General features: G+C 41.5%; 3 long non-coding RNA genes across 3 annotated transcripts; 2 read left to right on the top strand and 1 right to left on the bottom strand.

Moving 5' to 3' along the window:
• Positions 1–5,613: 5,613 nt before the first annotated feature.
• LOC129620626 (uncharacterized) lies at positions 5,614–8,840 on the top strand. The gene is made up of 3 exons (XR_008698616.1): positions 5,614–5,768; positions 7,944–8,075; positions 8,632–8,840. It is a non-coding gene; the product is annotated as an uncharacterized LOC129620626 (long non-coding RNA).
• A 14,051-nt stretch (positions 8,841–22,891) lies between these two features.
• Positions 22,892–65,134, bottom strand: LOC129621578 (uncharacterized). The gene is made up of 3 exons (XR_008699461.1): positions 65,083–65,134; positions 26,662–26,830; positions 22,892–24,317 (listed from the first exon to the last, which is right to left on the bottom strand). It is a non-coding gene; the product is annotated as an uncharacterized LOC129621578 (long non-coding RNA).
• LOC129621577 (uncharacterized) lies at positions 58,434–66,196 on the top strand. Its single transcript, XR_008699460.1, has 6 exons — positions 58,434–58,530; positions 59,376–59,465; positions 60,980–61,082; positions 61,276–64,124; positions 64,477–64,593; positions 65,301–66,196. It is a non-coding gene; the product is annotated as an uncharacterized LOC129621577 (long non-coding RNA).
• The last annotated feature ends 5,893 nt before the right edge of the window (positions 66,197–72,089 follow it).

Here is a 72,089-nt window from a genome sequence, read left to right as displayed (position 1 = left end):
TCACCATCTGCAGTGATTTTGGAGCCCTGAAAAATAAAGTCTGACACTGTTTCCACTGTTTCCCCATCTATTTCCCATGAAGTGATGGGACCGGATGCCATGATCTTCTTTTTCTGAATGTTGAGCTTTAAGCCAACTTTTTCACTCTCCACTTTCACTTTCATCAAGAGGCTTTTTAGTTCCTCTTCACTTTCTGCCATAAGGGTGGTGTCATCTGCATATCTGAGATTATTGATATTTCTCCCTGCAATCTTGATTCCAGCTTGTATTTCTTCCAGTCCAGCGTTTCTCATGATGGCGCGCTAAGCGCAGGCGGCTGCGACCCGCGCGCTAAGCGCGGCCGAGAGGAGCCACCCCACGTCCGAGGTCAGGGGCAGAAGCCGGGAGGACCCCATGCCCGAAGGGCGGCGGCCAAGAGGAGTTACCCCATGTCAGAGGTCAGGGGCAGCAGCTGAGAGTACCAGACTGCGATGGCGCAGGAACAGCCGAGAGGAGCTACCCTGCATCTGAGGTCACGGGGGGCGGCCGAGAGGAGATACCCAGCGTCCGAGGTCAGGGGCTGCGACAAGAGGAGTTACCCCGCGTCCGAGGTCAGGGCCGGCGGCTGGGAGGAGCTACCCTACGTTCCCACGCCTGAGGCCAGGGGCGGCGGCCGGGAGGACCAACCCCACATCCAAGGAGCCGTGGCTGCGAGGGCGCAGGAGGGCCTAGAGGAGCTATCCCACGTTGAAGGTCAGGAAGGGCGGCGGTGAGGAGATACCCCTTGTCCAAGGTAAGGAGCAATGGCTGCGCTTTGCTGGAGCAGCCATGAAGAGATACCCCACGCCCAAGGTAAGAGAAACCCAAGTAAGACGGTAGGTGTTGCAAGAGGGCAGCAGAGGGCAAACACACTGAAACCATACTCACAGAAAACTAGTCAATCTAATCACACTAGGACCACAGCCTTGTCTAACTCAATGAAACTAAGCCATGCCCATGGGGCCACCCAAGACGGGCGGGTCATGGTGGAGAGGTCTGACAGAATGTGGTCCACTGGAAAAGGGAATGGCAAACCACTTCAGTATTCTTGCCTTGAGAACCCCATGAACAGTATGAAAAGGCAAAATGATAGGATACTGAAAGAGAAACTCCCCAGGTCAGTAGGTGCCCAATATGCTACTGGAGATCAGTGGAGAAATAACTCCAGAAAGAATGAAGGGATGAAGCCAAAGCAAAAAGAATACCCACTTCCTTTATGTGATTGAATATTATCTCATTTTTCTGTTGGAGTTCTTTTTTTTTTTTTTTTTAACTCATCTGCAGGAGTACTTTGTGTAATCTAAAATCTAGTTAGTTTTACTCAAGACAAATATCTCTTATCTGTCATTAACTTATCAAGTTTGTGGTATCTTTTGTTGAATAAAAATTACTAATTTTATTATTTTTTGTGTAGTCCAACAAATTTTCTGCTTTCAGTTTATGCCTTAAAAAAATCCTTCCTCACCCTAAGTTCATAAAGATATACTCCAACATTTTTCCTGTATTAGCTTTTAATTTTATCTTTCACATTGACATTTCTAATTCTCTCTGAAGTTCATTTTTTTAGGTAGGAATCAAGTTTTATTTTTCTTCATAGAGTGAATCAGTTTTACAACAGTGATTCATAGTCTAAATGGTTCATCTTTTCTTCACTGATTTCTTTTTTTGCTCTTTAAGTGTATCAGTAAATGTATATACAATAAAAGTATATCAATACCTTTATGCTCTTTTTAATTTTTATTTTATTTCTTGAATAAAGGTTCTTTAAATTTCATAGTGCCTTACAATTTTCAAAAGTTTCAGACACATGATTTCGTGTAATCCCACAGTAGTCCTCTTTTTTCCCTACCTCTATGTGGACCCTCCTCCTCTCCCTCTCCCTACTGGTAAAAAACTAGTTTGTTCTTTATATGTGTGGTCTGCTTCTTCTTTATTTTATTCACTAGTTAGTTGTACTTTTAGATTCCACATGTAAGTGGTATCATACTGTATCTATCTTTCTCTGTCTGACATTTCACTTACCATAATGTCCTCCAAATCCATTCATGTTGCTGCAAGTGGCAAAATTACATTTTTTTTTAAATGGCTGAGTAGTATTTCATTGTGTATATATATACTGCACACCATGTCATCTTTATCCATCCATCTGTTGATGGACACTTAGATTGCTTCCTTAACTTGGCAATTATAAACAATGCTGCTGCGAACATGCATCTTTTTCAAATTAGTGTTTTTGTATTTTTCAGATATATACTCAGATGTGGAATTGCCGGGTCATATGGTAGTTCTAATTTTAGTTTTTTGAGACACCTCCATATACTGTTTTCCACAATTGCTGCACCAATTTACATTCCTACCATCAGTTTGTGAGTGTTCCCTTTTCTCCACATCCTCAGTAACATTTATTATTCATGTTCTTTTTTGATGATCACCATTCTAACAGGTGTGAGGTGATATCTCATTGTGATTTTCATTTCATTTCCTTGATAATTAGCAATGTTGAGCATCTCTTCATGTGCCTGTTGTCCACTTGCATTTTTTCTTTGAAAAATGTTTCTTTAATTCTTCTGCCCATTTTTCAATTGGGTTGATTTTTTTGGTGTTGAATTAAATGAACTGTTTATATATATTGGCTATTAATCTCTTATCAGTCATATCATTTGCAAATATTTTATCCCAGTCAGTAAGTTGTCTTTTCATTGTGTCAATGGTTTCTTTTGCTCTGCAAAAGTTTTTAAGTTTAATTAGGTATCATTTGCTTATTTTTGCTTTTATATCCTTTGCTTTAGGAGACAGGTCCAAAAAATATTGCTTCAATTTATGTCAAAGAGAGTTCTGCCTATGTTTCTCATTAGGAGTTTTACAGTATCTGGTCTTACATTTAGGCCTTTAATACATTTTGAGTTTCTTTTGTATATAGTGTTAAACAATGGTCTAATTTCATTCTTTTACTTGTAGCTGTCTAGTTTTCCCAGCACCACTTATTGAAGAGATTGTCTTTTCTCCATTGTATATTTTTGCTTTCTTTGTCATAGATTAATTGACCATAAGTGGAAACAGTGACAGATTTTATTTTCTTGGGCTCCAAAATCACTGCAGACGGAGACTGCAGCTAGGAAATTAAAAGGCACTTGCTCCTTGGAAGGAAAGCTATGACAAACCTAAACAGTGTATTAAAAAGCAGAGACATCACTTTGCTGACAAAGGTCTGTATAGTCAAAGCTTTGGTTTTTCCAGCAGTCATATACAGATATGAGAGTTGGACCATAAAGAAGGCTGAGCACAGAAGAACTGATGCTTTTGAAGTGTGGTGCTGGAGAAGACTTTTGAGAATCCCTTGGACTGCAAGGTCAAACCAGTCAATCCTAAAGGAAATCAACCCTGAACATTCATTGGAAGGGCTGATGCTGAAGCTGAAGCTCTAATACTTCAGTCACCTGATGAGAAGAGCTGACTCACTGAAAAAGACTGTGATGGGTCTGGTAAAGATTGAGGGCAAGAAAAGAAGGAAGCGACAGAGGATGAGATGGTTGGATGGCATCTCTGACTCAATGGACATGAATTTGAGCAAACTCCAGGAGACAGTGAAGGACAGGGATGCCTGGTGTGCTGCAGTCCACCTTTATATGAAAGCAATATTTGCTGCAAGAAAATTAAATGTTTTGAAACTGAGCAAAAGAACAGTAAGTATCAGGTAAGAAGGGAATGTATTTAAAATCTGGAATATATGTTTGTTACTAAGATATACTCAATGAAGGGAGACAAGATCCCAGACCTCAGAAAGAACAGGAAGAGCTCAGGAAAGGCCTAGAAGAATCAATGAAGTGTGAAGAGTCAACACGCAGGAGGTTATTTTGAGAAATGGTAAAATTTCCTGCTGAATACTGTTTTGTACATCAGTTATGTCTATAGTTAATTAGGCTAAGAAAAACACAGATGTTTTCTTTAGTGATGTTTGAGTCAAGTGTAATGGTCAGCACATCCCTATTTATGATGCTCCCTCCATGGCCTCTCATGGAGTCCACTGTACAATGACACAAAAAATGATTCTTTACGTAATTATGTATCTACAGCTAGTTCAATCCTTTTGTCCACATTGGCAAAAGGATTCAATCTCATAAGGACTTTGGCTGATCTGGAGGGTTTGTGTGCCTATTTTTTAGAAACTAGCAGTTTCTAGTGAGATAGCATTTCAGTGCTGTTATTTAACCAAAAAAAAAAAAAAAAAAAATCTCTTGAGTGGTTTAACAAGAAAACAAATTCTCTATGATAGCATCAACATTATATCCGTGAAAGACTAAAATCCTCTTGAATATAAGCCAGTTATAAAAAGGGTTTATTCATCTCCATGTTAGTGAAGTCCCTAACTCAGAAACTAGCCTGTATATGAGGAACATTTTGGTTACAACTTTGAATTTCTTAGATGGTTGAACTTTGAATTTCTTAGATGGTTAAGACTTTAAACTGTGGTATAAATTGCAAAACCAGAGTTAGATATCTGAATGGCTCAAATTCTAAACCCTAGTTCTACATTATTTGTGAGTATTTTGAGGTAGTTAGATCTTTGAGAGTTTCTGAAGTGAGATTCTATACTCTTATTTGTTCACTATGCAGTTGAAAGGCTTGGAAGAAAAGCCTTTGGGTTTCTGTGGTTATGCAAGACCACCCTAGAGTTGAACCCCTGCCTGCCTGTGTCACTTCCTGTAGCACTTGACACCTCTGATTTCCACCCTTCCAGTCACCTTCCTTCTCTTAGCTCCTTATGAGAATCTGTCCCCAAGTACCTCAGGACCTTTGCCTATGCTGTGCCTTTCACTTTTCTTTCTTGGCCAACTAAATCCTTAATATTTCATCCCAAATTTGCTGTATGACTCAGGGAACTCAACCTGGGACTTGGTAAGCACCTAGAGGGGTGGGGTGGGGAGGGGGGAAGGAGGGATGTTCAAGTGGGAGGGGACATGGGTAAACCTATGGCTGATTCACGTTGATGTTTGGTAGAAACCAACATAATACTGTAAAGCAATTATCCTTCAATTAAAAATAAATAAATTTTTTAAAAAGAAAAAGATTTCAGCCCAAATGTTGCTTCCTCAAGGAAGCTTTCTTCAATCCCCAAAATGATCTGGCTTCATTTCTCTTTTGCACCCTTACTTCTGAAGGCAGGAACCCCACTGGTTTGCTCATCACTGTACCCTCAGCCCCAGTGCAATGTCCAAGGTGTTGTAGGCATACCCCAGAAGTTCTCAAGTGACTACACACACAAGATACCCAAGACACAATCAGCCTAGTTCAGTAAAACATCATCAGATTTTGAAAAACAGAACTGGATAGGATCTCAGAAAAATCATTTGACCCTTTCTCCAGTCTTTAGAAGCAGGTGATAAACAGGTAGAAGAATACGTTGCTGAAACAATGAGGTTGTTCAAGCATCTTATGTAGGCAAGTCTGCATGTGCAATTGTGACCAGGAACTCCACTTTAGGTTGCATATTGCAGGGAGCACAGGTGGGTACGTGGTCAGTTTCACTCTGGCAGATCTGTTTATCTCTGGGCAGAAACTGTGATTTTTTTTTTTTTTTTAATCTACAGTGAGGCAGAGTGTCCTGCACACATGCAGCCTGTGTCCTGAAAGTTCTGGTTTTTGAAGCTGGGAAGCTGCTGACTGATGGAACCGCAGCTCAACTTGGTCCAAGAGTCTGCTTAGGCTGGTTGTGTTTATTTAACAACTGCTGAGGCACTGCAGAGGCAGAAGTATGTGGCTCTTTCAATTACTCTGCTGAGAGGAAGAAGTAGAAAGCATTTAGAAATCGCATTTCTTTTATGTATGATGTTTTACTAAACAGCCCTTAAGAATGGAGGCTGTTTTAACATTAATATTATGATTTCAAATAGGTGTCACGGAAGACGAGTGTATGTCAGCTCTAGTTACTCTCTAACCTTGAAAGGCCTATTTTCTCCTCTTGCCAACTTCTCCATGCAGCTTATCAGGAAGAGAGGATTGCTATTGCTGTCTAGTGCCCATAATTAATCCCAGAGACAGTGAGGATTTAGGACCACTGATTGTGGCTGACTTCAAATTAAAAAGCCACTGTTAGCGTGTGAAACAGACACCATATGTTATAAATGAGTCCTTTGCATGACAAGAATGGCAAGATAATTTATATGTAAACACAGGTTGCTCTTAGAATAGGTGTTTTTACACTTGGCCCTTCACACTTTTCAGAAATATTACAAACACACAAATGTGGAAAAACACAGTGTTTTCCCTTCTGTTGGTCCCCAGAAAATGTGTATGATTTTAGACATGAATGTAGTTCAAACCTCAAATTACTGGTTATGAAAGTTGTCTTTCTCTTTACCATCAATGTGGCGAGTACAAACAAAGGCAGACACTGGTCCGATTGGTTAGTGTAATCCAATTGCCGAGTTGAGCTTCTTTTCTTGTTCCTGCCATGACTAATTTGTGGTTTCACAAAGTGTTTCTGAATGTCAGACACATCAATTATGAGATGGGCAAGATGCATACAGTGAACCTCAAAGGGGAGGGGAACTTAAAAAATGTTTCCAAGAAACTAAAGTCATAATTGTAGGCAAAGGTCTTCCTGTGTTTGCAAGAGCAATTCTCTTATTTAAGAAGGCATCTGGATTATTTCCCAATTAAAGAACAAACTGTCCAGTGCCAATAGGTACTACGAGCAATGCAGTTGGTGGTCCCGTCTCTTCTTGCTCACTGGTCCTCTCCTTTCCTTGTGCTGGTCTCTGAGATAAACACAACAATGGCACCTTTACTCTGTAGACACTGGCACGTGAAGGGACAGCTGGGCTAGGTGTTCGTAAACAGATTCTTTAAAGGTGTTTATTTTCCATGGCTGTAGTGATTTTTCCCCCTACTGAAATTCTATTATATACCCTTTTGTTGTCATGGCTGAAGCCCGTTGTTCCTGCAAAAACAACAATAGGCCTGAAGATTAGGGTTGCATTTTATGGGCCCAGCAGCCCAGCAGGGCATGATATTTGTATCAATCCTATAAATTCCTGGCATCGGGCCTCTTTACTCCTAGTAATTAATCTTTTTCACAATGCTGTCATGTTTAGAGCCATTTTATTAAGTTTCCGGACTCTAAATTTCTATATGCCACTCCTTTGCCTTGTCAGTGTCTGAAATGAAAATAAAAACAACCACCACAAAGCAACCAGATGGATGCATCTTTCCCGTTACTGCTTTCTTTTCTTACTAAGGACGCTCAGGCAATCTAGATGCAAGGGCCATTCTTTTCCTCTTGATGAACACAGACCCTCATCTCCAGGCTTTGGGCATGCCTTGCTGTGGTTTCTTCATGCTCCTCGTCTATGTGGACACTAGTCAGGTGTAAGAAGCTTAAGAATCGGGAAGAGGACTTGCTTCTCTTAGTCTCTCTCTCCTTCTTCAAAATCCAAATCTAGGAGAGGAAGACCTATTCACTGCTATTTGGCTGGCCATTCTCATGCAGGGAATATTGCTGAATCCTATCCTTTTTGCCTCTTTTGGGGTTGCAATTGCATTGGTGTGTGTGAGCAGCGTTTTTCTCTGGCCCACTGACCTAATTGCGATAGGGGAGGTAAAATATTTTCATTACCCTCTCCCCCAGAATATAGAAATCTTCAAAGGGAACCCAGGAGGGAGGTTAGCCTCTTAACCTTAATTTCCTTACCACCACCTCAGCTTGGCTGTGCATCACAAAATTAGCCTTGAGTCATCGAACATAGTGGCACCAGGATTGTTGTTGGTTTTGCTTTTAAAAATCATTTCATATTGTAAACCCAGCGATTATTTCATGCTGTTTAAACTATATTTGTAGTCTTTGATCATGCATAAGTAGACTCAAGTTAACTGCTGATAGAATGATGATATTGTTCTCCGTGTTTCTTTTTTCTTCTCTCTTTAAGGACCCCGTGCCTAAGAGCTGGCATCCAGAAACTTCCATTACTACAACATGCTTTTGTGTTTTAATTGGTTCAGGATTACCTATTTGCATGACAAGCAACATAATTCAGCCAGAAAAATCTGTTGTGTGTAGGGTATGTATAATGTATGTTTATTGCATTTTATAAATTACTGATTATTAAAAATTTGGAAAGATGCTGGGTTGGCAAAGAATGCCAAAGAGAAGGAAAGAGTGGTCGTCATTGCTGATTATTGTTATTTTAACATAGGCTGGTTTCTCCTCTCCTTCCTCCCCTCCATTTTTCTTTAGGAGTTCCTTTCTCTCAGCCACCCTCTGGCACCTTGCTTCCCAGCAGGAAGATACTGTACCTCCACACATGGGGACTGAAAATGGGGCAAAACAGGTTTTGAATAGCTGTGTCAAATAAAGTCAAGTGCCTTTCTAAATATATTTCAAGATTAAGTAATTAAGGATTGTAAAGCCCTTGGAAAGAATCAAGTGCCATGTAAGTGCTAAGTAATAAGGAGTCATCATAACAGTGATAAAAGGGTGAACTGCTAAATCTTTCTTCTTTGCCTTGAAGGATTTTCATCATTTCAGATTTTGTTCCTAAGTACAACTCTTTTATTTCTAATGAAGATGAGGGATGGAAATAATAATTCCTAATGAGAAGTTTTTTTTTTTTAAAGGTTTGTTTAGTGACTTAGGAAGCTCACCCTCCAACCTGCCTTCTCCCACAACAGTTGCCCACCCTGCAAACACTGAAGCTTCATCCTCACGAGTGGGCTGCAGAGGAACTCAGACACAGACCCTCCTTCAGAGGACACTGCTGTGCCAGGCACAGTGACTGCATCAACCCAATAATCAACCTAATGATTTTTTTTATTCTGGTATTTTTATGATTTGTGTCATTTTTCAATAAACTTGAAACCACCTGCAGTGACCATTAGTGTATAGCATTCTAAGTAGGGCATTTCATCCCCTTGGACAAATTTTATCACAATCTGACTATCCTTGATTTCTGGGTACTCTCTCTGTGACCCTATTTACCAAAAATATATGTGATTATTTTTTCAAAATAGGACGTACATATTAGTTTCTATCTGTGTTGATTTTCCACTTCCTTCAGCCTTTGAAAGAAAAGCATTCTTTCTCTGTATGCACATTGTTATCACTGACTGTCTGGAGAGCCTGAATACCCACACAGGTGGGACTGTGATCCTGTATGACTTTTGTGCTCACACGTATGCAGACCAAATACGTGTGATTTGGATGAACTAGGGATCTAATTTGAGCACTTGGTCCTGGAGCTGGCTGACTTTCAGCCTGTTGTTTGGATATACCAAGTAAAGGCTTAGCGATACAAATTAAAAGTTGTCATTTGCTTTTTTGCTTTTCACTTTCTTTTGAACAAGGGCCTCTGCTGCCTTACATTAAATGTAGAATGCCACAGAATTTGTATTTTCTATACTTTTTTGTGCAATATCACAATATAGGACATGTGACCAATAGAGAAACTTGATTGATGGCTTTTCTGGGAATGGGACAGAGAACTGGAGAACAACGTTTCAGCAGAAGCTTTGGTTAAATAGAAGTAATAACTAAGCAATTATAATCCCCAAACATCCAGAAGTCAGGCTTCTGTACTAACTTTAAACATGTTTCGGCCTTTACTTTATTCATAAACACATTTCCACTGATTCTGAGATTTCCTTCATGGGCTTCCCTGATAGCTCAGTTGGTGAAGAATCTGCCTGCAATACAGAAGACCCCCATTTGGTTCCTGGGTCAGGAAGGTCTGCTGGAGAAGGGATAGGTCACCCACTCCAGTATTTCTAGGCTTCCTTTGTGGCTCAGCTGGTAAAGAATTCACCGGCAATGTGGAAGACCTGGGTTCGATCCCTGGGTTGGGAAGATCCCCTGGAGAAGGGAAAGGCTACCCACTCCAGTATTGTGGCCTGGAGAATTCCATGGACTGTATAGTCCATGGGGTCGCAGAGAGTCAGACATGACTGAGTGACTTTCACTTTCAACAACTAAACAATAAAAACAATAAAACAGTTGCTTATGAGAGGTTTTGTTTGCTTGCTTGCTTGTTGTTGCTTTTTAAAGAAAGGCTCCGGGAAATCTCTAATTGAGACACATGATAATTTGTGTGTATACTCAGTAGAACCTAACTTCAAGGGAAATTGCATGTCATACAGAAATCGAAGAGGAAATGTTCAAAGATTCTTCAGTTGGAAACAGGAGGTAATTTTATTATTACCTCAGGAGAATTTTAAATTCTTCAATAAATCTTATACCCAAAACACCATCAGCATTGATTGGTAAGATTTCATTCTTACGGAAATACAATTAGTTCAAGTTTTTAGAGATAATCCCCAAACATCCAGAAGTCAGGCTTCTGTACTAACTTTAAACATGTTCCTGTCTTTACTTTATTCATAAACACATTTCCATTGATTCTGAGGTTTCCTTCATGTTTAGCAATGTGGGAGACACAGGTGATTTAAAGCAGAGGATCAGACCCAAAAGGAGGGATAGGAATTTAAAATCAGGCAAGGAAGTTTTGGGTTGATAGTAATATTCTAAAAGGCAAAGTAAGGAGCTATTTTTTAAATCGTAACTCTGCCGGTGATATTTTTGCGTATGACTTTGATTAAATTGCCTATCACTGTCAGTGCTTTGTTGGATTAGTCAGTTGTGTTCAAAGAGGTGCTGTGAGGATTAACAAAAATTACTTATAAATAATTAATTTTGGAATAAGGTTCTAAAAATTTAATATCATCTTTTTAAAAGTCTCTCTAACTTAAACTTCATGAGTTACTTCATATGTTAAAACAGAATGATTTCTGAAGTAATTGTACACAGAGTAAATTACCATAAACATGGAGAACTATAGAGATGTAACTCTTGGTTGGTTTCATGAGGTATAAATAGATCTGGGCATTTGGAATAAACATTTGTATTATATTTGAGTTGATTTCTTGAGAAGACAGTTAACTTTTTTCTAGATTATTATAAAAACATTCAAAAATCAGTAAGTATGAATGTTATCTGTACTAATTTGTTTCCTGACTGCAAATTGTAAATCTAGCAAGATGCGAATGTAGGACCAATATATTCAAAAGATAATGATATCTTACAGAGCTGTGGCAAGCATCTCAAGAGCCAAAACTGTTTCCTTTTTTTTTCTTTTAATCTAACATTTTTTCCTGCCAACCTAGTGGTCTTTATTTGAAGCAAATGTAAATATGAAACATAATCACCAGAAATCCTTTTGAAGTGAGTTAGGTAAAACAAATTCTAAACATAAACTTAAATTTCCAAAAATATGTTAACACTTTTATAAGGTTTCATGGAGAAACACAGTCTGAGAAACTCCTTTATCAGGCTAAGTTACCTAAATAAATATTCAGAAAAAAAAATTCAGACAAAGAAAAGTAAGAACATATGCAATTTACAGCAGAGGACACAGACATTTAAAACAACAGAAGTTACACTCAAGTATCGGCTATCACATTTTAACATAACTTTTGTATAATATTAGTGTTCTCAAGTCCAGGCTTTCACATTTTTACAAAAACATATAGCATTTGTCAGTAGTATGATCAGCTGATTACAATCAAAGGAGCATAGACAGTTTCATGACTTCCTCCAGGTCCAATACACGTTCCTCCTTCTGTTGTGTTGGACTTTTTTCCCCTCCTTGAAATACTCAAAACCCTCAGTCAGTTTTAATTAGGCCAGTTGGAAACATCATTAAGCTTTGCCATTTGTGTGTGTGGGAACCTCAGCACCTTGTTGTGCCTCAGAGACCTTTTGAATTACACCTTTGCCCAAGGGAAGGGCCCTTCCTGGCTAGGACCAATTCCTGGGTGCCTTTGAAAGTGCTTATAGGCACCCTGAATTGAGGGCACAGTGGCAGTCTGTGAGGGGTCTTGAACAGATTGTGTAACTGTTGCACAACCGATGTGTACGCGTGTGTCACTAATTTAATTTTAATTTTACTGTATGCGTTTGTGTGAGATCCTGCAGCTGTCCTGTGCTCGTCATCTGTCACTGAACTGTCACTAAGCCACGCTGGGCTAAGACAGGATTATAAACGATGAACTGCCATGTGCTCGAAATCTCCTTATTTGCCTAGCCTGGAAGGTATGCCCTGTAAAATTTGATTGGCAGTGTGCTCCATGCCGGCCATTGACTTTTGAAGGCCTTTTCCATTGGTTCTTGAAACTGCTCTCAGTAGACGTATTGACCATCACCTGCTGATTCGTGCACGTGCCTGACCTCCAACCTCCACCTCTCATCTTTTCCTTACTTGTTTGGTTACCAGCTCAGAGGCTGCAAAACAGGCCCTGTCGCTCTGGTGGCACGTGCACTATATAGGGCATATGGCTGACTGGTTGTATGCAGAAGGGGATAACTGAAGCCAAGCAGCCCCGGCACTGTTATTACAGCAGATGGGGGAAGCGTGGCATTCAATATTTAGACAGATGCCACCTCCTTATTCCACCTGTCTAGAAGTTGGACATTGTACAGAATGAACTGTCTGCCTAATGATGAGGGAAACAAAGGGCACATTTATGAAGCTTAGCAGAGCAGAGTATTTACTGAGCATGCACAATATAATTGTTGACCATAACAATAAACGTAAACCGCTACTGGTCAGAGCGGCTGGTAGATGCACACAGTGGGAATCACTGCTTTTTATCAGCTGTTTTGGTGTCTTTAATTTTGATGACTAGGGGCAACAGATAGAACTCAAAGCTTGTGATGAATGCCTGATAGAATCAGATTTTCTCAAATGATAGTCCATACCCCTTTCTTGTTAAAATCCTTAACACAAGTGTTCTTTCCTCTCTATTTTGCGTGGTTCTTCCAAATTCAGTCCTTAACTTGCTTGTCTATGAATGGTTTCTAAACAGGCAGAAAATGAAGAAGTTATCTTTGTAACTGCTACTTTTTTTGATATGTTTGGTTTCAAAGTGAACATATTTTTTCCTTTAAATTCAAAATACTGACCTTGCTGAACCATAGTGATTTATAGATTTAGTTAGAAATGAAAAAAATAAGTGTACAGTCTTTGAGGGTGTCCATTTTTCCTGGTAGATCATTTAGTGTGGCCTTTTGTATATTTTAATTTGTAAATTATTTTATGACTTTCTTACAGATTAATTTTTTTGTCCATACTAGTGTCTATGTGTAAGGCCACCTTACATTTTGTCAGTGATCAGCAAGTGGAAATAAGTATGTACAGTTTATGAATTTCCCATAGACTTCTCACAAGAGAAGTTGACTAGCTTGTTAAGAATCGAAATACTCCTTGATTTAATGCATATCGTATCTTTTTATTGTTAAAACTATGAGCATAGATGGAAGGTTTCTTTTATGGAAACAGTAAATGGAATCCTCCAAGTCAAGAAAGTTGAAGGCAATAATTTACAGGGAGTACTCAATGACTGAACTTTTTCAGAAGCACAGAACATCATTTCTGTTTTAGAACTGGCCTGTACGATAAGACAAAACCTTATTTTAAAAGATTCCTCCATATCTATTTTCAGGAGCATGGCTGAATTCTGAAATACTCAGAATTATTATTTTTAGGGGAAGCCACCGATTAACAACCTTAGTTGAATAAATAACTGAGAAGCACTTGAAGACAGGAAACTTTTTCATCCTGGTCTAATTTTTTTTGGAAGCATTCTTTTTTGATTCATTTTTCTTCAGTGATTATTTTACACTCAAGCTCCCTCTGACGAAAGGCATATGGAAGGGAAGGGAGGTCATTCCTAATTGAACAACCTAGGACTCGTGAGGTTAATTACAGATATTAACGCTGCAGTTCTTCAGCTTCTTGCCCTCAAGAAGCCTCTAGCTTCCAAATGACCTGGCTCCAACAAAGAGACTCTTCTTTAGCCCATTAACTAATTGATAAAAATGTGAGTGTTTAGAATGAGTCTAATTAAATCACCGAGCCTTACAATTACTAGTCCATTTGGTAGCTGTTGGGAGATGGGTAACCTCAGCTGGCATTGTAGGGGAATAAAAGATAAAAATAAAAGGGAGCTTAACCAAGATCATTTTGAAAGCTGTTCATTTGAAGACAAAGTACACATTTGCCTGAAACGTCTACGTTTGCTACTTCAAATGCATTCCCTTTCTAGAGTAGCACAATTTCTGAAAAAGGAAATAATGTCTTTTTTCTTCTTCCTTAAGAGCAGGCATGCTCCACTTTGTCTAATAAAGTTACATGAGTGGCTGGGGAATTTTTTCTGCGTTAGCATTAAGCTAAATTCCTTTAGAGCTTGAACACTGAAGTTTGTCCATTGAGCTTTGTTTAAGGGCCAGCAAATATCTCGAATAATAGACATTTAAAAACTCAGAGTGGGCTCTGGGACGTCTTACTTTGTCTGGGGTCTGTTTCCAACTTGCTGTTACTGCAGCAGCCCTGACTCATGGCCTTTCTTGAGGGCTGCAAGGCTGGAGGCTGCCTGGGCCCTAGGTGGGGGGATGAGAACCACTGACTCAACAGTGGCAGGTCCAGCCCTGCGTGTACAATGAACCAGCCAGGCAGCTCAGATGGTGAGTTTTTTCCCTGATTGAGAGACTTCATTCAGAGGCTCCTTAGTGGGGGATGACACAAGGATAATACGATACTTCTCACCAAAGTTCTTAAAGCAATCTGTTAATCCAAGAGTCAAAGGATTTCAAAGGGGGACACATGATCTCTAAAGGTCTGTTGAATATTTTCTCTAATTATTAGAAAAGTACTCTATAGTTAAAAAGCAAATTTATCCTGATACATCAGCAGACTCTATTGAAGCTAGTAATATAATGGACAAGAGAGAAACTGGATGAGGTTTCTCTATTTTTTATGTACCTTTGTAGTAGGTGGTCATAAAAATAAAATTGTGGCTTCTTGAATGAGTACTCTTTTCTATACTTGATTCCTTCACTATTGGCTCTGGGAGGTGGTTACTTGTTATTGTTGGAAACATTCAGAGAGCCACTAAGCAAGAGTTATTTTCAAAGTTTTTGTGATGTCAAATGGATGGAGATACATACCAGCACAAGTTTTCCTTAGGACATTCATTGCCAGAGACATTCATATTGATGAGCAGTAGGCTAGCTTGTCCATACACTTTACACTAATATAAACCCAAGCAAAAAGTGTTAAAAGCACATTTCACTTTTTAATCATTTACTCCTCGTCAGCAAGAGGAAGTATTTCCTTTCTGATTATCCTATCATTCAACTCGTGCTAATTAATGAGAGTAACAGAACTTTAGCAGACAGTTTGGTTGCAGGTGTATTCAGGCTAAGGGAGATTTAATTACTTGCTAATTGCCTGGTGTCCAAGGTAACATAATATTATAGTTGCAAATGCTATGGTTTTAATCCATCTTAAAGAAGTGCAGTGTGGCTCAGTCTCTGCATTCGGAGACTCCTGGAGGATGCAGTTGGCATTGCTACAAGTGCACTAAGGACAAGGGATCTTGTCTTTTGTATTTGCAACTAAATACCCATACGGTATGACATGTAGTAGACTCTCAGTTAACATTTATTGAGTGAGTGAATGTGAATGAAAGTAAGCTAACAACAAGCACAGTAAGAAAGATCTGAGCACAGGAAGGAAAGCTGCAATTTAGGACATTAAAAACAAATCAGAGGAAAAAAAGAAGAAACTAACATTTTCTAAGTGTCTTCTGCAGGCCAACTACTCAAATTTATCTAAACTATCTCATTTTATCTTAGCAGGGTAACATAGTAATTAAGACTATGCACTTTGGATGAGAAAGCCCTGGGTTCAAATCACAATTCAACGTCTGGGTAGAATTCTAGTTCTGGATCCTTGGCCAGTTCACCTAAAATCTCAGTTTCCTCACCTATAAAATAGAGGGTGTGGGAAGAATGTTGAACTCAAGGAATAGTTGTAAGGGTTAAACAAGATACATAAAGTGTGTAGCATATTGTAGATAGTCAATAAGCAGTTATGTCTTTTTATTGTCTAACGGTATATAAAATAGGCATTATATTTACCATTTTCAGAATGGAAAATTGAGACTCAGAGAGGTTAAATAATTTTCCCTAATTGACAGAACTGGCAAGGGGCAAACAGAGCAACCTGACTCCAAATTCCATGCTTTTTCCATTACATCAGACTATCTTTTTCAAATGACTGTGTCTCCGGCTCGTAGTTCCCTGGCCATGAATTTTGGCCTTTCCCCTGCTAGCCATCATACCTCTGGCCACAAACAGGACCTTTCAAATCATATGAATGGCTCAGGGTGACTCATCCTGCTGGAAAATCATCTTTAAGAATGTGATGGATGATAGCCTTGTCCCTCACCAACACCATCATCCAGGGCTTTGTTCTTTCACGCTTCTCCTCATTCTTCTGGTTCCCTTGTACTTTCCTTCCTAACAAAATCTGATGCTGGTCACTAACATTAATAACCAATGTTTACTTTTCCCAGGAATCTCTGTCTTACAAGCCAGGGGGCAGAGACTGCCAGCTGTTCACTAAATATCTGTTTCCTCATCTTTCAGTATACCCAGCTAGTCTACATTTCCCAGATTTCCTTGCAATTATGTGTGACAATGTGACTGAGTTCTAGATCATGTAAATGGCCTCAACGTTCCTCCATGATTCTATCTCATTCTGGCTGACTGGGATGGAGAATGATCAAGTTAACTCTGGAAGTCAGGTGTTGAAGAAGGAAGAACCTCTGTCAGTCTGGATCCCTGAATGCCCATGTAGAATAGTTAGTTCTAACTCTGACCTAACACATGCCCAGAAACACAGGTTTCTAGAAAATGTAAGAAATTTGGTGCCTACTTGTTATAGAAGCAAGTACTACTCTCACCAATACAATCTGGGTCTCTACTGTGAAACAAAAGCACAAGCCAGTGTAAAAGGAATACCAAGTACCAAACAGATGGTGGGAATGTCGAGGGCTAGGATTGTCTTCCATTCTGCCTTTCCTACCATAGAGGTGACGGTTCTCCCTACATAGGTCCCTGGATTTGGATGACATCTTGGAACAATTAAAATATGCTGTTCCTCCAGAGCCAGTTAATGTGTGAGGTGGGCCTCATGTGTGGAAGGACCCACCCCATGCTCCAACGCTGAGTCAAGCCACTCTAACTAAAAAACACTACTCTCCCCCATTCAGGTAGCACTGTGGGCAAGTTATAGGAAAATCATTAAGCATCCTGATTTTTCTGCCTTTGGTTTTTTTCAAATTATCAGATGTAATGTAGTCACTTTGCTCTACGCTCAAGCCACAGATGAAGGCCACCCATATTATCTGTCAGAGGTGAAATATTTCTCAGCAAGGCTCGCTAGTCTCTTCCTCCCTAACCCATTGTCACCAGTTAGTCATTTGGGGAGGAAGAGCTTGGTTCTAATTTTGTCAGAATCAATAAGATGCTTATCTTATGATTCATCGTTGAGAAATTTATGTCAGTCCATGAATTATCTTGAAGGATGATGAACAGATGAATTTTGACTTGGAAAGATGTCACATAGACAGCTCTTGTTTGTAAAGGCAGATGTTTTTAGATTACAGAACCCACTCTTACATCAGCTACTGTGAATTTCAAGATTTGCATTTCACTCCTCAAAGGGACAAATCCATATATTTCGTTTCTCAGTCTTATGCAAGTTTCCCTCTCAGATTCTGCAATGTTATCAAGAAACTCAACTTCGGTGGGATTAGTATTTCTCATCTCACTTTTTGAGAGAGGTTAGAGGCCTTCAATCCTTACCAAAGGCAGTGAGAGAGTATAAGTGTGAGGGAAACAAAAAGCCAAAGGCAGCTATTGGATCAGAATCTGAAAGTCTAACACACACCTCAGACTTGAGTAAATCCCCACTAATAAGCACATTCTCTATCACAGCAAAGTTGAGGAACATAATCTGAAACCATAAAGGGAACCATCAGGCAATTGGGAAGTATGTGAAGGTAATTATCAGCCTGGACCCCTAGCCGTCATCCGTGGGCCAAGGCACACCATATGCACTGTACATTGATTATGATAGTAAAGGGATTACAATTCATCTTGGGCATTGTGTAAATTACTCAAATCCAACAGATGGGAAATTGGCAGGTCCCATCAAATAGGAAATTCAACATTAACTCAAGTGGGCTGATAAAAATAATCATAAACCATTTTAGACTATCCCTCAATCACAAAGCCCAATGATTAAAATCAAACACCTCTCAGCTCCCATCCAATGGTCATTTCATCTAAGTCTACAGGATGTTTTGCCCCTAAAGTTTAGAGGTTATAACTTCAATTTACATAGACCGAGGCTGTGACACTGGATAGGATTAAAAAGTCTTATGAAGTCTGTCCCCAGAGAACATTCAGCCTGGCCATATCCCAACAGGACAAGTATTTTCCAAATGATTCACATTTTGAAATTGTGAATTCACTTCACACCTCTTGAGGGCTGAATTCATGTAGTATAGGTAAGATTAGATCAGTCAACAGGACTAACTATATGAATGCATGGATAGATGGATAGAAGATGAGGATGTCTATACATTAGGTTGGAGGCTTTCTAAAAGGAGGTGCCAATGGAGAACCAAAGGAGGAGGAGCCAAAACTTGCTCTTTTGTTGCTGAGAGATGGGGAGAAGATTGGATGTGAATAGTACATTCTTAGAGGTAAAAATGGCAGATAAACAGCAAGTTTCTTCAGAGTAGAGCAAGGCCCAGGGAAGTGGGTAGGGTAGGGTCAGGCTGGGGAGCAGGCAGTGCACCGCAAGAGCTGGTGGTGACACCCCCAAAATGCTGTTTCCATAGACCAGCCCATATAATACGACGCAGCGTGAGTCTGAAAGAGCCCAACTGCATGATTTTAAGGGCACTACTAGTCTTTTCATTAACTCTGGGGGTGGGGAGGTTCTGTGGGGCAAGTGGTTAATTCTGAGCATTTGCACTACTTAAGTGGTCAATGAACTGGTACAGAAAAAACCAAGAAAGGAAACATCTAATTGGGTTATTATTTAATATTCAATCTTGTTCCCTCTTATACTGAACTTGCTGATATATAGAGCCATGATGACAAAGGTTTCTGAAGACACAATTCTGTAACTTGGAGTTTTGTATTTATTTGTTTGTTCATTTATTTCACTGCACTGGGTGTTAGTCACGACATGAGGGATCATTAATCTCCTTTGTGGCATGGAGTATCTTTCAGCTGCCACACGTGAACTTTTAGCTGCATCATGTGGAATCTGATTTCTCAACCAGGTATCAAACCTGGGTCCCCTGCATTGGGAGTGTGGAGTCTCAGCCACTGGACTGCCAGGGAACTCCCTGGAGTTTTATTTTTAATTAAAGTGAATTAAAACAATTCTTAGAAATTCTTCAGATGATCACGGGCATTACAAAAATCTGAGTCAGGAATGATGGCTTCAGGGACTTACCCTCTCCAAGTAAGCTTAGCCCTTCCAAAGAGTCCATCTTTTAGTGAACATTTCTGCCCAGAGAAAAGGAACTTAACAATAAAAAAAGCTCAGCTGAGAGCTGGTTTTCACTTGCACTGGTAACTCAGAGACATCTCTGTGCATCTCTCTATTGAAATATAGACAGGCTGCACCAGGATTGTCTGTCTTGATTGGGAAGAAGATACCTTCCCAAGAGAAAGGACTTGGTTGTACACACAGGCCACTTTTCATAGCTAAGATTCTTAGGTCCCAAACCATGGGGAAATGAGCAGGCATGCAGCATGCCAAATACATAAATGGACCTTTACTAGGAAATAGCAACCCACTCAGTATTCTTGCCTGGAGAATTCCATGGACAGAGGAGCCTGGTGGGCTGCAGTCCATGGGGTCACAAAGAGTCAGATACGACTAAGCAACTGTTGACCTTGACCTCTTGTGGGTGGGTTTTTTCTGAACATCATCCTCACTGCCATCATCAAAACCTGTCTCTATCTTCCTCATAAATAGCAATCATTACTCCTTAAGCACCTGCTCTATGACAGGCACTGTATAAGGTGTGCGTGCCAGTGTGCTCAGTCGCTTCAGTCATGTCCAACTCTTTTGTAATCCCATGGACTGCCAGGCTCCTCTGTCCATGGGATTCTTCAAGCAAGAATACTGGAGTGGGTTGCATGCCCTCCTCCAGGGGATCTTCCTGACCCAGGGATCAAACCAGCGTCTCTTACATCTACTGCATTGGCAGATGGGTTCTTTAGCACTAGTGGCACCTGGGAAGCCCTAGTCCTCACACAAATCTGATGACATAATCCTATTTCCATTTTTATAGTGAGAGAAATGAGTCTCAGAGATGTTAAGTGACTTCTCAAGGACACATAGATGGTAAGCAGCTAATGTTGTATTTGGACCCAGGTCTGTCTGATTCCAGTATCTCATGCTGTATTCCTTTAGCCAGATATTTAAACCTTGCCTGTTGTTTGTGGGACGTTTCTGAGGCCTACCTATGTCACCAGAATATTCAGCCAAGATGGAATCAGGTTTTCTCATGGGAGATATTTTAGAGCATTTTTGTTTCCACATGTTCAGCTGGACCTGTGCCTTTCTCTCATCCCAAATTGCTTCCTGGAGTAACTTGAGCACTGGGGAAGAATAGGAACTAAAAATTATATGCTGTGAACCTCTCCCAGGAGGAGACATCATGCTGATTTCACACAGGCCAAAAGCTCAGGTGTATTTTATGCGGATTTTCTCAATTGGTGACTTCAACCTTTTTGCATTTGGCAGTTATTAGGGGCTCTCCAGGGGCTTCCTGCTTCACGGAACCTCCTCCCTCCGAGATACAGCATTGGAGTCAGAAGGCAAAACAGACACACAAAGTAAGCAATTAGAGAACAGGGAAGTGTCGAATTGTGTAGAGCCGCTGCTGGAAGTAAAATACTGTTGTTGGAAGAGGAAATACTTTCCTGGTGTGTGTCTGTGGGTGAGGGAGGGACAGTATTAGTGGACTTATCTGAGAACATGTTGGATCTCAGAGATCCAATGAGGCATTTTCCTGGTTCAGACATCTGGAAAGAGCTATTAGCCCAGAATGAGAACCTGGATGAGTGGTCAGGATTGGAGAAGTAGGTTTCCAATTTTCCTGTAGGATGATATGAAGGAAATAAAAATAAAGAAGTTCTACAGGATTTAAATTTAGAAAGACACAAGTAGAGGATTAAGGAATATCGTCAGTCAGAGGGCCAGAAGGAGAAAGAGCCAGAGAAAGTCATATTATAGAAACCAAAGTCGTGTTTGATGGAGAGAGAAGTCTACAGTGTTGCCAGCCACAGAGAGGTGAAGCAAGATCAGGAAATGGCAGCTGGCGTTCTCTAGGGAAGAAGTCTGGATACGGTTCAGTGATTCTGAGTTACTCATAGGTGAGACGACTGGCCAGGTGGGAAATCTTGTAACTTCACAGCCTCAGTTTACCCTTCTTAACAACTCAGACATACCCAGAGGCATCTAAACTAATGAATATGAACAGATCCCAAAGTGTAAGGCATTGAATGAATTGAGAGTCTTCTTATAAATAATGAACCTATACTGCAAATTTGAATATGTTATGTACTCTCACAAGGATTTCAAATGTTGATAGGTAGTCCTGGGGGACACAAAGATGCTTTGAGAGGAAGTAAGAAGGGAGTGTCACACTTCAGAGGCTGGCCTTCTAATCCAGGCAGGGGTCATTGGCAAAGCCACATAACCGTTCAGAAAAATAATTATGTCATTTGCAGAGTACTGTAGGTACAATATCTATACTCATTTTGGAAGAGCTGAAATATTGATAAGTGTATTAGAATTAAAAGCTTCTGAATCAAAGCATTTTTAAACATTTCTTAAAATTTTAACTCACTGAAAAATAAGAGTAATAGGGTATGCAGCAGGCAAACACTCTGCCAAAAGCTAATGTATTAGAGTCTTAAAGTGTTGTATCCAAACTTCCTTACTTATCTCCACTTTAGGACAAGAGAACAAGGATGATACATAATGATGTGGCCCAGAGAGGTTGATATGTCTTTCAAAGTAACACAGCCACAGTGGGCTGAGGATCTAACTCCTGCTGTCCTCTTCCAACTCCGGTACACACACCACCTTAATTACAATCCTGACAAACATATCTCATCCTATGCCTGATCCCCCTAACAAATATTTGCTTGTTCAATGAATAGGAGCCCCCAATTGAAATGGCCCCACCTTGGAAAATAATACGAAACAACTGTCAGAGCTCCTGGGATAGATTCCACAGGGTGGTCTGTCTTCAGGGTATATTCTAGAAGTCTCAGGAAAGGGGTATTTTGGAAGTGTAAATGTGAAATGTTCCCATTTTAGCATATTTTCCTCTCTGCCAGAGAAGAACAAGAAGAGCCAAGTTGTAGATTTAACTAATTAAAACATTGTCAGGATCAGCAAAGATTTGAAATGGGGTCCAAACTAATTAGGTACAAGGGTTATGCCCTGATGAAGAATACTTTGAAAACAGCCCCTGTGCTTCAAATGGGCTTTGCCCTGACAGAGCATATGCAGTAGGAAACACGCAATTGCTCTGTGAATTCTTCCACTAGCCTAACTTGATGGTGTCTTACAGATTTGCATCACCAATAACAGCAACTTGCTTAACAACACTGCTGCCTCTGTTTCTTTTTTTCCTTTCTTTCTTTTTTTTGACCATGCCTTGTGGCATGTGAGATCTTTGTTTCCCAACCAGGGATTGAACCCATGCCCTCTGCATTAGGAGCATAGAGTCTTAACCACAGGACTTCCAGGGAAGTCCCTGCCTCTTTTTCTTTATTTGAAAATTATAACTGACAACTTGTCCCTCCCACCTTCAAAACTGTTTACGACGAATTTTATGAAGAGTTCTGAAGTTTAAGTAGAAGAATCAGCAAGTAATTATTAACGGTCATTTGTGGGATATACCAAAGAAAAAGATATCGATTTTACTCTTTAGGAATGTGCAATTTATTTGGGAGGATAAAATGTGTATACAATTGTCCCCAACTTACAATGGTTTGATTTATAGTTTTTTGACTTTATGATAGTATGAAGGTGATACACACTCAGTAGACACTGTAGTTAAAATTTTGAATTTTGATCTCTTCCCAGCCTCATTACATGTGGTAAAATCCTCTCTCGTGATGCTGGGCAGGTGGGCAGCAGCAGCCCGCAGTCAGCCACACTATCTGAGGGAAACCAACCAAAACTCTTACAACCTTTCTGGACTCATACAATCATTGTGTTTTATACTTGTAGTACTTTCAGTTTTAAAATGTTTTATACTTACGTTAGAAGATTTTGCCCACTCGTAGGCTTATGTAAGTGTTCTGAGCATGTTTATAGTGGGCAAGGCTAAGCTAGGTCAGTTAAGTGTATTAAATGCAATTTTGACTTAATGTTTTCAACTTGCAATGGGTTTATCATTGTAAATCAAGGAAGATCTGTACTCAAAAACAGCAGAAAACGATTGGCACAATTTGATCAGGATCTAGGCTTTTTGGTTTTGGCTATAAATGTAATGGAGCTACAGAAAACAGTGGGACTAGCTAACACTCACTGAGGTTTTATTGCTTGTAAAGTTATACCCAGTTAACTCCCAAAGTCACCCTGTGAGGTAGGTGCTGTTTTATTGGGGTGAAAGTAGACTCTCTGAGGGGTTAAGTGACCAGCAGGTAAAGAACAGACCCAGAGTTTCAGCCCAAGTCTCCTGAGCTTCAGGATTCCTTGCTCTTGACTCTGACACGGTACTGAGTTTCCTCCATTCAAGGATCCCGGATTCAAGATCTCCACATTCGCCTTCCTCACTTCCCAGATGTTTGATTTCTGGATAGGGGTCAGAAATATTTTCCTCATTGTCCAGTTTGTTCCTGGCAGAAGGCAGCGACAGGTTGAGAGTGGTTTGTTTAAGGTAACCTTAAGATACAGAATGATTGGTCATATCACCCTTCTTGGCAAAGCAATCCATGAAATTAAGCATCAGATGATGTTTATCAGTGACAATGACGAGGCAGCTTTTTTAGGTGAGTGAATTTCTGCACCCTGATGAATCTGTGCTTCATTACCAGCACTGAGAAGTACAGGATGCTTTGGAAGCAAAGGGAAAAGAGAACACGGCAACCTAATTGGTCACTGCCATGAATCTATACTCAAGGGACAGATAGCACGACCAGAGGTAATAGCTTACACACATATTCTTGAGCTGTGCAATAGATGGAAAAGGGTCCCAGATGGATTGGGCAGGGGCTTAGTTCCGGGATTATGATGAGACAGTGGGTAATTATTGAGTGGCAGGGCCTCAGCCCTGATTAGTATCTGCAAGCTTGTTCCCCTCCTTCAGAGGAAAGCATTGATAAAGATAAACCATGCTGCTCCATGTCCTTCCTGCAGTACAAAACAACACATTTCAATCTAACAGGATCAGGTCTCCACTTTGATCACAATCTGTTACCTAGATGTCTTTGCAAATTAATCAGTCCTGCTTGTTTAGCTCCAGTCAGTTTGTACTGCTAAATTAATAAATGTACCAGGAGTAACAGAACACATAATTAAATTCTACAGTTTAATCTCCACATAATAATTTTGACCTTAGTCTGGGGCCTCCCCGTTCTAGCCAGTAGAATGTGGAACAAGTACAACCTTCCCTGGGTGGTTTATACTAACAACCCACCCTACGGGTAGACCCCATGACTCTGAAAATCAAAGAAGTCCTTCCAGAAAAATGCAGAAAACAAAAAAATAAAAAATCATGTGTTGGGCTTCAAGGCAGAAAAGGCAGGTAAACTAAGCCATTGGGCTTCTGGGCTGTCTTTAAAAATGAAAGCACCCTTTTGGCAGAATTACACAAACTTTCTTGTTTCAAAGACAAAAGAAATATGTTTGTCAAATGCAATGCCCTGCGAGACTGAAAATAGGCATCTCACTAACAGGCTGGGAGCTTTTCTGGGCAAAAGTTGGAACTTTGGTGGGGACTCTTTCATAACACTCTGATGTAACATGCTTGCTTTACTTGAAGGTCATCAAACTGATAACCCAGCTTGTGTGCTTTGACACTGAGGCAGATTTAAAGCTCATACAACATCCTGGGCCTGAGTTTTCCTGTATGTCTTTAAAGCTTTTGTAGTGTTTTTCATTGGATACCTATTAGGAATGTGAAAATGTTTGTCATTTATTTTGTAAAAACTCATGTGTACTTAAAAAAAAAGAAAAATAGGATCTCTTTAGCCCTCTCCCACTTCCAAATTATATAACCTACTGGCTGTCATGCTCTTGTGTACTTTTAAAAGCTGGTCATCTTAAGGTTAGTCCAACATGTGTAGAGAAAATTATTTGATACTCAGCTAAGGTGAACTGGTACATTTGGTTTGAGTTCCAGATCTTGGGTGACATTTTGCTGTCTTCATTTAAAGTTTAGTGTGCTGGCTAGATGCTGGCATCATTTCCTTGATTTCTAGAAATAGTGGAGTCCGGGCAAGACAGTATCTGTTGCAAGAATGCTGAGCTGGGAACTGGGAAATGTGAGTTCATGATTGGACTTCACCATCACTGACTAATGACCTGGGCAGGGCACTTGACCTCTGTGGGGCTCAATTTTCTCATCTGAAAAATAAGGGGGTTGGACTAGATAATCTCCAAGAGACAAATTCTACGTGTCTGTGATTCCACTCACACTGAGTCAAACGGGAATCAAGGCAATTATGGGGATAATATGAACTGAAGTGACGCTTTTTTTCCCTTTCCATGATTGGGGTATTTCAGGCAAAACTGGTTGTTGAGTTTAGTTTTTAACCTGAATTATATAGATAATTGCCTTAGTTCTGCCACTTAATTGTGTGTCTGTCAGCATAGGCTTGATGTTTCTACCAGATAACCAGTGATTAAAGTATTTGGTTAAATATTCAGCAGTGTGGAATTTTCATTCAGCCCTACTAAAAAAAAGGGGGGATGAGAGGGGGTGTGTGTGTGTGTGTGTGTGTGTTTGTGTGTGTGTAGCCCAGGGGGTAAGGAAGGGATTATGCATAATTTGAAAGTGTGTAATATTTGGGTCACCAATGTTTTACCTAAAATGAATTGATTTCATTTAAAAAATAAGTTGGACTTGTCACAAAAGATCTCCAACATAAATTAAACATGAGGAATGCAGCTGTGCAGTAAGATGTTAAAATACAGATGGTTTCCGGGAAAAAAAAAAAAAAAATGAGAAAGGCTTAAAGGAAAGGTTTTAACCTGAAATTAATTCAAGTATTATTTGCTTAAATATTCTGGTATGCATTTGTATAAATGGACCATCTATTTTTATAAAAATGACTTTATTTTGGCAGTCTGAATTATAGATTAGAAATGTCTGGTGGAGGGAGAAAGGACTAGTTTATATACCTTCTGGCTTTCATCTGCAAAGTTTGAGGGATTAAAACAATTAACTCCATTTTTATAATAAAATAATTCATTGCTTCTTGCATAAATAGATCATATTGTGGTTCTCCTTTAAACCTTTTCTAAAAGCACCATCAATATCATTTAATATGTGGGATTCCCTGAGGAAAACCTATTAAAGTGTCCGTCTGTCACCCATGTGAATAACAAATGAATTAATTATGACTGGTGCAATTACAAGGAATAGTTAATGAAGCCATAATGACCAGACTCTGGTGGTTAATTTTCAAAGCACAGTGAGAGCAAAATGTGGCAAATATGTTCCCAAAGAAAACAATCAGCTTTGTGAACTCACCTTGCAGTCCCCATTTTGGAGTGTGCCGTGAAACAGGGCTTAGGGAGAGTACTCACTATTTAGATGGAGCCCTTCCTGTAGTCCACAACCAGCTCCTGGCAGGACATCACCAAACCGGCAGCACCAACTACTCAATTCAGTTGATCAGTACCTTACTTTAAGGACATAGCTAGAGGCAAGGATGTTGGAAACAAAAAAAGTTTCAACGATGATAAGGTTTTTATTGAATCTGTTCCTTTAAATTCTACCACTTCTGGCAATAATCTAGAGCAGTTTACAAAAACACATGGAGTTAAGCAAGATAAATTAAACACAGGTAAGGAAAGTGAGGTAAAGAAGGTGTCTGGCTATTTGCCTAGAAATTCACCTTCTTAAACACACACAGAGAATAGGCTTTTATTTTTTTTAATTTTTATTTATTTACTTTTGGCTGTGCTGAGTCTTCATTACTTCGTGCAGGCTTTCTCTAGTTGCACTGAGTTAGGGCTATTCTTCCGGAGAAGGCAATGGCACCCCACTCCAGTACTCTTGCCTGGAAACTCCCATGGACGGAGGAGCCTGGTAGGCTACAGTCCATGGGGTCACTAAGGGTCGGACACGACTGAGCGACTTCACTTTCACTTTTTACTTTCATTCATTAGAGAAGGAAATGGCAACCCACTCCAGTGTTCTTGCCTGGAGAATCCCAGGGACGGTGGAGCCTGGTGCGCTGCCGTCTATGGGGTCGCACAGAGTCGGACATGAGGGAAGCGACTTAGCAGCAGCAGTAGCAGCAGCAGCAGGGCTATTCTTCACTGTGGTGCATGGGCTTCTTATTGTGGTGGCTTCTCTTGTTGTGGAATACAGACTCTAGGCACATGGCTTTCATTAGTTGCAGCTTTCAGGCTCAGAAACTGTGGCTCACAGGCTTAGTTGCCCCAAAGCATGTGGAATGTTCTGGACCAGAGGTTGAACCCATGTCCCCTGCATCTTATCCACTGTACTACCAGGGAGGTCTCATAGTAGGCTTTAAAAGACATATTTCTTAAGTTCTAGTATGCAAACCTATATTGCTATGTTATTAGCAATTAAGAGGCCTATTTGTTAGTTTTTTTTTAAATATTAGGCTGGGGACCTTGAGTCCTTACCACATTAAGGAAGCGCCTGGCTAGATCCATTAGGTGTTCGTGCCAAGCCCCTTCCTGAGGTCACTCTCTTCCTGATCAGAGCAAGGACTGGACGACAGTCAAGGTAGAAGGGAAGGTCATGATAGCAATTTCCCCTTGCAGAAACCCAGAGGATCAGATTCTGATATCACCACCCCCTTTCACCTTCATGAATGTATTTATTCACCTCTGTGAATGGGAATTAGCTAATATCTGTCAAAATAACAACCAACAGGCTCCAAAGTACACAGAGGACTAAGTACTTACTACCTAGAGTATTTTGATAGTGGTTTATCTATATAATCTCATTCATATTTTTTTCTAAGGTTTAAATTCCATGTCAAGGTCTGTCATAGTGGTCTCTCTCTGATTGGCTCACCATTTTTAAGGTCAAGAGGCATTCCAATAGGAAATTCTCTTCAAAAATATCTGAGTACTGCCTCAGAGGAGAAGGTTCTTTTGCGTTCAGTCTTATGAAAATATTGCTGACTTACTGGGTGCCAAGCACTTGGCTATGTGCTGGGGATGCAGAGATAAACTGACAAAATACCTATCCTCATGAAACTTGTAATAGAGTGGCTTGCCAGACAAGGAAACAGACACTCACACATGTGTAGCATGCTCTATATGGGGATTGGCAAGGGGCTAGGGAAGCCCCAAAGGAAGGGTACCTAGTCTTGGCTGGGGCTAAGCAAGGTGTTCGGAGAAGACTTCCTGGAAGAAGCTGACTTTTAGGCCAAGATAAAAAGGGTGAGGGAAAGCTGAAAAGGTATGTATGGAAAGTGAGTGCTTAAGTTTAGGGAATAGCAAGGACAAAACCCTGGAGTTTACAGACTAAAGGTAACTAACATGTATTGAGTGCTTACTCTGTATGGCACTCTTCTAAGCACTATATATACATACATTTTTCCTTCATAATAGCTCTATGAAGCATAGCATTCTCATTTTGTAAGTGGGAGAACTTAGCTATAGAAAGTTTAAGACATATGTCCAAGGTCACTAAGCCAGTAATTGGAAGACCTAGATTTATCTATCCCAGAATCATCATGTTTAATGACAAAAGCTGCACTGAATTCTTCTACTGCTTTAGGGTATTGAAGTGGTCAGTGTGGTTGGAGTGTGGCAGAGCAAGAATGATGCCACTGCAGAAGTTAGCAGAGGCCCAGTCATGAAGGTTCTTTTAGAAGCAGAGCCCCTTTCCCCTGAGCACCCGAAAATAAACACAAGTAGAAAGATGGGGAACGACAGTCCTGCGTGGCTTTGGATACTGTTCATAGGAGCTGACTTTTTTTTTTTTTAATTCGCTTTTTCAGCTTGTCTGCACTGAATACAAGGAAGAGTAACCAGATATAAACTAAGTAAAATATGACTTATTGGACTTTATCAGTAAAATACAATCAGCTCAGTTCAGTTCAGTCACTCAGTCGTGTTCTACTCTTTGCGACCCCATGGACTCTTCCCTGTCCATCACCAACTCCCAGAGCTTACTCAAACTCATGTCCATCGAGTCCGTAATGCCATCCAACCATCTCATCCTCTGTCGTCCCCTTCTCGTCCCACCTTCAATCTTTCCCACCATCAGGGTCTTTTCAAATGAGTCAGTTCTTTGCATCAGATGGCCGAAGTATTGGAGCTTCAGCTTTAGCATCAGTCCTTCCAATGAATATTCAGGACTGATCTCCTTTAGGATGGACTGGTTGGATCTCCTTGCAGTCCAAGGGACTCTCAAGAGTCTTCTCCACCACCACAGTTCAAAAGCATCAATTCTTCGGCGCTCAGGTTTCTTTATAGTCCAACTCTCACATCCATAATGACTACTGGAAAAACCAAAATTTTGACTAGACTGACCTTTGTTGGAAAAGTAATATCTCTGCTTTTTAACAATGATCATAACAGTAGCAGTAGTAACCAGCTGACATCTCCTGTGATGGCCTTGCAGTTTTCTCATCCTGGGCTTCTCAATGGCTAGAACATTCTAACTTCTGTCTGTGACCTCAGTAGGTTCGGCATCAATTCAGAAGGCCTCTCAGAAGTTGTTTGCTTCCAAGACCACAGATAGGAAACCCTGTCCTCACTGTTGTAGGAGAGGTAGGGATCCCCCACACAGAGAAATATAAAAACAGAACCCCCCACTCCTCAGCAACTCTGATCTCATTTCATAAAAGAATGAGGGTAACTGGACTTCCCTGGTGGTCCAGTGCAAAGACTCTGAGCTCCCAATGCAGGAAGCCGGGGTTTGATCCCTGGTCAGGGAACAAGATCCCACATGCCACAACTAAGATCATTCATGCTACAGTGAAGACCCAGGGCAGCCAAAAATAACAAATAGCTAATAAAAAGGGTATAATAAAGCTGGAAGAAAATGACAAGGGTACTTCTTCATGTCTCAGAAATAAGCATGAAAAGGGGGGAGAATCTAATACAAGGTGTAACAAAAAATGTATGAATATGAACACAATGAGAATATACTCAACTTCAGTACTTCTCTAAGAACAAAAAAACTATGCTTTAAAGAAAGAAGTAAGAAATCAGGTTAAACTTTTGTTGACAGTCTCATTCTACCTTTTATAACCTGGGACTAATGTCTTATCTGTATTACGGCCAGACCTAAACTCAGGGATCTTTAGAGACCCCACCTCTAAAATCCCCATTCACAGAGCACAAATGCTAAAGGCAAAGAACTGGTTAAAAAAGAAGCAGCCTTGTTGTCACTTATAATTAAGTTAAGGAGACAAAGCAAGACGCTTAAATGATGACAAAGACGGTGGCCACGGTTTACAGAGAGCTCATGTGCGCCAGGCACAGCACCAAGCAGTCAGTGTGAATGATTTCACTTCACTCTATGTGTTAGGACTAGTCCATCCTACAGACAAGGGATTAGGGTTGGAGAGATGAAGTAATTTGCTTGCGGTTACATAAACTAGTAAATGTGGCCCTGGCATCTAGCCTGTTTCATTCTAAGGCCATAGGAAATAGTGTTCAACATAAACAAGTACAGTGGGGCTACCTAAAAAATTTTAAACTAAATTCATAAAAGTCACATAGAGAAAAAAGAGAGTGACTTATGACATGGTTTTGAGAGTGAGAGAGATGTGAAAGTAAACTTAATTTCTACTTTAAATACACTCTTTTAGTAGTTGGTTATCATCAATTAGATCAAATGGTGTCTGATTTTCGAGATGTATATCTGATCCTAGGCGCATTAAATTCATCTCTGTGTCTGTCTTATTTTTCATTTTTTTGAAGAATTAAGAAATTACAACGTTGTTTTCCCGTGAGGCACTGTTTCACCAGTTTTGAACTCCTTGTCAATCCTATAGGTGAAACCACTTCAGAAATGCAATACAGTATCTCGCCGCAGTAAAACCATAAAAACTGTGAATATAGTGCATTACAGCATGTAGACCAACCAAACTTTGGTGCCCAGAGTGAAAGCATTTAGATACAAAATGACCATTTGAACTTTGTTTTTTGTGTTTGTTTTAAGCTAATTGCACAGAATGCAAAACTCAAAAGGTATTAAAAAGGCATATGGCAACGTATTCCCACTACACTTGTGCCCCAGCTACCCAGTTCCTCTCGCCAAAGCCAAACACTATTCAGGTTGTTTGTTTATCACTCCAGGGACATTTTATTCAAACTTATTTGTATGTCTTTGTGCAATCTATCACCCCCATTTAAGAAATGAGGCAGCATACACTGTTCTCCTTTTTTTTTTTCCCTAAATTAGCAACATATTTTGGTAGATAACTTCGTATTGGTACATAAAAAGTTTTCTCACTTTTTACAGCTGTACTAATAATTCATGTAACCTCTTTCCTATGATATACTGAAATGATTCCATATCCAAACTAATATATTTGTAGGAAAAGTTCGTAGAAGTGGGATTTCTAGGTCAAAGTGTAAGTGCATTTGTAAACTTTTTAGTTAGCCCCAGATTGCTTTCCAAAGAGGCTGCATTAATTTAACTGCCCCCAGCAGTCTATGGCGGTCCCAATTCCCCATCGTCTCAGTAACATAGCACCATGCCCTGGGTCTTGGTTTCTATGCGCAGGCTCTTTAGTGGTGGGATCTTAGTTCTCCAACCAGGGATTGAGCCCTCTTTAGCGGTGGGATCTTAGCTCCCCAACAAGGGATTGAATCCTCGTTTCCTGCACTGCAAGGTGGATTCTCAACCACTGGACCACCAGTGAAGTCCCACAGTGTGCATTTTTGATCTGTGCTAATCTGATAGGTGAAGACACACACCTCAGTATAGTTTTCCCTTGCATTTCTCTTCCTGTGAGTGACCTTGAGCCAGAGATGACAATTTACCATGACTTCCCCCTTCTTGGTGTCTCTTGTGATGCAAGGCACACAGTTAGGATGACTGATTGCACACTGTTTGAAGGATTATCGAGGGAATGACATAGGCATACTAACACGGTCTGAATTCTCAGGCCTTAAAAAAAAGAGAAAAAAATCAAAAGCAAAACTCGTTGTTCACTGAAGGAAATATACAAATTAACAGCAGAGAAAGTAATTTGCAAAAGGTGAGGCCTCAAATTGTCAAAATTATGTTTCCCTGCTTTGCTCCTCAGATTTTTCTAGATTGAGGGAAAGCCCTTCAAAGAGCACAGGTTCCATCGGGAGAGGCTTGAGGATTAGCAGGCAGGCTGCCACCCTTAGACAAATCTTTGACAAATTCCTGCCTGGAGGATCCTGGGAAAAGACCTCACTTTCCTTCAAAAGGGTCTCAGGATCACTTTAAAGTCAGTAGTAAATCCCAATTGCTCCTAATTAGGCCTCTGTTTGGTTAATTGCTCTGGGAACTCCCTGGGAGACAGTAGAAAGCCCCAGACCTGCAGTGGCTCGGCTCTAAGTGTGTGCGACAGCCCCTGTTGAGAGCAGGACTCACAGAGCTGCTCCAAGCCGGCTCGGAGCTGCTCGGAGACGCCTGGAGGAGAGACTGACGTAGGGAGCTGACCAGGCCTGGGAATGGTAAATGTAAGAGCAGCGTGTCCTGCTTCTTCTTTCCTGAAAAAAGAATCAGGAAAAGCTTGCCTTCTGCAAGACTATTTCCGTAAAGCAGTCTTTGCGAAGCCATGGAGGTTACTGGACTCACAGGTGCTGAAGAGACACCAAGTGCCCACCCTTAAAAAGAAAAGTCTCAATACGAGATTTCTGCACTTCCCATTTCATCCATGCTGCCCTCTAATTTCTAACAAAGGCACTGCTCTGTAATTGTTGAAATAAACTCAAATAGCACTTGGCTCACACACTAGAGTGTCTAAGGCATTTCCGTATATGCTCATATACCTTAGCACTTGTGGTTCTACCCCTCGCAGGGGGAGCCGGTATCACTGTTGGTTCCGGTCCATCCAGGAGCACCCAGAAGCTCAGGGAGATTAGGAGACTTGCCCAAGGGACACAGGGACACAAAGAGTCAAAACTAAAACTGAAACCCATTTTATCATGTTAGCCCCATAATACCTTTCTGAGGTCATATATCTCACACTTTTAAAATATGTTAATTAATTAATTCCATAAATATATATTAACTTCTACAATGTGTTAGCACCAGTTAAAGCACTGACGGTATAGCACTGAACAGAATACACAGGTCTCATCTGCTGTAGAGCCGACCTTCTTGTGGGTGAGATAAACAATAAACAAAAAATATAAGTCAGGTGATGATTTATCATGTAATTTTTTTTTCCAAGTCCCTTTTCTTTGGAGTGTGAAAAGAGGAATTCTTTTTTTTATAATTACTCTAGGAAACAGGTATAAAATAGACTGTCCTGTGCAAAAGTGGACATCTGGTCTCTCTACCTAAGAAGAAGAGCAAAACTAATAATGTCACAATATGAAGACACACAAGCAAGAACCTGGAGACCTGGATCCTTGGTCTAAACTGCTCTTGGAATTCCCCTGTTCCCTCTGGTTATTCATCTCAATTGCTATGGGCCAGTTTTCTCCAACCATGAAATAGTTATCAGTAGTCTGCTACCCGTGTCTGGGAGGAATTAATCTGAGGGGAATTCAAGGAGTTCTGCCTATCAAGTACACTTTTTCTATAGAGGAAAGCTACACAGTCTAGAAACCTCGATTCCACACCTGTATCTTTGAGGAAGGAGCTATGTGTCCCTGCGGTGCTTTTATTCTTTCCACCCTTCACAAGTCTATCCATTACTACGTGCTCTCAAGAGGAATGTGCTTCCTCATTTTTGTAGAATGGAAATACAGTACCTCCTCCACCTGCCTTGTCCATTTACTAGAGGTGTAAGTCACAGCACCCGAAACTGAAGGATCCTGCAAGATATTTGATCCAGATTGGACTCTGGTGGCAGTGTGGAGGAGTTAAAATAGCATTCCTTGAATTTTACAAGTGAGGTCAGAGGCCCAAGGTCACACAGCCTGTGGGAGAGAGAGGGCGCACACCTCTGGTTGTCAGCATTGAGCTCTGTCAGCTACTCCATGCAGCTTTCAAACTGGGGTGTAGTTAGAAGAATGCAGTCACAAGTGAGGAAGATCTCTCAAATGCACTCTCAGAGCCGACAGTTGCTTTGCCTTTCCAAACTAGAAAAGACTGATACAGTTGTCAAACATTACATATAAAAATCTCTAATAATCAGGGAAGATGTTTTTGTCTCCCTTTGTTTTGTCCACTGCTTGCCTCTTTTTTAAAACATGGAAATTCCACACGTTCCATCTTCTGGTGCCTCTACCTAATAGCTACCTCAGTTCCAAAGGCACCTGGATTCCCACAAAGTAAATGCAGAAGCAGAAAGGCATTTTCACAGCAGGAAAGGGCTACATGCAAATGAACGTTTGCCAAGGAGGTGAGTCCTGGAGCCTGTGAGTGTGTCCGTGGTCTGCCCTCCAGGTTGAGGGCAAGCTGGCTGACCCAGCCTTCCCGTGAGGTCCCATTTACCCAACAGGTTGATATTTTTCTCAGTTATTGGGAGGTGATAATGTGTTCCACATATGAAATTCATATCATTTGTGTTTGGCCTCCTTTGCCCTGCTAAGGGTTGCGAGGGGCACCATTTTAAAATTAATTTACTGGGTGTTCTGTCTATCTGTGAGGAACAGGAGGGAGCAAGCCTGGTCCGAGTATTTATCAGACACATGCCGCCCATCTGCCAGCTAGGTCGAGGAGGATTTGCCGTTAATCCTGCAGACCCATCTGTAGGGGGTTCAAAATGCTGACCAGGAAGCTAGACAAGATGAGGTTTATTTAATTAGAAAAATGGCTCTGGAGGTTACTGGAAATCACTCTGAAGACGGAAGGGCTTTCGATGGCGTCACTCGTGCAGGGGTGGGCCGGGGCTCAATGTGCGGAGAGTGCTGAGACGGTTTTGTGTTGGGCCTAGGGGGTTTGTTTTGATTTTAAAGTTGTGTAGCCCAGACGGGAGAAAGCTCCCTCCCCGAGGATGGCTGAGCCAGGGTCAGCCTCAGTTTGAATGATGCCACAGGAAGCTCAGGTGTGGGACGCAGTACTGAGCCACGAAGACCAGCATTTGCTTTGCAAGTCTGGGTACATTCTGACAAAGACAAGGAGCTGGGTGAGGCCGGGGCGGGACGAGGTGGCAGCTGAATTCCTGGCACTTAGGCTGACCTGCTAGAGGCTGAAAGCAGCTTGGGGCAAAAACTGTTACCTACTCTTTAGTTCTCCAAATGTGCTGGAAGAGTCTTGTAACTGGGGCTTATTGCCATTTGAGATCCATTTTTGGATGGAAGGGAAACAACAAAATTGCATTTAGATTTTCCCCGACGGACAAAATGACATCCGTTCAAAACAAAATAACCAGCAATCGCACGTTTCCTTTTTAGTATGAAAATATTATTAGCATAATTGGTTTCTGCAGGGCTGCCATTTGGGACAACTGGGCAGGGGAAATTGTGTGCCTTCCCCCAGCTTCTGATTGTTATTTCATGGCAATAGAAAGCATGACAATTTTCATTGAAGTGGGTCGAGATAAGCAGTCCCCTCTCTGCCTGGGGCATTTTGAAATGGTGCTCCTGTTGCTAGCCAGATTCCTGGACACCGGTCTCCCAGGGATCACATTTTTGAGGCTGAGTTTTTTAAGGGTTATCGTTCAGAGACCAGGGACCAGAAGCTCACCTAGGAATAGGTGTCCAATTGAAGCAATTGTTTGCTGGAAAGAACAAAGCATTTATTTTAGCAACTGTCAACCATTCAGAGGAGCATGAAGTTCTGGCCTGCTGTCTGCATACCCTCTGCCTCTCCCTCACACTGGGGAATGCCTGGTTTGAAGCAGCAGGATCACCCCAGGGCATCAGTCTTTCCAATTTACCTTCTACCTTAGAATTTCCTGGAAATCCTTTCTTACTCCACTTTTGAAACTGGCTGATAAGGGATGTGGGGAATACTGGGAAAGTTAGGAGGCAACCTTGCTCCATCGTGTCCGACTCTTTGTGACCCCATGGACTGCATCATGCCAGGCCTCCCTGTCCATCACCAACTTCCAGAGATTACTCAGACTCATGTCCATTGAGTCTGTGATGTCATCCAACCATCTCATCCTCTGTCGTCCCCTTCTCCTCCTGCCCTCAATCTTTCCCAGCATCAGGGTCTTTTCAAATGAGTCAGTGCTTCGCATCAGGTGGCCAAAGTATTGGAGCTTCAGCTTCAGTATCAATCCTTCCAATGAATATTCAGGACTGATTTCCTTTAGGATGGACTGGTTGGATCTCCTTGCTGTCCAGGGGACTCTCAAGAGTCTTCTCCAACACCACAGTTCAAAAGCATCAATTCTTCTGCGCTCAGCTTTCTTTATAGTCCAACTCTCACATCCATATATGACTGCTGCTACTGCTGCTAAGTCATGTCAGTTGTGTCTGACTCTGTGCGACCCCATAGACGGCAGCCCACCAAGCTCCTCCGTCCATGGGATTTTCCAGGCAAGAGTACTGGAGTGAGTCGCCAGTGCCTTCTCCGCCATATATGACTACTGGTATCCAAAGTCAACCATATAAAGATGTCCAGAGCATGACTGAGAGGGAAGAGAGAGGGTTGGGTAGTGCGCACAGGGGAGAGTTCCAGAGAGCATTTCTCTTGTAAACAGAGCTATCGGATTCATTCCGCACCATCAGCACTTCAGCATTTCAACAGGGTGGACTAACCAGTCATATCAGTGGAAAAATAGCCAGTCAAGTTTTCAGGGTCATGTAAAGCACATGGTCCCTTAATGACTTACACTTCCCATTTCCCACCATTCAACTGGTTCCATTAGAATGTTTTTAAAAGTTGAGGGGGGCAGCAATACCCAAGGCTCTTTTGGTTGTTGAAAATAAAATTTAATTCTACTGTAAAAGAGTAAAAGAGAAACTTTTCAGTTACAGCCTTTCCACTTTCTCTATTGAAATATATACTTCATTTCTTATCAGCCCTAGAGGAAGGGATATTATCAATATATTGAATTTTAAAAACAAATGTTCTTATCTGTAATTGTTGACAGTGTATATATTTTAAGTAAGAGCCCCAAAAGCCTATGAGCAGCTGGTTATAAAATATATGATATTCCGCATCAGGTGAATGCATGTTTGGAAACATTATGGCTTAAATTTAATTTTTTAGGTTAAGTATCTTCTTTCATATAAGTTAAGCAAAGCAATACGTGAATATGTGAATTATTTAGTGTGGGCAGCTCCTTGTAGCAGAGACTGTAGAAGAAGGATTATATTTTTTTCAACCAGAATTTTTTCACTAATGTTCCTCTCCATAGATTTTTTAAAAATTGAATATTGGGCAATTCTATGTGCTTCTATTTTCTGGAGTTGTTCTAAAATTTCCCTGTGATTGTAATTGTTTTGGAGACTTCACCAGTAACCCAAGTGAACTCAGGCACTTCCCTTAGTGCTGGCTTTAAAGATCATTAAATGATGCTTTTCTTCAAATCCCAAATTAATTTGCCAGCCTTCAAAAATCACAAAAATCACCATCTTGCCACCAAAGAATGCTGTCCCTAAAGGAACTTCCCCTTTTGTTTCCAAGCCTACAGGGCTTTACACTCAGTTCTCCTTACCTTATGGAAACCTGGGACTTTAAGACAATGTGTTCTAATGCACCAGAAGAAAATGGAATTTTCAAGCCAGGACTCCAGGAGGGGAGTCTTCTTCCTTTCCCCAGGGGTCTTGGGGGCCTTGTCTTCTCACTGCAGTGGAGTCTGGCTCTCAGCAACTTGTGCATTGGCAGGAGGGATCCTCTTGGCTTTATTTCCCTCTGACATTAACTATTGACCTTGATGGGTACTACAAAGTTTCAGAAGATTGAATTTGAACTAGGTCCACTTAACTTGGGCCCACGGTGGGCTTCAGAAGTCCTGAGATCCTCTAGAAATGTGAACACTTGTGCATGCATGCACATGTGAGTGTGTTTTTCTTAAAAGAAGGAGCACGGTTTTCATCAGATTCTCACAACAATCTCCCAAAATTAAAACAATGATATTAGAGCAAGAGGAGTTGCTCTGCATCATCTCCTCATGCAAGGAACACTTGAGGAAGTTAGGTGTGGCCTTCCCAGCAGAAGCAGCAGACCTTGTTTTATCTCACTTCCAGGACTTTATCACCTAGTGTCTGCATTTCCATATTTGCTTCCAAGTAAGTTCTTTGTCTTCATTATCTTGCCTCCTCTAGGACTTTTTTTAAACCAAGATAATAGCTTTGTATTTCCTGTCCTTGACTATTTCTGATTCCTACTATTGATAACACTCAAATCTTTTATTAACTGATTGATATTTCACTCATTTAGTCTTTCTTTCCTGAGCTCCCAGAAAGAGCTCTAGACTGTTGGTAATGGCTACCCATTCCAGTATTCTTGCCTAGAGAATTCTGTGGACAGAGGAGCCTGGCAGGCTGTAGTCCACGGGGTTGCAACATGCACACTTTCAAACTTAGATCTGCCACTTGCTGCCTGTGTTGGCCTTGGGTAAGTTAACCGTCCTATCTCATCTGAAAAGCAAAGATGGTAATAGTACCTAGTTTATTGTGAGGTTTTAGTGTAGTCATGCATGAAAGTACTGAATTCAGTGCTGGGAATATTGTATGTTATCATAAAGGGGGGAAAAATTATTCCAAGAATATTTAAGGACCTGCTGGTGATGGGCACTGTGCAGTTTGAAATCAATGTTGACCCAATGCAGATTGAGTACTCTGTTCTCCCCGGCTCCTGATCTTTCCAGTAAAACCTATTATCCTTGGCCAGAAGCTAGAAAGTCCATTTGCAACACTCAATTAGCACTTCTTTGCCACTATCCTGGCCACTCCTCCTACCAACAATAGTAGCAAAACAACAGTCACAAAAATGGCAGCAAGTATGTATGTAGTGTTACTTCATGCCACATATGATTCTAAGTACTTTCCACATGACTGGTTTAATCTTCACAATATCCCTTTGAAGTAGGGTCTGTTTATCCTCTTTGTTTTTTGTATGAGGAAATTGAGACACAGAGAGTGTAAGTAACTTGTCCAAAATCACACAGCTGGCAATGGCTAAGCCAGGTTTAAATCCTGCAGTGTGGCTCCAGAGATGGTGCCCCAAACTGAATTGCACTTAATAATAACCCTAAATAAGAATATTAAACAAGAATGTGCCCCCTCTCTCCTTTCAGCCATACTTCCTTTAAAACCTTTCTCAAAACTCCCTTCCCCCATAAAGCCTTACTTAACGTTATTACTACAACGGTTTTGTAACTCCTCACCCCCGAATTATTTCTCGTACAGCCCTAATTTGTCCACCCAACATGTCATTTGTAAGTGTTCAACTATTTTTCCCTAGCTAGTCTCAAGTTCCTCAAAAGCAAAAATTGCCTCATTTGCTGCTCTGGCGACCTTTATGGTGCCTAGTTGAGGACTAGGCACTTGCGGGACAATCCAAACCTCCTTGGTGACATATAGTTATTTGGGGGCTCTATAATTTATTCAGTGAGTGGAGTGTTTATGAAGCATTTACACCAGCAGAGCGTCTCCAGCACTGTGGGAACAGCAGTGGAAAGAGGTAAGCGTGGTGCTTAGGATGTCTGTGACCTGGTAGGACTGGGGGTGGGGGGCTGGGGTAGAGAAACATGTAAACAGCTCTGGACAAGGGCTAAGAGAAGGCCACTGTTTGAGGATGGTCTACATAGAAGGGATTTGACTTAGTCGAGGCAGTCAGGGAAGGCTTCCTGGAGGAAGGGAGGCTTCAGCTGAGACCTGAAGGATGAGCAGCCCTTACCCAGGTGAAAAAGCGGTGGGGAGCACTGGCAGTAAAGGCTCTAGGGGAGGAGGGAGAAGCTAATGAGGAATGGGGATGTCAGTGGATGCCCAGGGGAACCATGTGAAATGAGGTAGCAGCAGCCAGCCCCATTGTGCAGGGTCTGTTGACCATGCCAGAATTTGAGTTCATCCAAAGAACAGCAGAAACAATTGAAGGATTTTTTAAGTCAGGGGCAGATGATAGTAGCTCGGACAAGATGGTGTTGTTCAAAGGAAAGAACTGGGTTTATTTGGTGCATGGGTGCCAAGTCGCTTCAGTAGTGTCCAGCTCTATGCAACCCTGTGGATTACCTGGCTGCCAGGCTCCTCTGTCCATGGGGATTCTCCAGGCAAGAATACTGGAGTGGGTTGCCATGTCCTCCTCCAGGGCATCTTCCCTACCCAGGGATTGAACCCATGTCTCTTATATTTCCCTGCATTTGCAGGTAGGTTCTTTACCACACTGGTGGCTCAGCTGGTAAAGAATTTGCCTGCAAAGTGGGAGACCTTGGTTTGATCCCTGGGCTGGAGAAAGGAAAGGCTACTCACTCTGGTATTCTGGCCTGGAGAATTCCATGGACTGTATAGCCCACGGGGTGGCAAAGAGTCAGACATGACTGAGTGACCTTCACTTCTTTACCACTAGCGCCACCTGGGAAGCCCATTTGGTGGATATATAGAGGTAAAATGGACAAGAATTTGGAGATTTTATAGGGAATTGGGAAGAGTCATTTAAAATTTTTTTTAATTATTTTTCTATTAGTTAATTTCTTTTTGGCTGGGCTGGGTATTCACTCCCGTGCACGGGCTTTCTCTAGTTGCGGTGGGTAGCGGACTGCTCTCTAGTTGCGGCACCCAGGCTTCTCACTGAGGTGCCTTCTCTTATTGCAGAACAGGGGCTCTTGGTGCACAGGCTCAGTAGCTGTGGCACACGGATTAGTTACCCTGAGGCATGGGATCTTAGTTCCCAGACGAGGGATCCAACCCATTCCCCAGTACTAGCAGGCAGATTCTTAACCACTGGACCATCAGGGAATCCCAGGGGAAGAACTGTTTTTTTCCGAACATTTTTATGTTCCTGGCACTATTCTAAGTACTTTACTGGAGGAGCCAAGATGGCGGAGGAGTAGGACGGGGAGAACACTTTCTCCCCCACAAATTCATCAAAAGAGCATTTAAACGTCGAGTAAATTCCACAAAACAACTTCCGGATGTCGGCAGAGGACATCAGGCACCCAGAAAAGCAACCCAACTCTTCGAAAGGAGGTAGGAAAAAATATAAAAGACAAAAAAAGAGACAAAAGAGGGAGGGACGGAGTTCCGTCCCGGGAAGGGAGTCTTAAAAAGAGAGAAGTTTCCAAACACTAGGAAACCTTCTCACTGCCGAATCTGTGCTGAGCTTTGGAAGCACAGAGGGCAACATAAAAGGGAGAAAAAAAATAAATAAACAATTAAAAATCGCAGATTGTGAGCCCTACGGTAACTCCCCCAGCGGAGAAGCAGCGCAGACGCCTGCACACGGCATTAGCAAGCGGGGGCTGGGCAGGGAAGCGGGGCGCGGGCTGTGTCCCTTAGAGTAAGAATCGGCCCGAATGTCCTGAGCGCTATCTGAGCGAAATAATTTGGGCTAGCAAACCAGACTGTGGGATATCTACCACGCGAAAAGCCAGCCCTAACCTAGGACACTGCCAGGCCCGCGCACAGAACAAAGGACTGAACAGAGATAGCCGGTTGCAGACCTTCCCCCTCCGGTGACAGGCAGCCAGAGCCATAAGGGGGCAATCGCAGCCCAAGAGAGACACTATCTATAAAACTGTAAGCAGGCTTCTTTGCTAACTAAAACTTCTTGGGGGTCTGGACGGTCAACATCTGCCTGAGAAGGTGCGCCAGTTTTACACCCAGATAACCGAGTGGCGGGGAGGCGATAGGTCGCAGCATTGGCGCCCGCCAAACACATCACCTGAGCTGCTCGGATCTGGGAAGAGCACAAAACGCAGGCCCAACCGAGTCTGCGCCTCTGAGGACTACCCGAGTGCCTGAACCTGAGCGGCTTGGACCTGGGAGCTCAGCCCAGGGCCGGCCTCTGATTGTTCCCGGCGGAACAACCTAGAGCCCTAGCAGGGTGGGCAGGGAGGCTACACGCGCCGTGAGCGGGGGCAGACCCAGTGTGGCTGAGGCACTGCGAGCGCACACCAGTGTTATCTGTTTGCAGCATCCCTCCCTCCCTCCCCACAGCGCGGCTGAACAAGTGAGCCTAAATAAAATAAAAAAAATAGTGTCCGCCACCGTCCGTTTTGTGTCAGGGCGGGAACCAGACACTGAAGAGACCAGCAAACAGAAGAAGCTATAACAGAGGGAAACGCCTTGGAAGCTACAGGCCATAGCCCTGTGGTTACTACGGACTACATAGGAAGGGGCCTATAGATCTAGAGAAATATAAGTCAGACCAAGGAACTAGCCAAAAATGAACTGAACCCACAATACTCACAACAAAACCAGAGAAAGACCTAGATATATTTTTACTATTTTTACGATCAATCTTTCTTTTTTTTTTTTTAATTTTTAAGTCCTCTATTGTCCTTTAATTTTCACTTTTATAACTATTACTTTGTAAAAAAAAAAAAAAAGACCCTATTTTTTTTTCTTCTTCAGCAAACTTCATATATATATTTTATAATTTTTTGACTGTGTTTTGTTTTGTTTTGTTTTTCTTTTTCTTCTTTTCTTTAACATTGTATTTTTGAAATTCCAAACTCTACTCTAGATTTTTAATTTTAGCCTTTTGGTTTATGTTATCAATTTTATACCTATAGTTTTTTTCATAATTTCTGTGACTTTTTTTTTTTCCTCTGTTTCTTTCTCTTCTTCTTTTGTATAACATCGTATATCTGCAATTCCAAACTCTACTCAAGATTTTTAATATATGCTTTTTGGTATTTGATATCAATTTTGTACCTGTATTTTCTTTATAATTTTTGCTACATTGTTTTTGTTGGTTTGTTTGTTTTCTCTCTTTATTTTTCTTCTTTTTTTTAACATTGTATTTTTGAAATTCCAAACTCTACTCTAGATTTTTAACTTTTGCTTTTTGGTATTAGTTATCAATTTTGTACCTGTAGTTTCTTTATAATTTTCGTGACCTTGTTCGTTTTTCTTTGTTCGTTTTTTTCTCTCTTTCTTTTCCTTCTTCTTTTCTTTAACATCATATTTTTGAAATTCCAAACTCTACTCTAGATTTTTAATTTTAGCCTTTTGGTATATGTTATCAATTTTGTACATATAGTTTTTTTTTTTTATAATTTCTGTGACTTTTTTTTCTTTTTTTTCCCCTCTGTTTCTTTCTCTTCTTCTTTTATATAACATTGTATATCCGCAATTCCAAACTCTACTCAAGATTTTTAATTTATGCTTTTTGGTATTTGATATCAATTTTGTACCTGTATTTTCTTTATAATTTTTGCGACATTGTTTTTGTTGGTTTGTTTGTTTTCTCTCTTTATTTTTCTTCTTTTTTTTAACATTGTATTTTTGAAATTCCAAACTCTACTCTAGATTTTTAATTTTTGCTTTTTGGTATTAGTTATCAATTTTGTACCTGTAGTTTCTTTATAATTTTCGCAACCTTGTTTGTTTTTCTTTGTTCGTTTTTGCTCTCTTTCTTTTCCTTCTTCTTTTCATTAACATCGCATTTTTGAAATTCCAAACTCTACTCTAGATTTTAAATTTTTGCTTTTATGTATTTGTTACCAATTTTGTACCTTAAAAAAACCCAATCCTTAGGACCCATTTTTCACTAGGGAACGAGATTACGGGCTTGACTGCTCTCTCTCCCTTTGGACTCTCCGTTTTCTCCACCGGGTCGCCTGTATCTCCTCCCTAACCCCTCTCTACTCTACCCAACTCTGTGAATTTCTGTGTGTTCCAGACGGTGGGGAACACTTAGGGAACCGATTACTGGCTGGATCTGTCTCCCTCCTTTTCATTTCCCCCTTTTATCCTTCGGGCCACCTCTGTCTCCTGCCTCCTTCTTCTCTTCTCTGTATAACTCCGTGAACATCTCTGAGCGGTCCAGTTGTGGAGTGCACATAAGGAAGTGACTACTGGCTAGCCTACTCTCCACTATTGATTCCACCTCATCTCATTTGGGTCACCTCTAACTCCCTCCTCCCACTTCTCTTCTCCATGTAACGCTGTGAACCTCTCTGAGTGACCCTCACAGTAGAGAAACTTTTCATCTTTAACGTAGATGTTTTATCAATGGTGCTGTATAGAAGGAGAAGTTTTGAAACTATTGTAAAAATAAGACCGTTAACTGGAAGTAGGAGGCTTAAGTCCAAACCCTGACTCCAGGGAACTCCTGACTCCAAGGAACATTAATTGACAGGAGCTCATCAAACGCCTCCATACCGACACTGAAGCCAAGCACCACACAAGGGCCAAAAAGTTCCAGGGCAAGACATACCAAGCAAATTCTCCAGCAACAAAGGAACACAGCCCTGAGCTTCAAGATACAGGCTGTCCAAAGTCACCCCAGAACCATAGACATCTCATAACTCATTACTGGACATTTCATTACACTCCAGAGAGAAGAAATACAGCTCCATCCACCAGAACATCGACACAAGCTTCCCTAACCAGGAAACCTTGACAAGCCACCAGTACAAACCCACACACAGTGAGGAAACACCACAATAAAGAGAACTCCACAAACTGCCAGAATACAGAAAGGACACCCCAAACTCAGCAATTTAAACAAGATGAAGAGACAGAGGAATAGCCAGCAGATAAAGGAACAGGATAAATGCCCACCAAACCAAACAAAAGAGGAAGAGATAGGGAATCTACCTGATAAAGAATTCCAAATAATGATAGTGAAATTGATCCAAAATCTTGAAATTAAAATGGAATCACAGATAAATAGCCTGGAGGCAAGGATTGAGAAGATGCAAGAAAGGTTTAACAAGGACTTAGAAGAAATAAAAAAGAGTCAATATATAATGAATAATGCAATAAGTGAAATTAAAAACACTCTGGAGGCAACAAATAGTAGAATAACAGAGGCAGAAGATAGGATTAGTGAATTAGAAGATAGAATGGTAGAAATAAATGAATCAGAGAGGATAAAAGAAAAATGAATTAAAAGAAATGAGGACAATCTCAGAGACCTCCAGGACAATATTAAATGCTACAATATTCGAATCATAGGGGTCCCAGAAGAAGAAGACAAAAAGAAAGACCATGAGAAAATACTTGAGGAGATAATAGTTGAAAACTTCCCTAAAATGGGGAAGGAAATAATCACCCAAGTCCAAGAAACCCAGAGAGTCCCAAACAGGATAAACCCAAGGCAAAACACCCCAAGACACATATTAATCAAATTAACAAAGATCAAGCACAAAGAACAAATATTAAAAGCAGCAAGGGATAAACAACAAATAACACACAAGGGAATACCCATAAGGATAACAGCTGATCTTTCAATAGAAACTCTTCAAGCCAGGAGGGAATGGCAAGACATACTTAAAATGATGAAAGAAAATAACCTACAGCCCAGATTATTGTACCCAGCAAGGATCTCATTCAAGTATGAAGGAGAAATCAAAAGCTTTTCAGACAAGCAAAAGCTGAGAGAATTCTGCACCACCAAACCAGCTCTCCAACAAATACTAAAGGATATTCTCTAGACAGGAAACACAAAAACGGTGTATAAATTCGAACCCAAAACAATAAAGTAAATGGCAACGGGATCATACTTATCAGTAATTACCTTAAATGTAAATGGGTTGAATGCCCCAACCAAAAGACAAAGACTGGCTGAATGGATACAAAAACAAGACCCCTACATATGTTGTCTACAAGAGACCCACCTCAAAACAGGGGACACATACAGACTGAAAGTGAAGGGCTGGAAAAAGATTTTCCATGCAAATAGGGACCAAAAGAAAGCAGGAGTAGCAATACTCATATCAGATAAAATAGACTTTAAAACAAAGACTGTGAAAAGAGACAAAGATGGTCACTACATAATGATCAAAGTATCAATCCAAGAAGAAGATATAACAATTATAAATATATATGCACCCAACACGGGAGCACCGCAGTATGTAAGACAAATGCTAACAAGTATGAAAGGAGAAATTAACAATAACACAATAATAGTGGGAGACTTTAATACCCCACTCACACCTATGGATAGATCAACTAAACAGAAAATTAACAAGGAAACACAAACTTTAAATGATACAATAGACCAGTTAGACCTAATTGATATCTATAGGACATTTCATCCCAAAACAATGAATTTCACCTTTTTCTCAAGCGCACATGGAACCTTCTCCAGGATAGATCACATCCTGGGCCATAAAGCTAGCCTTGGTAAATTCAAAAAAATAGAAATCATTCCAAGCATCTTTTCTGACCACAATGCAGTAAGATTAGATCTCAATTACAGGAGAAAAACTATTAAAAATGCCAACATATGGAGGCTGAACAACACGCTGCTGAATAACCAACAAATCACAGAAGAAATCAAAAAAGAAATCAAAATTTGCATAGAAACGAATGAAAATGAAAACACAACAACCCAAAACCTGTGGGACACGGTAAAAGCAGTCCTAAGGGGAAAGTTCATAGCAATACAGGCACACCTCAAGAAACAAGAAAAAAGTCAAATAAATAACCTAACTCGACACCTAAAGCAACTAGAAAAGGAAGAAATGAAGAACCCCAGGGTTAGTAGAAGGAAAGAAATCTTAAAACTTAGAGCAGAAATAAATGCAAAAGAAACAAAAGAGATCATAGCAAAAATCAACAAAACCAAAAGCTGGTTTTTTGAAAGGGTAAATAAAATTGACAAACCATTAGCCAGACTCATCAAGAAACAAAGGGAGAAAAATCAAATCAATAAAATTAGAAATGAAAATGGAGAGATCACAACAGACAACACAGAAATACAAAGGATCATAAGAGAGTACTATCAGCAATTATATGCCAATAAAATGGACAACGTGGAAGAAATGGACAAATTCTTAGAAAAGTACAACTTTCCAAAACTCGACCAGGAAGAAATAGAAAATCTTAACAGACCCATCACAAGCACGGAAATTGAAACTGTAATCAAAAATCTTCCAGCAAACAAAAGCCCAGGTCCAGACAGTTTCACAGCTGAATTCTACCAAAAATTTAGAAAAGAGCTAACACCTATCCTGCTCAAACTCTTCCAGAAAATTGCAGAGGATGGTAAACTTCCAAACTCATTCTATGAGGCCACCATCACCCTAATACCAAAACCTGACAAAGATCCCACAAAAAAAGAAAACTACAGGCCAATATCACTGATGAACATAGATGCAAAAATCCTTAACAAAATTCTAGCAATCAGAATCCAACAACACATTAAAAAAATCATACACCATGACCAAGTGGGCTTTATCCCAGGGATGCAAGGGTTCTTCAATATCCGCAAATCAATCAATGTAATACACCACATTAACAAATTGAAAAATAAAAACCATATGATTATCTCAATAGATGCAGAGAAAGCCTTTGACAAAATTCAACATCCATTTATGATAAAAACTCTCCAGAAAGCAGGAATAGAAGGAACATGCCTCAACATAATAAAAGCTATATATGACAAACCCACAGCAAACATTATCCTCAATGGTGAAAAATTGAAAGCATTTCCTTTAAAGTCAGGAACAAGACAAGGGTGCCCACTTTCACCATTACTATTCAACATAGTTTTGGAAGTTTTGGCCACAGCAATCAGAGCAGAAAAAGAAATAAAAGGAATCCAAATTGGAAAAGAAGAAGTAAAACTCTCACTATTTGCAGATGACATGATCCTCTACATAGAAAACCCTAAAGACTCCACCAGAAAATTACGAGAACTAATCAATGACTATAGTAAAGTTGCAGGATATAAAATCAACACACAGAAATCCCTTGCATTCCTATACACTAATAATGAGAAAACAGAAAGAGAAATTAAGGAAACAATTCCATTCACCATTGCAACGGAAAGAATAAAATACTTAGGAATATATCTACCTAAAGAAACTAAAGACCTATATATAGAAAACTATAAAACACTGGTGAAAGAAATCAAAGAGGACACTAACAGATGGAGAAATATACCATGTTCATGGATTGGAAGAATCAATATAGTGAAAATGAGTATACTACCCAAAGCAATCTATAGATTCAATGCAATCCCTATCAAGCTACCAACAGCATTCTTCACAGAGCTAGAACAAATAATTTCATAATTTGTATGGAAATACAAAGAACCTCGAATAGCCAAAGCGATCTTGAGAAAGAAGAATGGAACTGGAGGAATCAACCTACCTGACTTCAGGCTCTACTACAAAGCCACAGTTATCAAGACAGTATGGTACTGGCACAAAGACAGAAATATAGATCAATGGAACAAAATAGAAAGCCCAGAGATAAATCCACGCACATATGGACACCTTATCTTTGACAAAGGAGGCAAGAATATACAATGGATTAAAGACAATCTCTTTAACAAGTGGTGCTGGGAAATCTGGTCAACCACTTGTAAAAGAATGAAACTAGAACACTTTCTAACACCATACACAAAAATAAACTCAAAATGGATTAAAGATCTAAACGTAAGACCAGAAACTATAAAGCTCCTAGAGGAGAACATAGGCAAAACACTCTCTGACATACATCACAGCAGGATCCTCTATGACCCACCTCCCAGAATATTGGAAATAAAAGCAAAAATAAACAAATGGGACCTAATTAACCTTAAAAGCTTCTGCACATCAAAGGAAATTATTAGCAAGGTGAAAAGACAGCCTTCAGAATGGGAGAAGATAGTAGCAAATGAAGCAACTGACAAACAACTAATCTCGAGAATATACAAGCAACTCCTACAGCTCAACTCCAGAAAAATAAATGACCCAATCAAAAAATGGGCCAAAGAACTAAATAGACATTTCTCCAAAGAAGACATACAGATGGCTCACAAACACATGAAAAGATGCTCAACATCACTCATTATCAGAGAAATGCAAATCAAAACCACTATGAGGTACCATTTCACACCAGTCAGAATGGCTGCGATCCAAAAGTCTACAAGTAATAAATGCTGGAGAGGGTGTGGAGAAAAGGGAACCCTCTTACACTGTTGGTGGGAATGCAAACTAGTACAGCCACTATGGAGAACAGTGTGGAGATTCCTTAAAAAACTGGAAATAGAACTGCCTTATGATCCAGCAATCCCACTGCTGGGCATACACACTGAGGAAACCAGAAGGGAAAGAGACACGTGTACCCCAATGTTCATCGCAGCACTGTTTATAATAGCCAGGACATGGAAGCAACCTAGATGTCCATCAGCAGATGAATGGATAAGAAAGCAGTGGTACATATACACAATGGAGTATTACTCAGCCATTAAAAAGAATACATTTGAATCAGTTCTAATGAGGTGGATGAAACTGGAGCCTATTATACAGAGTGAAGTAAGCCAGAAAGAAAAACACCAATACAGTATACTAACGCATATATATGGAATTTAGAAATATGGTAACAATAACCCTGTGTACGAGACAGCAAAAGAGACACTGATGTATAGAACAGTCTTATGGACTCTGTGAGAGAGGGAGAGGGTGGGAAGATTTGGGAGAATGGCATTGAAACATGTAAAATATCATGTATGAAATGAGTTGCCAGTCCAGGTTCGATGCACGATACTGGATGCTTGGGGCTGGTGCACTGGGACGACCCAGAGGGATGGAATGGGGAGGGAGGAGGGAGGAGGGTTCAGGATGGGGAACACATGTATACCTGTGGCGGATTCATTTTGATATTTGGCAAAACTAATACAATTATGTAAAGTTTAAAAATAAAATAAAAAAAAAAAAAAGAAGAAAAACTACTGAGGAAAAAAAAAAAAAATAAGTACTTTACTGGTCATGATTCATTTAATGCACATAACAATCCTATGGCAATAAATGTATTGTCCCCAGTTTCTAGATAAGAAAACAAAGGCATAGCCAGTAAATGGCAGAGCTGGGAGTTGGGCCAGCATTTGGGGTCCAAGCCCTTACTTGATGGTACCTTGATTGCTAGCCTGGAATGCCTTCCAGGTCTGGCTGGCTCACAGATGGTTGTGAGTCCTTTCAGTGAGATGGAAACAGCAGTAGACTGCCTGCTGCAGGAGGTGAAAGGGAAAACCAGGGGACAGATTCGAACATGTTGAATTTGAGTTCAACTATATTATGAAAACCAAATTCATCTGACAGTCATGCTCAGCCTTTCTCATCTCCTTAGGTAGGTCTTTGCTCAGATGTTACCTTCTCAAGAAGGTTTACCCTGACTATTCGGTTTATAACTATATTCTGCCCTGTCTGCTTACTCCTGTGTCCCTAACGACTCTTATCCTTGTTTTCTCTCCCCACAAGACTTATCACTTCTAATGTATTACATATTTTATTTATTTATCGAGTGTATTATCATTGTCTGTCTCTCCTTTGAGAGTGTGACTCCAGGGCAGAAATCCTTGTTTTGTTCACTGATGTAGCACAAAGACCACATGCTGGACACTAACAACTATTCATTGGATGAATAAAAATTATTTTCTGCAAGACTGTTTATAGACTTCCAAATTTGTCTAGAAGACTAGAATTCATACTTACATGTCAAGATCATGGTAATGATTAACTAGAATAACTCCATGAACAACTTTTACTGATTTATATGTAGTGGCCACTATTAAATTAGTTGATTAGATCTATTTTGATGCTTTGCCTTTTAGTTTTATAAGGGATGGCTACTGCTTCATGATAGGTGGTATTTGTTGAGTTTGTTAAGATGAAAAGTTATGCTTGTTTTTTCTCTTTTGCTTCCTATTTTTCTTTACTTGTATTACAATATATTGATGTGCTAACATCCTTGATATATTCAGCTAAACACGTGAGGCATATCTGGGCCAGTGGTATGTTTCTTTAATGCCCTCATGCTGCTGCTGCATCGTGTCTGACTCTTTGTGACCCATGGACTGTAGCCCTCCAGGATCCTCTGTCCATGGGATTTTCCAGTCAAGAATACTGGAGTGGGTTGCCATTTCCTAATCCAGGGGATCTTTCCAACCCAGGGATCAAACCCACATGTCCTGCATCTCCTGCCTGGGCAGGCAGATTCTTTACCACTGAGCCACCTGGGAATCCCTCATACCTAATGGCTAAATCACTTAGCTCTCAGATCAACTACTACCCTCAAATGTCATCACGATTCACTTACTGGAGATTTCTGTCATGAACTGAGAGTGATTCAGTACCAGCCAGAGAATTTTAGCAGAATAGCAAAAGGACATGTTCATTATCCATTTTTCTAGATCCTCCAAGATCTCTCACTTTGTTAAGTAAAATCAGGAGAAAGCAAAATATTTAGCACTACATTATCTCAGTTGCTACTCCCTTCCCTCAAGGATAGAGGTGAGTGTAAGATTCCTCTTTGAATATTTAAAGCCATAGTAGAAAGCATTATCCTGTTATCCAAGAAACCACATCATAAATTTCTCCTGGAGAAAAGAACTTTTCTTTAGTCAAGTCTACATGTGCACATGTGTGTGTGCACACGCACGAGTGTAGTTAGTGAGGAAGGGCACCACATAACTCAACATATTTTCCTCCTTGCCTTATTTACCTAGAGACAGAAAGCCAAAATCAATCTTCTGCAGCACTAATTAACTCCTCTTAGAAAGTTTTTGGAAGACCTGCTTCCCTGCTTCCTTGCTTCCCCAGATGGTCTTTTCTCTGTTTCTACCTTTAATTGTCCTGTTTGATGTGATTTTTCACCTTGTAAGTCAGCTGAAATTCTTTTTGGAAGATGCAAGATACAATCTGAATTGCCGTCAGTTCCTTTGGTCTAGGCGCACATTTCTTGGGTGGGAATTTGAGAATCTCTGGAGGTAATAATAACAGTAAAGTTGGACTTTCATTTCCTGGCTCTGGAAAGTAAGGTGCTAAACTTTTAATTCTCCAAAATGTCCTGCACATAAATTTCTGCTCTCGGTGAAGTGGCAGATTCAGGATCCTGACTGCAGACTGCCAGATTCTGAAGCCTGTGTATCTTGAGATAGGACACCAGAGGAGAAAGAAGCTCCATCCCTGTTTTCCCAGCTGTACTGACTCAAGAAGGGGAGAGTCGCAGGCTCTGGGCCTGGCTGGACTCTTCAGAGCGTCTTCCTCTAACCTCCAGCAACTATGCCTCGCCACCCAGTGCCCAAGACTAGACAAGATGACACAAGCTCCAAGTCAAGGGCTTGACAGGACATCCTCCACTGGACTCCTACTCTCAACCTTCCCCACCATGTCCCTACAAAAGGAAATGAAAAACAGCCCTCCTTCTTCTGGTTACAGGTAAATAGACCTCCCCAATGACAATGAGCCCAAAGGCTCATGGGGTAGCATGGGGATTCTCCCCACTGTCTCTCTTGCTTTGCTGGATCCTGGGGAAGATGACAGTTACAAGTGGCTCTTGGGAGGAAGGGCTGGGTTTCACTTTGAGATCTCTATCCCCCATCTCCAGATGCTCTCCTAGTCCTGTGTGAATTACAAAAAGCAGATTTCCAGTAGAACAGGCCCTGGTTCCATCCACCTCCCTCCCTGAACTTCCTCTCCCTCAATCATCCCATCTCCCAATGTGGTTTGAATTTTCCCTTCCCTGGATTTTAAATCTAAGCTCCAGCACCCCCACCCCCACCCCAACCTCCCTTCATTTTTCTGTTGTTCTTTCCATTCCCCTAAATAGGTGTGAGGTGAATGCAATTGTGCGGTAGTTTGAGCATTCTTTGGCATTGCCTTTCTTTGGGATTGGAATGAAAACTGACCTTTTCCAGTCCTGTGGCCACTGCTGAGTTTTCCAAATTGGCTGGCATATTGAGTGCAGCACTTTCACAGCATCATCTTTTAGGATTTGAAATAGCTCAACTGGAATTCCATCACCTCCACTAGCTTTGTTCGTAGTGATGCTTTCTAAGGTCCACTTGACTTCACATTCCAGGATGTCTGGCTCTAGGTCAGTGATCACACCATCGTGATTATCTGGGTCATGAAGATCTGTTTTGTACAGTTCTTCTGTGTATTCTTTCCACCTCTTCTTAATATCTTCTGCTTCTCTTAGGTCCATACCACTTCTGTCCTTTATCGAGCCCATCTTTGCATGAAATGTTCCCTTGGTATCTCTAATTTTCTTGAAGAGATCCCCAGTCTTTCCCATTCTGTTGTTTTCCTCTATTTCTTTGCATTGATAGCTGAAGAAGGCTTTCTTATCTCTTCTTGCTATTCTTTGGAACTCTGCATTCAGATGCTTATATCTTTCCTTTTCTCCTTTGCTTTTCACTTCTCTTCTTTTCACAGCTATTTGTAAGGCCTCCTCAGACAGCCATTTTGCTTTTTTGCATTTCTTTTCCATGGGGATGGTCTTGATCCCTGTCTCCTGAACAGTGTCACGAACCTCATTCAATAGTTAATGAGGCACTCTATCTGTCAGATCTAGGCCCTTAAATCTATTTCTCACTTCCACTGCTAAGTCGCTTCAGTCGTATCCGACTCTGTGCGACCCCATAGACAGCAGCCCACCAGGCTCCCCCATCCCTGGGATTCTCCAGGCAAGAACACTGGAGTGGGTTGCCATTTCCTTCTCCAATGCATGAAAGTGAAAAGTGAAAGTGAAGTCGCTCAGTCGTGTCTGACTCCTAGCGACCCCATGGACTGCAGCCTACCAGGCCCCTCCGTCCACGGGATTTTCCAGGCAAGAGTACTAGAGTGGGTTGCCATTGCCTTCTCTGTGGTTTTCCCTACTTTCTTCAATTTCAGTCTGAATTTGGCAATAAGGAGTTCATGATCTGAGCCACAGTCAGCTTCTGGTCCTGTTTTTGTTGACTGTATAGAGCTTCTCCATCTTTGGCTGCAAAGAACATAATCAATCTGATTTCAGTGTTGACCATCTGGTGATGTCCTTGCGTAGAGTCTTCTCTTGTGTTGTTGGAAGAGGGTGTTTGCTATGACCAGTGCATTTTCTTTGCAAAACTCTATTAGTCTTTGCCCTGCTTCATTCCGTATTCCAAGGCCAAATTTGCCTGTTACTCCAGGTGTTTCTTGACTTCCTACTTTTGCATTCCAGTCCCCTATAATGAAAAGGACATCTTTTTTGGGTGCTAGTTCTAAAAGGTCTTATAGGTCTTCATAGAACCGTTCAACTCATCGAAAAAGCAAGAGAGGTCCAGAAAAACATCTATTTCTGCTTAATTGACTATGCCAAAGCCTTTGACTGTGTGCATCACAATAAACTGTGGAAAATTCTGAAAGAGATGGGAATACCAGACCACCTGACCTGCCTCTTGAGAAATGTATATGCAGGTCAGGAAGTAACAGTTAGAACTGGACATGGAACAACAGACTGGTTCCAAATAGGAAAAGGAGAACGTCAAGGCTGTATATTGTCACCCTGCTTATTTAACTTCTATGCAGAGTACATCATGAGAAACGCTGGGCTGGAAGAAGCACAAGCTGGAATCAAGATTGCCGGGAGAAATATCAATAACCTCAGATATGCAGATGACACCACCCTTATGGCAGAAAGTGAAGAGGAACTCAAAAGCCTCTTGATGAAGGTGAAAGAGGAGAGAAAAAGTTGGCTTAAAGCTCAACGTTCAGAAGACAAAGATCATGGCATCTTGTCCCATCTCTTCATGGGAAATAGATGGGGAAACAGTGGAAACAGTGTCAGACTTTATTTTTTGGGGCTCCAAAATCACTGCAGATGGTGGCTGCAGCCATGAAATTAAAAGATGCTTACTCCTTGGAAGAAAAGTTATGACCAACCTAGATAGCATATTGAAAAGCAGAGACATTACTTTGCCAACAAAGGTCCGTCTAGTCAAGGCTATGGTTTTTCCAGTGGTCATGTACGGATGTGAGAGTTGGACTGTGAAGAAAGCTGAGCACCAAAGAATTGATGCTTTTGAACTGTGGTGTTGGAGAGTTCTCCTACAGGAGAACTCAAAGATATTATTATGTATAGACCCTGATGCTGAGAAAGATTGAAGGCAGGAGAAGGGGACGACAGAGGAGGAGATGGCTGGATGGCATCACTGACTCGATGGACATGAGTCTGAGTGAACTCCGGGAGTTGGTGATGGACACGGAGGCCTGGCGTGCTGTGATTCATGGGGTCTCAAAGAGTCGGACAGGACTGAGCGGCTGAACTGAACTGAACTGAAATAGCCTGGTATCATGTCAAGCCTTGCATCCCATACTTCAGCTATTAAGTTGTTGGCTAATATTACACAGTGGATTTTGATTCGGATCAGTTAGAGCTAATAGCAATTTTCAGTAAAATATTAACCAAACACACACAAAAGTCGCTCGTGTGGCTCCATCCTCTCCTTCAATAGGATTAATCGAGTTAGCTATTTACTCTTTCCAGCACTCCAGTGTTTTCCCACCTTCCACTCCAAACAAGAAAATGACACTAAATTCATTTAATACAAACTTATATTATTGTCTGAGGCATTTTAAGCAATGCTTAATTTAATTTCCTTGTTTGGAGTGTGGTATTGGAGAACAGAACCACAGAGTAATGTAAAAATGGGATTCGTGTATCTACCAGACACCCAGCTATATTCTCCAGTGAGTCACAAGAGCTCTGTTTACATTCAATTGCAATTCAAATGTGCCAAATCACCTCTCTGTCCTGTGGTAAAAAGAGAAGCCAGCCTCTGAAAGCAGATCATTCCACCCCAGGCTGACAAACCCTGAGGGTTTGACCTTCAGGATGTGGTACAAGTCCTCTTATTTGATTAGAATTCTGACAGGTCAAACAGGTAGAGTGTTCATATTCTCTTGGCCTAGTAATCAGCGTGCTAGAGTTCTAGACCTTTCTGCCTGGGTAGATGGAAATAATCTTTTTTGAGCATCTTTAATGTGCCAGGCATTAAAAAATAAAAGACTAACAGTGTTTCATTTTTAAGCTCCTTAAAAATCCTGTGGGTAAAGAGGGGGTAAAATCCCTATTATATGTTTAAAAACAATGAGAAGCAGAGAGGATATGTAATTTGTCCAAGACCACATAGCCAGTAAGTGTGCATACAATCATGTGCCCTTCGGTGCTGGCATTTTGCATGGATCTGTCAGGTCTAAGTGCAAAGGATCAGTCCAGTGTGGGCCAGAGTTTCTGAAGGAGTCAAGAATGGTGAGCTTCAGCCAGGCCACAGAGTCCCTGAACTGGTATGCAAAATTGGTATGCATGTACACCTTTTTGAGGAGGGGGTTTATAGCTGTCTTCAGTTCTGAAAAGTCTTTCTGATTTTAAAAAATAATAAGCACTACTGCCCTGAGCTTTCCATGAGGACCAGTGAGTGAGGACTTTGGGGCACTCAACACACATGATTCTCATTCTGCACTTGGACTTGGCCAGATACTTGAGTAATAATAATAGGGTAACAACTATGATTTGTTGAGGACTTACTGGGTGCCAGCTCTGCTGAGTGCTCTCATCGATTGGCTGGGGCAAAGGTCAGGGAAGGTCTCTGGCGTTCTTTTTAGAGCCCTTGGTCCTGCCTGGTAGTAATAAGAACAGAGAATGTATCAAGTGTTCCTGGTCCCTTGATTGGAATAACACTATCCAAAAGGGAGAAAAGGAAAGACTGATGTGAGAGCCAGCAAGCTGGACTTGTGGCTTCTTTTCTGCCATCAACTCCAAATGGCTTTAAGTAGAATACTCTTGTTACTCTCATATACCTGTCTCTAAAATAAAAATACCTAGCTCCCATTCCCCCTGTTAGTAAGCCAACAAAACAAAACACAAGACAAACTTTAAAAATACGTGGGTATTACTTAAGATTATGAAATGAGCTCCCAGTCATCTAATGCAGCTCTGTTCATCTCACTGACATCTTAGAGTACTTGTTTCCAAACATGCTGTGGGGATAAAATAATGAAGACATAACACCCGGCCTCCAGGAGGTTAAAATGTAGTATGTACAGACAAGCAGGTATAGAAAATAGCTGAGGCACAGGTAGAATAGAGTAAATGTAGGAAGAAAGTTATCAGTTACTTGCTATGGGGGGTCAAAGAGGGAGAAATGTCTGGCTTGGGGAAGGAAATCAGAGAAGGCATTGGTAGCAGATGGTATCTGAAGATGTGAAAGGATGTCACTAGGGCAGAGGACATTTTCAAAGGCCCGAGCAGCAGAAGGCTGTGTAAGGGCCTGAGTAATCTGGGGCATGGTTAGGTGATCAGGAGCCACAAGGTTGCCTGGAGGGTAAGGCCTACCTCAATGCAAGTCAGACTGCTAGCCTGGAGGGAGGGTCAGACATATTTACATGTTACTCCTAGAAAGTCTGATTTTCTTTTTGGCCATGCCACAAGTCTTGCAGGATTTTTAGTTTCCTGACCAGGGATTGAACCTCAGGCCCAGGGCAGCGAACACTCTGAGTCCTAACCACTGGACCCCCAGAGAATCTGATTTAAAGGCTTTGATTGAAGATTGCAGTTTGGAATTTTTTTAATCCCCTTGGATGATTCTAGCGTTGCAGCCAACATTGAGAACCACTGGACTAGATGGTCTACAAGGTCTCCTCTAGCCTCTGAGAAAATTGTGCCCTTTTTGAGAAAAGGGACTGGTTTGAAAATGTGGGTGAAAAGTCAAAGTGTTAGTCACTCAGTTGTGTCCGACTCTTTGTGACCCCAAGGACTGTAGTCCTCCTGGCTCCTCTGTCCACGGAAGTCTCCAGGCAAGAATACTGGAGTGGGTTGCCATTCCCTTCTCCAGGTGATCTTCCCTACCCAGGGATCAAACCCAGATCTCTTGCACTGCAGGCAGATTCTTTACCATCTGAGCCACCAGGGAAGCTGTGGGTAGCTGGCTGTAATTGCTAAAAGTGGATTTTAAGTCCTTTGCCTTCAGGCAATGGGTTCCTGAATAATTGCAGAGGGTTGTTCTAAGAGCACAGGTCCAAAGCCCAGCTACATCCATAATGTGAATGAATTAAGTGGGCCTGGTAGGGACTGGCAGTCTAGTCATCCTGCCCCATCCAAAGTGGGCAGCCTCTTCTTAGCTCCAGCTGAGTGCTACTAAGTAGTATTGTTGGCCTGGGGTTGCCAAGTCGTGTGACTGCAAGAAAAGCCGAGCAAAACATAAGGGCAAGCCAGATTCAGTCAGCAGGTCTTTGGTTTGATGCCTCCAACTTAGAGTTTTCATCATTGAAAAGAACTGGCTTTCTTTCTATTAAGTGATTGCTACCTGACGAGCGATCTTGAGAGAGACAACGCCTGTGTTGACTTCAAGGGCTTTCCATGCATGCTCAGCTGCTCAGTTGTGTCCGACTCTTTGCACCTCCATGGACTATAACCCACCAGGCTCCTCTATCCATGGGATTTCCCAGTCAAGAATGCTGGAGTGGGTTGCCACTTCCTCCTCCTCCAGGGGATCTTCCTGACCCAGGTATCGAACCCCTATTTCCTGTGTCTCATGTATTGCCAGGCAGATTCTTTACCACTGAGCCACCTAGGAAGCCCTTCAAGTGCTTTACTTCTTTTAAAACTGTAACTTTCTGCTGAGGAAACATAAAAATCTCCCGTGTGCATTTATCAACTAATGATCGGTGTTATTTTAACTATACCGATTTCTTCTTATATTATTTTCAACTAACTCCTAGGTATCATATTATCTTATTCATCAATATTTAAATATAATCATAATACATTTATAACACCTAAAAACAAGCATTTCTTTAAAAATATCCAGTGTTCAATTTCCAATTTCAAAATGGCATATAATTTTTTTTTAAATTTTGTTTGTTTGAATCAGAATACAAGTAAAGTCCACACATTACAACTGATTGACATGCTTATATTCACTTTTGATACCAATTTTTGCACATTGATCCTGCTGAAGTGGCTATTATTAACGTGTTTGCATGTAACCTTCGACTAAAGGATTTGTAAAAATGTAATGAAGGTTTGCAAGGCCAAGTTCTGTGATTATGTGAGAAGTAAGTTTGATATAGTAAGTCTTATAAACAGCTAAATTCTGTCAAAGAAAAATCCATTTTTAATACATGATTGAATATTGATAATTAATGGGAACTATGAGGAAGTCATATGCAAAGATTAATTACCAACTGAGCTCTGAGAACATTTTTTCTTCCTTTGTAATCTTACCTCCTGAGAGAAATAGTCTATATTGGTCCTAGAGTGAATTGACAGATATGTCCAGAAAGAAAAGCCACAAAGTTTAATCTTTATTGGTCATGCTTAATTGGATGAACTATTATTTTTTATTTGCAGAGACAATATTTTTCAGCTAATTCTTTCTGCAGTGCTGGAATGGAGAGGTGGGGCCGTGTAGCCTTTCTCACTAAGCTGGATACAGGGGATGTGAGTACCATAGTTATGATTATTTCTCCTTATTATTAATAGAAGTGCTTGAAATCAACTCCTTCCAATGGAAAATTTAATTGTCTGAATCAAGGCCATCCTCTACAGGCCATCTGTCTTCATGGCTGTCATTAAACTCTGACAAAAAGCGATGCCTTGGGCTTCTTGCTTCAGAAAGTAACTTGAGTGAAATTGACCCCTGAAATCTAACTTCATTAAAATAAGGAAAAATATTGTGAGTCCATCAGATAAAAAGATATGGACTTCCTTGGTGGTCCAGTGGTTAAGAATCCACCTGCCAATGCAGGGCACACAGGTTTGATCCCTGGTCCTGCAAGATCCCGCATGCTTCGGAGCAACTAAGCCTGCATGCCACAACTATTAAGCTGACCACCTAGAGCATATGCTCGGCGACAAGAGAAGCCACCACAATGAGAAGCCCACGCACTGCAACGAAGTGTAGCCCTTGCTCGCCAAAACCAGAGAAAGCCTGAGTATAGCAATGAAGACCTAGCACAGCCCAAAATAACTAAATAAATAATCAATCAATTAAGAAAAAAAAAAAAGCCAGACAAGCTTGGCTGTTTGCCTTCCTGGTACACACTGTATTTGCCCATCCACCTAGGCTTCTGCTGTGAGGCGTCTGCAGGCCAGTCTGTGACTGGCAGCAGCTCAGATTCAGTTTGCAAAAGGTGCCTGGTGGCCGGTGGCTAATTACACGTTTGATGAACTTGTTGTTAAGACAATGCCGCATGTGTCCTCCCCTGGCTGCAAATTGCCAGGTTACTGGAGAGTTTCCTGTATGGATACTAATTATGCCTAATTTGGTCCTGAGATTTCCTCATTTGTCTTTCTGTCACAAAGTTTGTCATTACAAATCTCTCACGTTGATTGGGAGTGAGGCTAAATTTCTGATGGTTCACACATGTAATAAAGCCATTCAGGAAACCAGCGGTGTTCAGCAGTCTTTCTAAAACATAGAACATCCATGGTTATTTGCATCCCTGAGACAAGTTTGCTTTCTCTAAGTGTTTGTTTTCACAGCAAATTAATTACCTGCAAAACAGAATCAAAGCTTCCAGATGTGATGCCTTGTGGAAAGGATAGCCATGTGCTACCTGGAGAGGGACAGTCATTATGTTCCTGAGGGGAATGCATTTAACCCCACATTGGTGGAGGGGGAGGGGACTTGCTCCCCAAGGTGGGTGGAGACATATGCCAGCCCACTATTCGCTCCATGTTACCCCTGCCTGGGAGGTCCTGGAGAAGAGAGGGCTTTGCTTGAATACTGTAAGTAGCAAGCAGCCCCTTGATAGCAACTTCATTAACCAGGGGGTTCTTGAGAGCTAGAGCCCCACTGCTGGCTGGGTTTCTGTCTGTGGGCAGTGGGAGCACAGGCCAGAATTAAAACCTTCAGGATGGGATTGGGGGACCTCTTGCTCCTCTTCACATTTGCCTGTTTTTGCAAGGAGCCTGATTAAGACACTGACTCTCAAAAATATTTTTCTCCTAAGACAACTCAGATACTTCATCTCCCAAGAAAAAATCCTCGTGAGTATCCCTGATTCCAAACCTGAGACTAAGGATGTTGTGCGATGAAGACAGTGAAAGATGGAGGTGAGGAAGCATTGAGAGAGGGTAGAGGTGAAGATGGATGTAGATGCTGGCGGGGTGCTGGGGACAGGGCAGGACAGAGGCAGGAATTGAGATGAGCAGATCGTTCCAGAGCTGACCTGGCTGTAGGGAGTTGGAGTGGTAGTAGGCAGGTACTGAAAAGCATCATTTCCTTTTATTTTTTTTCTGTGCCCAGAATTCCGCTGGACCCTAGTGAGAATCTTGCAAGTAGAGAGAAACATCTTCTGAACAATACAGAATGTACAAAAGAACGGCGGAGGATGAGGGATGTTTGAAGTGTTTAAATCTCATGCATAATTACTAAGATATTAACATTTTTCTGGGAAAATTAAAGAAATTTAGAATCAAATATAATTTTTTTCAGTACAGAAATGTAAATTTTGCATTTTACCATTTGATCAAAGGAAAACCCACTGACAAAATGAGAGCTCTTGAAGATGTAGTGTAGGTTACTTTCTTTAAGATTAAATTTGTTTATAATCTAGGGTGAGATTTAGTAAAGTCTTCACTTTTAGGTGAAGTTTTAACTGATCTCACTTTCCATTTATTCATTCATCAAATATTACTGAATGTCTAATCTGTGCCAAGTTTTCATTTAGAAAATATTATATGGTTCCTTTCTGAGAAACTTTGTTAACCATGTTGTTTTACATTATTAAAGCCTTGCTAGAATATTGCAATTCTTACCTTGAGAATTCATTCTCTGACACTTAAAATATCTTCCTTCCTAGGACTCTGTGATGCTAGAGAGAACCCATGTGCCAGAAGCTGGTTCTCATCACTGAGTTCAGAGTTAGAACTCTCTGCCTTTACTCTCTTAGCTCCAAAGTGAGGGTATGTACAGAGAACACGTTTTGTGGATACCTAGTATGGACCAGGTGCTTTACAAAAATAATCCCATTTAATTTTAATTCTCACAACCTACAGATAGGTAAGATTTCCATTTTATAGTTCCAAAACACTGAGGTTAGGAGAGATGATGAAACGTGTATGAAATCAAGTAGTTGGGAGGTATTGGCATTGGTAACCCTCTTTGTATTTCAGCATATCATCCATTTAATCAATGCAGAACTTTATCTTCTTAAATTAATTAATTTTTTTTTGGTTGCCCTGAGTCTTTGCTGCTGTGAGAGAACTTTCTCTAGTTGCCGCGACCAGAGGCCACCCTCTTATTGTGGAACACAGGCCCTAGGGTGTGTAGTTTTCAGCAGATGCGGTGCATGAGCTTAGTTGCCCCAAGGCACGTGGAATCTCCCCAGACTAGGGATCAAACTGGTTTCCTCTGCATTTCAAGGTGAATTCTTAACCACTGGATCCCTAGGGAAGTCCATTATACAGAATTTTATTGAGCACCTTCTATGTGCTAGGCACAGTTCCTGGCACTAGGATACAGTGATGACAAAAACAAAGTCTCTTCCTCATGGAGTCTCTAGCCTGGTGGTAAGAAGACAGTAGAGACATGTGAAGAGAACAGGGGCCGTGGGGAGGAGATGAAGAAACATGAAGTCGTGGAAGGGGATAGAGAACTGAACGGCGAGGCCGGCTCTTGAGCATCTTCCCATTCAGCCTCAGGCCTGTCTCCAGCAGAGGGCACCGTGTTGCCTGTCTCTTTCCTGGATGGGAAGAGAATGTGTGGGGCTGCCTGTGGGTGCACAAATGGGCACTGGGTGGAGGGCTCAGAGTGAGGGCAGTGAAATAGAGGATGGAGGAGGAACAAGGAGACCAAGCAAGACTTTTGAAGAGAGACTGTTCCTTGGGCATCAGCTCACTTGTCTCTTTATGTTCTCCTTCAACTCTTTAATGACTTCCCAGCACACCCAGTCTTCCTCACCTGCACTGGGACCTTTGCCACAACCTCTATTTCCTGGGCGACTCTTCTCTGAAGATGGTAGGTATCACCACTGTCCCTCCCAGCCCCTTAGATGTCACCATTTCCTGTGACCTTGCCTTGTCTTCTTTATAATATGCCTCCAGCGGTTCAGTCCTCCAGGGTCCATTCAGTGACCAGATAGCGAATTTTTTTTCAGTACAAAGTCAGCTGATTATGCATTTGTATTACATTTTGATAGGCTACAAATCTGCCTAAGGTTGAAGTGTCCCAGGACTTTTTCTTATCTTTATTTGCACCTCTTTGATGATCTCATCCACCTTCAAGGGTTTTAAATGCATCTATAAACAGACAAATAGATGACTCGAATTTATATTCCATGTAGACTACCTTCTCTATCTGACTTTTCCACTGGGAAGTCTAATAAACATCTCAAGATCAAGATTGTATGTCCAAATCCTCGTTTCCATTTGTAGCCTTCTCTATCTGGTAGGTCAGATGTAAAGAATCCACCTGCAATGCAAGAGACCTGGGTTGGGACCTGGGGAAGGGCTTGGCAACCCATTCCAGCATGCTTTCCTGGAAAATCCCACGGACAGAGAGGCCTGGGAGGCTATAGTCCATGGGGTCGCAAAGAATCTGATACGACTGAGCAACTAAGAACAGCACTAAGTATTAACGAATGGCAACTTCATTTTCCCATCTGCTCAGGACAAGAAGTTTGGGGTCATCCTTTCATCTTCCTTTATTCAAACACCCTGAAAGGGTTGGTTCACCTTCAAATAAATCTAGAATCTTTTCTCATCATTTCCTCTGCTACCACTTTGGTCTAAGTCAACATCATGTCTCACTTTGGTCATTCCAACAACCTTCTACCTTTCCTTCTGTTGGTCTGCTCAACTCAGCAGCCTGCGTGATCTTGTTAAAAAAGCAAATCAGATCAGCTGGCTCCTTGGATTACACCCTCCAGTGGTTTTCCCCTCACCCTGAGGAGTCGAGCTGGAAACTGCTCTCTTCACTGCCACTTTCTGGAAAAAAACAAAACCAGACACAAGTCCTGCCTGCTCGAGACCACTGCCCTTTTGTTCTGCCTCCCTCGCCGTGAGAGCACCAGGACTGCTGATGTTTTCAGGGCCACACCTGGGTTCCTGTTATCCTCACATGCTAATCAGCTGGTCATTTTCAAGTTGGTCAAGGTTAGATTTGCTAGGAAATGTCTACCCCAGATCCGGGAACTCTTCCCTCCTAGCCCTGGAAGATAAGACCCTCTAGTGGCTTTATCTAAGGAGAGATTGTCCCCTTTGTCCCCACCCAGATAGGAGTCACCACTCTGTCACCACATGGGAGCCCACACCTATAGGAAATGCCTGTTTGTTTCAGCAACTTCGAACCCAGCAGCTTTCTTCTACTTGGGCCTTCAACCACTTTTCTCTTTTTTCTTCCCTTTAAGAAAACTAAGTCTGTTTTAATTTTATGGGCTTGACAGAACTAGGACAATAGGACAATGTTTGCTCGGATCAAATTTTTTTGTGCGAATTTTTTTGGCAGAATCAGTGTTTGCAAGAAGCAGATAAAACTTGACTGTGGGAGAACCTCGCTGTAGCAAGCAGCTGCCTGCCAGCAAAATCTCCAGTTAACAACAGAGCTGGAGTCATTGTTAGCCAGGTAGGAGAGATGGGGAGGGAAGAAAAAGCCCCAGAGCTTCCTTGTTAGGCTCTAAATGAATTGGTTGTTTAGCAATTACTGTAAGACAGCAGATCTGGGTACATGAGCTCTCTAAAGATAACATCTCAACTCAGTTTGCCCTCCTTACACAACACAGGTATGTATGCATCAAGCAGGCCTCGCAGCCCCGAGATATTTTATTCACCTCACACTCAGAGGAGTTCACTGACTGGAATTCAATAGAAACTGTTCTCTGTGTGAAAGTAATTTCAGAAAGTAATCTAGTTTATGGAAATGAAAGGCATCAAAACACAAAAAAACACTGTGTCTCTACAAGTACTTTGCCTCAAATATTTGACATGGAAATTTGTATAATCCCTCTGGGGGCACATGGGTTTCACCAGTGTTAACATCTTTTGAAATGAATTTCACAAATGTTTATTTGCTGTGCCAGGCTGACAAATAATTTAAAATATCAAGGCATCTTACCGGAATCAGACTTGATGACAGGGATCTCAGATGACTGTGGAGGTTAAAGGGTGTGAATTTTAATTGGGTGTTGGGGGATGACGTCACTTTCAAATACCACCCTGGGGAGCAAAGGTGTCACTTAGCTGCTATGGTTCCCCAAACTTCCTTGCTCTGTAATGTATCGCAGAAATGACAATGGATGGTCATTGCCATATTCCGCTTTATTTCTCACACAGAAAACCAGTCTTGTTGCACCTGCCTGGAGGGAGAGAGAAAGGAGGGTGCTGAAGCAACGGGCAGGCTCGGGTCTGACGTGGGCACCTAGTGGAACAGCGAGAGCTGCTTCTTGCCAGTCCTTGAGAAAAGAGCAGGCACAAGATGAGCAGAAGACAGGCCTTAGGTTAGAAGAGAATCAAGGGAGAGAAAGCGCAAAGCTTGTGTTGTCCATCATCTGAACCTGAATATCCATGAGAAACCCCCTTTTCTTCTGTTGTGGGATACTGGCTTGTCATTTTAGAGAGCCCCTTGTGGCTTTGTGAGAACCCTTCCCCCACCTGCAGGAGGACCGTCATGATGAAGGCCTTACCCTGGAGCAGTGGTCCTTTAGAATTGGCACAGTTTCCTCATGGCACATCCAGTGGTTCAAACACTGCTGTTTCACAGAAGGTCAACTGCTCGGCTGGGTCTACATGGTGGGGAAGGAGCAGAGCCTGTTGCAGACCATGGTTGCCACTCCTTAGCCCGGCATCCTCCCTGCCTCCAATCACATTTCTCAGCTTCAGTTCAGTTCAGTCACTCAGTCATGTCCGACTCTTTGTGACCCCATGGACTGTAGCATGCCAGGCTTCTCTGCCCATCACCAACTCCTGGAGTTTGCTCAGACTCAGATCCATCAAGTCCATGATGCCATCCAACCATCTCATCCTCTGTCGTTCCCTTCTCCTCCTGCCTTCAGTCTTTCCCAGCATCAGGGTCTTTTCCAATGAATCAGCTCTTCACATCAGGTGGCCAAAGTATTGGAGTTTCAGCTTCAGCATCAGTCCTTCCAGTGAATATTCAGGACTGATTTCCTTTAGGAATGACTGGTTGGATCTCCTTGCAGTCCAAGGGACTCTCAAGAGTCTTCTCCAACACCACAGTTCAAAAGCATCAATTCTTCTGCACTCAGCTTCCTTTATGATCCAACTCTCACATCCATACATGACTACTGGAAAAACCATAGCTTTGACTAGATGGACCTTTGTTGGTAAAGTAATATCTCTGCTTTTTAATATGCTGTCTAGGTTGGTCATAGCTTTTCTTCCAAGGAGCAAGTGTCTTTTAATTTCATGGCTGCAGTCATCATCTGCAGTGATTTTGGAGCCCATGAAAATAAAGTCTCTCACTGTTTCTATTGTTTCCCCATCTATTTGCCATGAAGTGATGGGACCCATTGCCATTTTCTTAGTTTTTTGAATGTTGAGTTTTAAGCCAGCTTTTTCACTCTCCTCTTTCACTTGCATCAAGAGGCTCTTTAGTTCCTCCTAGTATTCTGCCATTGGAGAAGGCAATGGCACCCCACTCCAGTACTATTGCCTGGAAAATCCCATGGACGGAGGATTCTGGTAGGCTGCAGTCCATGGGGTTGCTAGGAGTTGGACACAACTGAGAGACTTCACTTTCACTTTTCACTTTCATGCATTAGAAAAGGAAATGGCAACCCACTCCAGTGTTCTTGCCTGGAGAATCCCAGGGACGGGGGAGCCTGGTGGGCTGCCATCTCTGGGGTCACACAGAGTCGGATACGACTGAAGCGACTTAGCAGCAGCAGCAGCTATCTGCCGTAGAGTGGTGTCATCTGCATACCAATATCTGCATATTGATATTTCTCCTGGCAATCTTGATTCCAGCTTGTGCTTCATCAAGCCTGGCATTTTGCGTGATGTACTCTGCATATAATTTAAATAAGCAAGGTGACCGTATACAGCCTCGATGTTCTCCTTTCCCGATTTGGAACCAGTCAGTTTTTCCATGTCCAGTTCTAACTGTTGCTTCCTGACCTGCATACAGATTTCTCAGGAGGCAGGTCAGGTTGTCTGGTATACCCATCTCTTGAAGAATTTTCCACAGTTTGTTGTGATCCACACAGTCAAAAGCTTTGGCATAGTCAATGAAGTAGAAGTAGATGTTTTTCTGGAATTCTCTTGCTTTTTCTATGATCCAGGGGATGTTGGCAATTTGATCTCTGGTTCCTCTTCCTTTTCTAAATTCAGCTTGAACATCTGGAAGTTTATGGTTCATGTACTGTTGAAACCTTGTTTGGAGAATTTTTAGCATTACTTTGGTTTCCCCTGTGGCTCAGCTGGTAAAGAATCTGCCGGTGATGCAGGAGAGCTGGGTTCGACCCCTGGGTTGGGAAGATTCCCCTAGAGAAGAGAAAGGCTACCCACTCTAGTATTCTGGGCTGAAGAATTCCATGGACTGTATTAATCCATGGGGTCACAAAGAGTCTGACATGACTAAGTGACTTTCACTTGCAAGTGTGTGAGATAAGTGCAATTGTGTGATGGTCTGAACATTCTTTGGCATTGCCTTTCTTTGGTATTGGAATGAAAACTGACCTTTTCCAGTCCTGTGGCCACTGCTGAGTTTTCCAGATTTGCTGGCTTTCCAGCTTAGATGATCTCTAAATGCTGACAGCTGTCCCCAGAGGGCAGTCTGCTCTGATGAAACAGGGAGCAATGCACCTTGTATAAGACCCAAGGCAGTGAATATGCAGCCCCTGAAGAGTGGTGGAAACTATACATGGGACAGTGGTGGCTGGCTTTACAACACCACCACCCCATGGCCTCTTTTCTGAGTGTATGCTGACTTCCATCCTGCTACAGGTGAGATACCACCCGCTGGAGGCTTCGTGAGCAACTTAAACTTTACAACTTCCACCCAAGTCTGTTCCTTTACCTGAATTTCCATCTCTGTAGACTGCCAGTATCCTCTGTCCATGGACTTCTCCAGACAAGAGTACGGGGTTAGGCAGCCATTCCCTTCTCCAGGGGATCTTCGCAACCCAGGGATCAAACCTGGATCTCTGCATTGCAGATGGACTCCTTACCATCTGAGCCACCAGGGAAATGCCTGTTTATGATACCTGTAATCCTATCTAGAAACCTCAGCATGGTCACTGACTCCTGTTTCCCCCTTTGCTCCATCCTCATTCGGTCCCTTGCTAAGTTCTATTGACTTCATGTAGAGTCTTCTATCTACTAGTATGATTCAACAGGGCATGGTGGGTAGAATAAGTCTTCATTTTGTGGGACTATCTTATGCATTGCAGATTATTTAACATTATTGACCCCTGTCAACTAAATGCCCATCTGTCATTGTGATAATCAGAAACAGCTCTAGACATTCTCAAGTAGCTCCCAGGTTCAATGTCTTCCCAGCTGAGAAACACAGGAAATTTTCCACTGTCACTACCCTGGATTCTGGCAATGTACTTCCATCAGAGATGTTGAATTTTGGATTATCTAACTGGCCTTTTCACTTCTAATCTCTCCTTTCTCCAATCCATTTTTCACAAAGATGTTAAGTGATGTTTATAAAGCATACCCGTGATTAAATTACTCCCCATTCAAAATAGCTAGTAGCTCTCTACCGCCTCTGTGATAAAATCTAACTTCTTAGCCTTGAATTCAAGACTGTAAATTGGCCTTAATATCCCTGACTCTCTACTGCTTTCTTTCAAGACCTATGTGTTCTGGTGTGTGATTAAATGAATATTTGACTGGAGTTGTAGTATCCGCCTGCAAACACACAAGCCGACAGTGGGTGATTTACAGGTTTTTCAATTGACTACTGCACATCATAAACTACTCAAATCTTGGTAGCTTCAACCTTTTTATTATAAATCCATGGGTCAGGAATTTGGGCAGGGTTCTGCTGGGCGAGTCTTTGGTTCCATGTGATATCAACGGAGGTGCTTGGTGGTATCAGCTGGTGGCCGGTCTGGTCAGGAGGATCCAAGATGGCTTCCCTTGCATATCCTAGCACCTCAGTGTACACAGTGGGGAGGAAGGGTAGGTTCAACTGTTTTCTTCTCCTTCGTGTAGTCATCACTCTCCAGAGAGGAAGTAAAACTCTTCCCACAGTGTTTAAGGCTCTTGAAGAAGGCAGCAGAGACTTCCATTCCTCCTAGAAACTGGACCCAGAGCTGGTGGAGCAGTCACAGAGCCTGGTGTGTGTGTGTGTGTGTGTGTGTGTGTGTGTGTGTGTGTGTGTGACAGACACAGACCAAGCTCCTCATAGGAGGAGTCTTAAGTATTTCAGCAGACTCTAATCCTCCACAACAGGGTAGATAAATACCTAGCAGGGTATGGGTGATATAACACAGATGTCAATCTGTACCTTTCACCTTTACAATGCTACAAGTTTCTTTCAGACCCTGTTGTAAGCATAGCCAGGGGAAGGGGGTGGGGGAAAAAACTTCATTTCTGCCCTTATTTTCAGTTCAGTTCAGTTCAGTTCAGTCACTCAGTCGTGTCTGACTCTTTGTGACCCCATGAATTGCAGCACGTCAGGCCTCCCTGTCCATCACCAACTCCTGGAGTTCACTCAGACTCACGTTCATTGAGTCAGTGATGCCATCCAGCCGTCTCATCCTCTGTCGTCCCCTTCTCCTTTTGCCCCCAATCCCTCCCAGCATCAGAGTCTTTTCCAATGAGTCAACTCTTCGCATGAGGTGGCCAAAGTACTGGAGTTTCAGCTTTAGCATCATTCCTTCCAAAGAAATCCCAGGGCTGATCTCCTTCAGAATGGACTGGTTGGATCTCCTTGCAGTCCAAGGGACTCTCAAGAGTCTTCTCCAACACCACAGTTCAAAAGCATCAATTCTTCGGCATTCAGCCTTCTTCACAGTCCAACTCTCACATCCATACATGACCACTGGAAAAACCATAGCCTTGACTAGACGAACCTTTGTTGGCAAAGTAATGTCTCTGCTTTTCAATATGCTATCTAGGTTGGTCATAACTTTTCTTCCAAGGAGTAGGCATCTTTTAATTTCATGGCTGCAGCCACCATCTGCAGTGATTTTGGAGCCCCAAAAAATAAAGTCTGACACTGTTTCCACTGTTTCCCCATCTATTTCCCATAAGTGATGGGACCAGATGCCATGATCTTTGTTTTCTGAATGTTGAGCTTTAAGCCAACTTTTTCAGTCTCCTCTTTCAGTTTTATCAAGAGGCTTTGCTTTTTAGTTCCTCTTCACGTTCTGCCATAAGGGTGGTGTCATCTGCATATCTGAGGTTATTGATATTTCTCCCGGCAATCTTGATTCCAGCTTGTGCTTCTTCCAGCCCAGCATTTCTCATGATGTACTCTGCATAGAAGTTAAATAAGCAGGCTGACAATACATAGCCTTGACGTACTCATTTTCCTATTTGGAACCAGTCTGTTGTTCCATGTCCAGTTCTAACTGTTGCTTCCTGATCTGCATACAAATTTCTCAAGAGGCAGGTCAGGTGGTCTGGTATTCCCATCTCTTGAAGAATTTTCCACAGTTTATTGTGATCCACACAGTCAAAGGCTTTGGCATAGTCAATAAAGCAGAAATAGATGTTTTTCTGGAACTCTCTTGCTTTTTCCATGATCCAGCAGATGTTGGCAATTTGATCTCTGGTTCTTCTGCCTTTTCTAAAACCAGCTTGAACATCAGGAAGTTCACGGTTCACATATTGCTGAAGCCTGGCTTGGAGAATTTTGAGCACTACTTTACTAGCGTGTGAGATGAGTGCAATTGTGCAGTAGTTTGAGCATTCTTTGGCATTGCCTTTCTTTGGGATTGGAATGAAAACTGACCTTTTCCAGTCCTGTGGCCACTGCTGAGTTTTCCAAATTGGCTGGCATATTGAGTGCAGCACTTTCACAGCCTCATCTTTCAGGATTTGAAATAGCTCAACTGGAATTCCATCACCTCCACTAGCTTTGTTCGTAGTGATGCTTTCTAAGGCCCACTTGACTTCACATTCCAGAATGTCTGGCTCTAGGTCAGTGATCACACCATTGTGATTATCTGGGTCGTGAAGATCTGTTTTGTACAGTTCTTCTGTGTATTCTTTCCACCTCTTCTTAATATCTTCTGCTTCTCTTAGGTCCATACCATTTCTGTCCTTTATCAAGCCCATCTTTGCATGAAATGTTCCCTTGGTATCTCTAATTTTCTTGAAGAGATCTCTAGTCTTTCCCATTCTGTTGTTTTCCTCTATTTCTTTGCATTGATCGCTGAAGAAGGCTTTCTTATCTCTTCTTGCTATTCTTTGGAACTCTGCATTCAGATGTTTCTCTCTTTCCTTTTCTCCTTTGCTTTTCGCTTCTCTTCTTTTCACAGCTATTTGTAAGGCCTCCCCAGACAGCCATTTTGCTTTTTTGCATTTCTTTTCCATGGGGATGGTCTTGATCCCTGTCTCCTGTACAATGTCACGAACCTCAGTCCATAATTCATCAGGCATTCTATCTATCAGATCTAGTCCCTTAAATCTATTTCTCACTTCCACTGTATAATCATAAGGGATTTGATTTAGGTCATACCTGAATGGTCTAGTGGTTTTCCCTACTTTCTTCAATTTCAGTCTGAATTTGGCAATAAGGAGTTCATGATCTGAGCCACAGTCAGCTCCTGGTCTTGTTTTTATTGACTGCATAGAGCTTCTCTTTGGCTGCAAAGAATATAATCAGTCTGATTTTGGTGTTGACCATCTGGTGATGTCCTTGTGTAGAGTCTTCTCTTGTGTTGTTGGAAGAGGGTGTTTGCTATGACAAGTGCCCTTATTTTACCTTTGCCCTTTATGTACTTTCCCTTAATTTGACCTCATCTCAAATTTTACCTCATCTCATCTTCTGCTTTGGAAAAGCTTTAATCAATGAGACATCATGGTCAGACCCAGGATACCACTGGACAATAGAGTCCAGCGCAGCTCTGTCCAATAGAAATAGAATGCAAGACACAAGAATTACTTTAAATTTTCTAATAGCTACATTAAAAAGTAAAA

This window comes from Bubalus kerabau, chromosome 10 (genome assembly GCF_029407905.1).
Source record: "Bubalus kerabau isolate K-KA32 ecotype Philippines breed swamp buffalo chromosome 10, PCC_UOA_SB_1v2, whole genome shotgun sequence".
Lineage (NCBI taxonomy): Eukaryota > Metazoa > Chordata > Mammalia > Artiodactyla > Bovidae > Bubalus > Bubalus kerabau.
This window is presented reverse-complemented; position numbering and strand designations above follow the sequence as displayed.